The sequence below is a fragment of the Amia ocellicauda genome, unplaced genomic scaffold (genome assembly GCF_036373705.1).
Source record: "Amia ocellicauda isolate fAmiCal2 unplaced genomic scaffold, fAmiCal2.hap1 HAP1_SCAFFOLD_35, whole genome shotgun sequence".
Taxonomy (NCBI): Eukaryota; Metazoa; Chordata; class Actinopteri; order Amiiformes; family Amiidae; genus Amia; species Amia ocellicauda.
Window position 1 is genome coordinate 218,819 of NW_027102920.1, and position 72,089 is coordinate 290,907.

At 40.6% G+C, this 72,089-nt stretch overlaps 1 non-coding gene across 1 annotated transcript; it reads right to left on the reverse strand.

Annotated features, from left to right (window-relative positions):
• Positions 1-26,208: 26,208 nt before the first annotated feature.
• On the reverse strand, positions 26,209-26,323 carry LOC136732698 (U5 spliceosomal RNA). Its single transcript, XR_010809982.1, has one exon. It is a non-coding gene; the product is annotated as a U5 spliceosomal RNA (small nuclear RNA).
• Positions 26,324-72,089: the final 45,766 nt, after the last annotated feature.

Sequence of the window (72,089 nt, forward strand, 5' to 3'; positions counted from 1 at the left end):
ATACACAAGCAAACGTTATGGAATATCAGCATTTTATCAACACACATGATAGAACTTATTGTTCTTTAACATTGATGAGAATAACATTAAAGTCTTTACATGCTATTTGATATATACAATCACAGTATATTTGAAATGAATGTTTAAGTTATTAATGTGTTGTACTTCTAACATACTCTTATAACATGGTAGGTGGTGGTGAGGGCGCTAAAAACTCGTCATACTTGACTGGCATTTGTAAGAACGATTTATTGTGTGTTGTGCTTTACAATAAAATCCCCCAAATCACAAAATAAATTAAACCAGATATAATTTAACTTCAGTTTTGATTCAGTGTTGGCAGTTCATCTTAATTTGTATGGTCAAAGCACAGTATTTTTATGACAAATAAATATAATCCCCAAATATCTGTGGACATAATGCAGGGTTTTATTTATTTTATTTTTATTTTAGGAAAAGAAGGCGAACTAAGAAGAAAACTTAATGACCTAACAAAAATGCCCTGTCCTAAAATGAAGAGATTACCTAAACCAAACAAAAAACTTCAAATTTCAGATGATAGTGACCTTGATGAACCACAGTTACCGGTGAGATAATTACTGCAAATATTAAATAAATGTATTGCAGGATTGTTTTTTTTTAATCATATTCATATATATATATATATTTTCATTTTAAACTCTTTTCCTCTCTGAATACAGCACAAAATAAGAAAGAAAACCGATGGAGCTTCAAGAATTAGATCCCGTCATATTCTACAGACATTTAAAGAGTCCAGTGAAGTTGAGCTACAGCAAAAAGTTAAGCAGCTCGAAAAGGAAAACACAAGACTTAAAAATGAAAACCAATGTCTTCGAAACCGTATGGTTGATGGTAAGTTTTTTTATTTATAGCAAATAATTCCTTACCTTGATAAATGTTATTCTTCAGTAATTTAGATTCCAGAGTAATGTATTATAGTTGATCATACTGAAGTAATCTAGAACCACAATACAGACTCTTAATGTGCACTGTCTAATAGTTTAATAATACTGATTATTAAATAAAGTTTTTCAACATAACTTCATAATCCTACATTAATGACTATATGCATTACATTAGACCTGGTAATTCTTGTATTTTATCTTTTTTATTTTTTTCGTAGCTAATGTTAATGACCCACAAAAAGGTCAGTTTGCCAATAACATAGAGCAAGTCTCTCAAGTATAATTGCAGGCATTGATGGTTTTGTTTTCACTTTGTATTAAATATATTACTAGAAATGATTATCATTTAATACTAAGGTTTTTTTCTCCAGAGATTCCAGACCTTTTGGACAATCTGAAAAAAATTGTAACAAAAGCCACATTTATCAGCAATGAAGACAAAAGTGTGTCACCATCAAGTGGTTCTGACAGCCCCACAGCAAATTGTTCTGAATCTGACAAAGAATCACCAAAACAGGTATAACACTCTTGGTCTACAATATTACAAAGACAAGGTAAAAATATATATATTGAAAACAAATATTGGTTGTAAACAATCTAATGATGCTACATTATCAGTTATATTCATAGTTATAGTTGATAATAAGAATGTAATTGAATTATGGGTGTCACAGATTCACTGACTTTATTATGTCTGTAAATTAATAAACTTAGAATTGAGACATACTGTGGTCTTTAATAACACATTTCTGTAACAAAATCACAGCCTTACTGATAATGTATTCCACTTAACATAATATAAGAATAGTTTGGGGATAAACTTGTTTTTTATTTACCATTGTCTTTTAGGTGGAAATATTCCCAGGCACTGGAGTTTACATTGACAAACTGTCCTGGATCCTTGCAGAGAGGTGCAGCACGAATACGTCATATGCAAGAACCCTGACGGTTGCTGTCTTTGACTTTCCAACATTATTAAAGAGCAATCTTCGTGGTGGTGGCAGCAAGAGAGATCCAACTTCGGAGAAAAAGACACCTCTGGATCGCTTAAAGGTGGAAGCCATATATGGTATGTAAATGCTGTTGTACAAAATTTCTAACTCTCCTTTTTAACTGTATAGAACACAAAGGGTTAGCATTTGAAATGTTCCTTTGGCCTTTGTTTTAGTTTCAGAGACTAGAGTTAATTTATTAATAAATAATAATACCTTACATGTAGCAGCTGGAAAGATCCCAAAGTGCTCTACAGACTCACTTCACCCACCACCCTCTGGGGTGCAGCCATTTTGTACCAGCAGATTACTACACAGCAGTAAAGGTGGAGTCATAACAAATTTGTTAGACCTGATTGAGGGAAGCCTGACTTAGAATTCAGCCACGTCACTCTTTCAACAACACCTTGTAAATCACCTTGGATTAATGCTTCAGACATATTAATACATAATAATAATGAATAGTGCCATGGGATCCTTGACAATATAAACTTTCATGTCTCATTTAAATTTGACTTTTGAGCAAATACTTCACATTTCAGTCCAGTTGTGCCACATCAATGTAATGCTTAAGCAAGGTATTAATGGAGAAAAGACTGCCTTTGCATAGCTGCTTCGCCAAGTACAGATTTTACTATGAACTAGTGTAAGACAAGTTTAAGAGCATACACCAAAACGTTTAAATACACCCACACACAAAAATGTTGATTTACTGTGGCAATATGTAACTAATGAACCCTTCTCAAAGATATGTGGTATGTTTATTAAAAGATTTTTATATATCTATGTGCAAGTCATTAAATCTATGTGATACATGTTTTTTAGGGGCTACCTTGAAAAAATTGCCCAGTACCCCAAAGAGTGTAATTGGTGGTGCAATTAACAGCAAGATAAATGAACTACGACACAGAATGAAACCAGAGTGAAGATTTGAAGAACCAGATCTGTATTTTTTGTTTTGTTTTCAACAGGGTTGGGGTCAATTCCAATTCAATTTTTAATTCCCTTTTCAATTCAATTCCAATAAAGAATATTCTGTGAATGCAAAAAGTAATTGCAATTTTGAATTGATTTGTAGGAGGAATTGGAATTGAAAAACAGGAATTGACCCCAACCATGGTTTTCAGTGAGTGTTGTACAAATTGATAGGTCAGGGTTTCTGTAAAAACTTAATAGAGGCCAGCAGGCGTGCACGATCTGGGAAAAACTGCTCCACTACAACAGACCTCTTTCCCTTCGTTTTCTCTAAAAACCTCCTGATATCCTTCACTGCAGCTCTGACTCACCGAGGACGAGGAGGCGAGAGAGGAATCCGTGAAGCCGCCCTCACTGTCACTCCGAGCCGCGATGCTCCAGCGTGTAGCCGGACCTTTCCCCACCAAGCCGCTCGCTACCCCAGCTTCACTACTGTGCCACCACTTCTTTTACTGCCACTATTTACCAACACCGTCCGTGCTCCCTCCCAGCACCTTCTTAGTGCGTTTTTTCCACCCGGCGCCTCGGCTTGTACCGCCGAGCCTGGCCCTGCCTCCTCCTCGGCTACACCCTGTGTGTCTGTCCGCCCGTCTGCTGGCTGCTGAGGTTGTTCCTCGTCACTAACCAGCGCCCCGTGCACCGCCTCAACACCATCTCCCCCCGGCGTCTCGGTCGTCACTATCCCCCGCTGCCTCGACCCCGTCCCCCAGCTGTGCGTCATCGCCTCCGGGCAGCTCTTCCCCCGTCACGGCATCAGTGGTACCATCGGTCCGACCGGCGACTGTCTCCTCCGCCGGGGCTCGATCTCTGTCTGCCCGCTGCATCTGTGGCTGCGGGCCGGTGTCTCTATTCCTCCCCGCGTCGCCCCGCTCCTCCTCCCGCTCCCTGTCCTGCTCGGGACAGTTCCTCACGACATGCCCCTCGCTCCCACACCTGAAACACTTCATGGACTCCGAAGTAGCGAACACGACGTAGTCGGTATTGTCGATCTTAAATTTAAAAATGACATTAAGATCCTCATTGATGTTATTGAGGATCATATACAGCTGCCTTCGGAAGGACACGACGTGTTTCAGTTGCGGGGCTTTGCAGCCCAGCGGGACCCTCTTAATGCCGGACATCAGCTGCCCGAGCCGGTGCGGATGAACGGAGGGACGTTAGACAGCGTTACCTTCCGGGCAGGAGCAGCGAGCGGCAACACCGGGGTGAAAGTGTCGTCTAACACTGTGCCATTAGCCACTAGCTGATTGAGCAGATCAGTGGTTTTTAAGAAGATAACAATGGCAGCAGACTTGATATTTTCACACCCTGCTACCTCCCCAACCGCTAACACACACTGCTCTAGGGGGCAGAACTGCACCGGAGCGATCTTGACTCCATGGCGTCGGGTCAGTTTTTCAAAAGACGCATTCAGGGGGTCCGACCCCCCGACCCGGGAAGAACTACCGGTACTCCCCCCTCCCCTCCCCTGTTCCCCCACAATAAGAAAAGCACTGAAAACAGAAGACAAAATAAACAAACTGAAAAAAGTAAAGCAACAAAAAAACGCAGCCAAAGGACAGAGCTCTCAGCAGCACTCCCGCTCACTGCAGACCCCTCCCACACACTCCCAGCTGAGAGAGAGAGAGAGAGAGAGAGAGAGAGAGAGTTAGTGTCTGTCTGTCTCTCTCTCTCTGTAGATGCATCATAGGGAACATATGTAACAATCTCTCTTTTTGTTTACCAAAAATGAGAATGAACGTATTTCAAGTGGGTGTTGCCTTGGTTGGAAACGTTTTAAGATTATTTATGAAGTGTAAAGTGGATTTGTCTCAGTTCTCCGTAGTTTTCAATGTATGTGCCATTCAGTAGCGTTCATGTTACAGATGTGCCCTATGCAGTGGTAGGGTCAATAAAATGTCAGTAAAACTTTATTTTAGCAATTATGGAGGGGAAGAACTGCAAATAGCGGGTCCCCACTAATTATCTAACTTACCAACAACGTTTCAAATTAGGTCTTGCGAAGCTGCCAAATAATGCTGTATAATCGTATGTGTCTTCATACACCGGCTGCTATAGTCTGATAGCTTTGATTATATATATATATATTCTCGTGAACCACAAATGCTATTTGCTTGATTTTTACAGAGTATGTTATAAATACCATTGTTATGAAGCCTGACAAATTGTATGCTGTAATTATGAATATTTTCAAATCATTTGTTTGTTTTTCCTAACATGTTACAAATGTTCCCTATGTGAAAGATGCATTATATCTTAATAACGTCTAAACAATTAAAGATATACAGATTATTATTTTCGGTAAAGTTATAACACATTGCTATTAACTATGTGTGTCAGTAAAAGTTTAAAAAATCCTAATAATTTTTTATTGATCCTGCAAAATAGGTGTTTAGGGAACATTTGTAACATTAGGGTTACGATTTGCCATAGACGCGGAATGAGTTTGATTGTGATGTTAAATGGGGTTTAAAGACGCAGTCGCCTCGGTGCTGATTACTATTGCTGTGTTTCTCCACTTCTACTCCATGCTTGGGAACGCCCACATCCAGTGACGTCAAAACCGGTGGAAAAGCGGGCCGGTTCAAAAAAGATCAGCTGGATCCCAGGCCGAGCAGCAGCTCCGGCTCCAGCACCGGCACCATGTCGCTGGAAAAGCGCTAAGTGAGCTCACAGTGAGCTCAGTGTAATGTCTGCTCTGGTGAGCTCACAGTGTGACCTAGTCGTGAGTTCACGTCTTCACTGGGTAGTCCTTGACAACTTAATTGACTCAATTCTTGGGCTTAATTGGTCAAAATGACCATTGGTTGAAGGTACTCAGGGACTGATGTGTAGAGAGACTTATTAAACCTGCAGGATTGTGGTTTTCCCAGAACAGAATTAACCAGTGTAGCGTTATGTTGGGTGTATTCTGATAAGAGCATTTTAGCTCTGAGCTGAAGCACTGATCTAAAGAAGACCTCTCCCCCCCAAATTTATCAGATTTCCTTAACTCATCAGCATGTGAACTGGTTTACATCAAAGTGACAGTCTTGGGAGGATGGCACCAAGAATGGGCCAAATAGCTTGGAATCCCTGCTGTGAGATGTCTGGGGAAGGGGGCCTGTAGGAAATAAAAACTCTTTGAAATGGACGAGAGCCGAAATCCCGACACAGAGCTACGAACCCGTGCCAACCGGCATTTCCAAAAGATGGCATGGATTGACATCAGTCATAAATCAAGCCCCCCTCCAATAGGACACTGGGGGCTGAAGCCGAAATCCAATCTCACAAACTAAAGAACCAATCACCTATTGATCTGACAGGCGTATAAAGGGTAACGCACGGCATCTCTCTCTCTCTCTCACCTAAACCAGTAACTCGCTGCCACAGCTCAACTTGTATCTCTGTTGCCAGAACCGGAACCAGAAACCAACTAAGTCTTTACCAGCAACAGAAGGGTTAAACTGGGAGAAGGAGATTGAGCCGTACGAAGAATTCTTTTAAAGGACTTTATTAAATAAAGAACTTTACAGACTGCGCTGCCCGCCTGTGCCCAGCCATCCAGCTGGACAATTGACTAAGTCGACTGAATACGAAAGTCATTTAAATAGCTATTTGAGTCTTAAGAAACTTGACCCTTGGAACGAACAGGGCCCTGCTTTCCTCAAAGACTTTGTCTTCAAGTAACTACGGTGGAACCCTGCTTACAAAGAAGATTTTGTGCACAACCTTGGAGCCTTCAAACCAGTGGAAAATCTGTTTGGAAAAGACTCTACATTCGCGAAACCCCAACTTCCAGGTGCATCGACTGAGTGGAAGTTCTTGGACAAAGCCGAACCGGACTGCCTTTGTTCCAAACCACACGGACCTCGTGCCGTGTGCTGTTATCTGAGCCCGAAGCCAGAGAGGCCTCTCTGCGACGAAGTTCACATAAGTTTAACAGTTTGGAGTTTGTGATTCATGACATTTGAGAAATCAATTAGAAATGTTAATCTGTGATTCATAACTCTAGAATGTGTAATATCATTTAGTTTTCTTAAATATAAATGTGTGTTGCATTCAACTGTTTTGTTGATAATTTTAGAAATAAAATCTGTCAACGCCGAGAAATATCTTCTCATTCCTGTTTAACTGTTTAGTCTGAAATTGACACAAGTTAATAGACACCAGATTATAGGTGGCCCTGCCTATCCTTAATCATTGAATAATAATCAGTTAAGGGAAATTGTGGTAACAAGTAATGATAGGATCTTTCTCTCCACCTAAACGTTAATGAGACTGATATATATATAACGAGAAGTTACCTGACATAAATACTAACCTGCATAGTTATTGAATGTCTGACTAACAATACTAATGAGAGACTCACCTTCGTCTTACTAACCGGTATTGTAGTCAATGTGTTTATAACCTTTTTTGTTTAATGATTTGTGTGTTATCATATGCGATCCCATGGTCTTTGATTTGGTCACGGAAGTGATTTGTCTTTGATTTGTTGATCTAGAGTTGAATTTTAATTAGTTTTTCCCTTTTGTATAATTAGTGTAGTGCTACATTTAGTCTTTGTTTTTGAATAAATTTGACAATTTATATCTTTGGAATTGGTGTCTGCATCCAATTATTACAGAAAATGAGTTCTACAAGATTCCAGGATTCGTGATAAGGTGATACTATAAATTCACTTCTTTCATTGAATTTTATAAGTGTACCTTACGCTACACCTTTGACCACCACGTCTTCCTCCTCCCACTGCTTGACCTCTATTGTGACCTGGATCACCTGCCGGCTCCATGTTATCGCTGTGTTGTTGAGGTGGATAGCACGCATTTCACTCGATACTCGTACCACAATGTGAAATCAATCATCAATAACCAGTTGGCAGTATTGGAAAAGCAATTACAAGGGCCTGCATACATACAGTAATGTCAAATCTGATGTGGAAGAACAATTCCTTTATCCCTCTGTTCTCCACCAGGGTTGTGCTGATCGCCTCGATTGGCAAGTTTGCAGTGTGAGGAGTGGATCCATGTCGTCGTTCCTAGGCACTTCACAGCTGTGTGGGTGGTCAGGAGCACCTGGTAGGGCCCTGTCCACCTGGGCTGTTGGGAGGACTTTCTCTTGTGTGCTTTGATATACACAGTCATCTTGCTGGAAGGGGTGGTAAACCTGCTGGGATGGTTCAGTCTGGGCGGCTTTCATCTGTGAATGGACAGCTTCGAAAGCACGTGTTAGTCCCATACAAAAAGACAACATAGCATCATCCATCAAGTGGATGTCCATTTCCCTTACAGACAATGGAGGAGTGATGGAGAGTCTCATAAGTCATCCCATAATAATCTCACACGGAGAAAGACCTGTTTTTCTCAATTTGCTGACGATTTCATTGTCATTAGGACTATAGGAAGGGGATCTGGACGTTTGAGTCCTGTTTGTTTGCATATATTAGACAGCTTATTCTTTAATATCCCATTTTGTTTCTCCACTGCTCCAGCTGACTGAGCCTGATGGGGCAGTGAAAATGTTGTTTACCTCGCAGGGCTTTGCATAGTTCCTGCACTATTGTCCCAGTGAAGTGAGTGTTCCTATCACTGGAAATTTCCCTGGAATGCGAAATCTACATATAACATCCCTTAACTGTATTTTTGCTACTTTTACTACTTCAGCCTTCCTACGGGATAGGCTTCAACCCATTTAGAACACCTATATATTATTACAAGTATATATTCATATCCACAACATTTAAGCTTTTGAACACAATCTATTTGCATATTGCAGGATTATGAGCTTGACAAATGTGGCAAGTTCTACAATATTGCTAAGCTGTTACTATAAAACCTGGGGCAAACCAATTTAAAAGACTGATGCACACATCCCCCCTTTGCCCGTGTGGCCAACACCATGCGCCACATGGGCAAACCAGGGAAAGAGTGCCTGTGAGGCAACCAATGCATTAGCAAATGTTTGAGCTCTCTTATGGAAGGTGCAGTGGCCAGTTGCAATTTCCTGGAGCTTTTACAGTGCATCTCAAATTAAATTTCATCCAGCCCCAGGTCATAAAAGTCAAACCCTAGTTACGACATACATAACACATACATTTTGTTGCTTCAAAGAGAATACAAAAGTCAGCAAAACATTCTTTTTTACAAATTCAGTTTGTAAACTGTATTGTACATATATTTGTTGCGTTTTGATTTATAAACATTATACATTGTACAAATCTTAAGTGAAGGGCAATGGACTGATTCTGACTTCATGGCTGTCATTCTATTCATTTGAATAATGTGACATCTCCACTAATAGTACATTATAAATTAAACTATCAATAGAAGAATATGTGCTACTGCGGACGTCATCTGAGCAGTTTCACAATATATTGTAGATTCCTATAATCTGGAAAACCTTTAATTATAGTATTTTAACTTATTTCTCCACTGAGTCAAGCATCACTTCAGCGTAGTGGACCTCAGCATTGGTCTGTTCAAGTTGCTGTGAGGCTGTCTTTAAAGCCGCGCCCTCGGCCTACTGTGTCTCAACAAGAACACCAGCATCTTCTCCATATGGGTCAGACATCGGTTCCTTCAGGACACGATTCATAATATGCATATCTGCCATGTGGAATAAATCAGTCTGAAGACACAATGTGTGGTTCACACAACATCAGAGATCGTCCTTATAAAAGGCATCTCTATCACATTAGTTGACATTCGCACAATCTATAAGGTTTCTAGTAAAGGGACAATTCAAAATAATAATAATCTTGATTCCAATTTATCTCATTTATCAAATTATTTCAGTACAGCACTCAGCTGTCGTCAGCAGCATCATATCTCCTGTGTTTATTGAATCAGCTTTACTTCCTAGTGTAGATACTCTTTTTGTGTGGAGTTGTCAAAGTTTCAAAACAATGTGCTTATCTTTGTCCTTTTATCTAACTTAAATACCTGAGACCATTACAATAACTATTACAGCAGCTCCTTCAACACCATAGTTAATAGTAGTTGGGTAAATGATGGCAGTTATTAATCTTTGTTTCTCAATTCATTTTTTACCAATAAACCATAATTTGAAATTATTTCCATACTCCTATTATTCCTATTTTCATTATTATTAGTTTTATGCGGTTGTCATCTAGTATGTGACGTATTCGTCTGTATCAACATCAATATTATTATCATTATTAATACAAGCAGTGTAAATTACCATTCATTACACTCTTGCTCTGTTTGTAATAAGTTATGAACCCTTACACGTACTTACAGTCTCTGCCTTGTCTCTCTCTCTCTCTCTCTCTCTCTCTCTCTCTCTCTCTCTCTCTCTCTCTCTCTCTCTCTCTCTCTCTCTCTCTCTCATCTCAGGCTGCTTGTCTGCTCAGGCGAACAGGGGGAGCAGAGGAGCACATACGGCCCTTGCCCCCTGCCCCCCTCTTCCTAATTGATAGGGTATTTCTGTTTGTGAAAGGACTATTTCCAAACAGTTTTATAACTTGCCATGACTATGTTTCATTAAATTAGTTATGTTACACCTTTAGTTATACCTGTAGTAACTTCATTATTTTCCCTCATATTCCAGTCAATCACCATCAGAGTCTCTCGTGGCAGTACATTTGTCTCACACAGAACAAACTCTCCTTTCTCAACCGCTTTCAATTTTGGATAACATCGCACTGCATCCCAACAGCTGTTCTTTCTCCTATTCCTAATTTCTTACAAGAAAATGCAAGTTATATTTGATCGATTTGTATTATTACTATTTATATACATTTCACTACATTATTGTAGTTAATGAATGTATTTAATCTTTGGAAAATAAGCCTTTTCATTGATCTCAATAATGATGTCCAGGTACTTCAGGAAAGCACATTTTCAAAAAATGTGTCCAGTCAATGATTTCCCCAACTAAGAACCTGCGTGGGCACTAAGACTGTCCTCCTGCGCGGCTCATGTCTTTATTGTGTCACTTCCTCCTATTGAAGTCCAATCTACACCAGTACAGGTTCAGAAGAACTGTTCCCGAATCCAGATTGAACTGATCAATAGTTAATTTCTTACCTACACATTGTATTTAGGGATCTATTACTAGGGATTTAAAAACTCTTCATTGTGGAACTCATAGCTTCCAAATGAGCACATCGTTAATTTCCTGGAGTATCTGGTTATCTATTTATCAATATGTAAGAAACCTTCACCGAATGTTTGTGGTTGCCTCGGATTCCTATTTCTAAATTTGGCTCTAATTCCATTTCTAACATGTTACTTTTAACTTCTGTATTCGTAAGACCTATTTAAATAACTTAATTTTGTATTATTATTTCTGTTTGCAATAGCATTCTGTGTACAGTTAAATGCTGACTTTCTTGTAGGTCTGTTATTACAACATATTTAACTGGCGTTTTTTAGCTATCATTCTGTAACTATTTGTGACTTATGACTCTCTTAGTCATATTCTGGACTATACAGTACATGAAAAAGTCAAAATATGGACATTTACCTTGCGCAAACTGAAAACGTACAAACATACAAAGAGACACATATTAATTTATATCCATAGTAAATTCAGATACCATGGTTTTGGTTGGCATGTTATATTGACCTGCAGTGTCTCAAACTACCCTTATTTATTACTTATCTAGTAATTTTCCTTCAGTATCTTGAGGACTGTCATTTATACTGAAAAACATATATATATATTTTTAATTTGTCTTCGGGGCATTCAGATTGAATTATGCCTGTTGTCTTTTCTTTCTTTTCTCTAACAAATGTTTTAAGATAGCTAGCTTTGGTTTCTCATTTCTTAATGCTTTGTATTCCTATTTTGCAAAACCGTTTTTAGGTGCTCAAGTCTATCTGAATCAAAAGTCCCATCTTCTGGAAACCTTAATTTTCTGTCACCTATTGTCCAGTCAAACGCACCGCTTCACTCCATAGTTATCATACATGTACCTTACATGTGTACCTTTAAGTGGCGGGTCGCCCGTCTTACTAGAGCTGTTCCCACACAGTAACACGTTTTCCCATTTTCTATGTATCGTTTTGTACACAACAACCAAGGCGTGCAAGCCCGCAAAATAACAATAAACGACAGGGGAGAAAACATAGCAAAAAACAAGAAAACACAAATAATACTAAATCCTATATAGGAATAACAACAAACATGCTTTTCAATGTTTGCATTTATAGAACTTGTATATAACTTAATGACTTTTCTTCATTTACCATAAACACTATAAACTTCTATAAACTATAAACACGTTATTTTATATTATCACCGGCGTATCAGATATTGAACAATTAATTAGCGCTCCTTTTTTTTTTTTTTTTCTAATAGTAGGTCAAACCCACTTAAGCCTGCGGGAACCCAGACAGGAAAACGCAGTCCTGTTCCTTCACAAACAAGAAGACACAGTCAAGTCTATGGTAACCCTAAGAAACCATGCTCCTCGGTTATTGGTGTCAATGGATCTCATTATCCTGAAACTTTCATGATCGAAACATGGAATACTGTTTGTCAGTTTCCATAAAACTATGCATTAAGAGTAATGCAACAGTCACTTATCATTTTGAGCAGCTGTATCAATTGATAGTTAGATCTTTGTAATGAAATGAATAGACAGTGATCTCAGATGTAATGTGTGAATTGCATTTTGAAATGGTAATACTTTGATGTTAAGTTGTGTCATTTTAGTTCAATGAACAAATGCTCTGAGGTTGATGTGTATTGTATCCAAGCAATTGTAAAAAAGTGTTAGAGTTTTGAAAAATGTGCATTTTGATCATCGGGTGTGAGTTTAGTGTCTAGAGTTTTGAAAAATGACATCAAGGTTCTGAAATGAGTGCCAAAGTGATTGTAAAAAAGTGTAATATCAGGGGACAGTGGCTATTAGTGATCTGGCCTTCCGTGGCCTCTGTATTAATGTAACAGGTCACATTGTATGTGTACACTGATACTTGATAGTATAATATAGTACAAGTAAAAAACATACATAGGTATCATAGAAGTATTTTGCAGAAATGATTATGGATAGTTATCAAAATGGAGAGGAAATGCTAAATCCAGTCTCCCCAGGCTGAGCTTCTATTGCTGCACCTGCTAAGTGGCTGCTGGCCCCACTATATGGATAGAGCCACACCAAGTACAAGAGTCTCCCCATTGCTATTTATATCTCCCTATCCAGTCTTATATAGGTGTCAGGGTGGGGTGCCTATTCCCCTGCATGCTTTGAAACCTATAGCACCTGGGACGCACACTTGGGATCCGGTTCCTCTGCCCCTCACATACACATGAGGAATCCTAGGTGCTCAATACGTCATACTGTCTCGTTCATCTCATGTGTAAACTATGGACAAATACATGACTAAACGTGTTTAGTTGCTTTTCCCAGAATGCAAATATATGCAAATAACGGGGACTATGATTGGCTCCCTGACATTACCCACACTGCGACTGATGCTACCCATTTCACTACCCAACAAAGACCCATAATATGCATGTGTCTGTCTGTCTGTCTGTCAAAGTATGTGTGTCTGTGTCTGTTTGTGTGTGTTTGTGTGTCTGTCTCTGTGTGAAAATGTGCCTGTCTCTGTGTGAAAGTGAGTGTGTCTGTGTCTGTGTCTGTCTGTCTGTGAAAGTGAGTGTGTGAAAGTGTGTGTGAGTGTCTGTCTGTCTGTCTGTCTTTGAAAGTGTGTGTGAGTGTCTGTCTGTCATGTAACTTGCACATCTGTTAGGGCACCATATGCAGAGATGTACACATATTGTTCCTTTTCCATATACACTCACCTAAAGGATTATTAGGAACACCATACTAATACTGTGTTTGACCCCCTTTCGCCTTCAGAACTGCCTTAATTCTACGTGGCATTGATTCAACAAGGTGCTGAAAGCATTCTTTAGAAATGTTGGCCCATATTGATAGGATAGCATCTTGCAGTTGATGGAGATTTGTGGGATGCACATCCAGGGCACGAAGCTCCCGTTCCACCTGTAGCGTAAGGTACACTTATAAATTTCAATTAAAGAAGTGAATTTATAGTATCACCTTATCACGAATCCTGGAATCTTGTAGAACTCAATTTCTGTAATAATTGGACACAGACACCAATTCCAAAGATATAAATTGTCAAATTTATTCAAAACAAAGACTAAATGTAGCACTACACTAATTATACAAAAGGGAAAAACTAATTAAAATTCAACTCTATATCAACAAATCAAAGACAAATCACTTCCGTGACCAAATCAAAGACCATGGGATCGCATATGATAACACAAATCGTTAAACAAAAGAGGTTATAAACACATTGACTACAATACCAGTTAGTAAGATGAAGGTGAGTCTCTTGTTAGTATTATTAGTCAGACATTAAATAACTACGCAGGTTAGTATTTATGTCAGGTAACTTCTCGTTATATATATATATATCAGTCTCATTAACGTTTAGGTGGAGAGAAAGATCCTATCATTACTTGTTACCACAATTTCCCTTAACTGATTATTATTCAATGATTAAGGATAGGCAGGGCCACCTATAATCTGGTGTCTATTAACTTGTGTCAATTTCAGACTAAACAGTTAAACAGGAATGAGAAGATATTTCTCGGCGTTGACAGATTTTATTTCTAAAATTATCAACAAAACAGTTTAATGCAACACACATTTATATTTAAGAAAACTAAATGATATTACACATTCTAGAGTTATGAATCACAGATTAACATTTCTAATTGATTTCTCAAATGTCATGAATCATGAACTCCAAACTGTTAAACTTATCTGAACTTCGTCGCAGAGAGGCCTCTCTGGCTTCGGGCTCAGATAACAGCACACGGCACGAGGTCCGTGTGGTTTGGAACAAAGGCAGTCCGGTTCGGCTTTGTCCAAGAACTTCCACTCAGTCGATGCACCTGGAAGTTGGGGTTTCGCGAAAGTAGAGTCGTTTCCAAACAGATTTTCCACTGGTTTGAAGGCTCCAAGGTTGTGCACAAAATCTTCTTTGTAAGCAGGTTTCCACTGTAGTTACTTGAAGACAAAGTCTTTGAGGAAAGCAGGGCCCTGTTTGTTCCAAGGGTCAAGTTTCTTAAAACTCAAATAGCTATTTAAATGACTGACACTTTCGTATTCAGTCGACTTAGTCATTTGTCCAGCTGTAAAACTCCACTGATCAGGTGGGCACAGGCGGGCAGCGCAGTCTGTAAAGTTCTTTATTTAATAAAGTCCTTTAAAAGAATTCTTTGTACGGCTCAATCTCCTTCTCCCAGTTTAACTCTTCTGTTGCCGGCAAAGACTTGGTTGGTTTCTGGTTCCGGTTCGGGCAACAGAGCTACAGGTTGAGCTGTGGCAGCGAGTTACTGGTTCAGGTGAGAGAGAGAGAGAAAGAAAGGCCGTGTTTGTCCTTTATAGTCTATCAGATCAATAGGTGATTGGTTCCTGAGTTCTTGAGATTGGATTTCGGTTTCAGCCCCCAGTGTCCTATTGGAGGGGGGCTTGATTTATGACTGATGTCAATCCATGCCATCTTTTGGAAATGCCGGTTGGCCTGGGTTCGTAGCTCTATGTCGGGATTTCGGCTCTCATCCACTTCAAAGAGTTTTTATCACCTACAGGCCCCTTTCTCCAGACATCTCATAGCAGAATAACAAACTATTTGGACTCTTCTCTGTGCCATCCTCCCCAAAACTGTCACTTTGATGCAAACCAGTTCCAAGCTGATGAGCTAAGGAAATCTGATAACTTTGGGGGGGAGAGGTCTTCTTTAGATCCGTGCTTCAGCTCAGAGCCCAAATACTCTTATCCAAATACACCCAACATAACGCTACATACCCCCTTTCTTGAATGGGACTGAGGTCGACTAGGGCGTTATCCCCTTCAAGACAAAATAAGACGTTAAGCATTTATCTCAAAGTTATGTAACAGAATTCAACAGTGGACTTCACCATTCATGACCCCGAGAAATCAAAGAAAACAAACTAATAGTTCATTATTTAAGCAGAATGTATTCCAATCAAATTGACAATCCTATACTAGCACATATACAGGTTACATATTATAACACAAGTACATTAAAACAAAAAAACAATTGGTATTACTCAGTATTGAGTATGGTTACTGACGGTAACCAATAGGTGGAAGTTGATTAACAGAGGGAGGTGACTGGGAATTCAGGTGTTATTCAGGCACCTGACCTTCACTATGTCTATAATAGTTGGTAGGGACCTGGGTTCGAATGGTTGGCTTACATGGTAAGCCGGTGCCCCCTTTAGGGACATGCACAAAAAATGGTCTCATTGGGAAGTTGTACCTTGGTGGCTGTATCATATCTGTCATTCAATTCCACAGGCTTTGGTGATTCAACTTGAGCCCACAACCTGTTCAATAGATCCTGACCAATGATCAACTTCTCTGTTTCAAATTTGGAAATATAAACTGGATGAACCAACTTAATCTTCCCAAAGGTGAACTCTAACAATGCCTTTTGAGTGAGCTGTGCCTTAGTCTCTGTGTAACTTGTAATGTTCACACTACAAGCTTCCACTTTCAGTCGTTGGTCTGAGGTTTCCATAATTTGTTTCAGGTTGCCCATTGTGGTGGCAGACATTAAACAAATTTCAGCCCCAGTGTCCAACAAGGCTCCTCACTCCCACACATTCTCAATGGTCACTTCTATGTAAACTTGCTTGGCTCTGCCTCTCTGTGTCAGATCACCCAGTAACATCACCAAAGGTTCAGCTTGCCTGCAGGCAACTTCCCCCACTGGGAGGTCCCAGTGGGCTGATGTGTCAGAGAAACCCCCCTGCTGTTCCTCACATCCAATCAAAAACACAGAGGCGGGGACAGGGGGTGGTTCCAGAGCTAGTCATTCCTTAGGTGGCGAGTCCGGCCCTTTACCCTGGCTACTAACTTCCAGTTTGGGAAGAGGGGGCAAAGGGAGCAGAGCTAAGCGTAGCAGTAGCTCAGAAACTGCAACATTGCTCAGAGACTGAGTTAACCCACCTAGGCTAGGAGCAGATTTCTTTTTTTTATTGTAAGCCTGGGTGTCTTGGATTCCATCCTTGGGAGGTTCTTTCCTTCTTTGAATCTCTGTCCCCTCTAACTCCAGTGGAGAAATAGGGCTCTCAGAGCGCCTTGCCAGTACTTGGGTGCTTGAATCTTTACGATCAGAAGTGCTATTGTACTTGCTTTCCCAAGCTTTCTGTGCCATTTTTTCGAATTTCAGCTATGTTCATATACGTTGCGTCTGCATGTAATATGACCATTTCCTTAATCGTTGGGAACAAATTAGCAACAAACAACCCTTTAAAGCTCACCTCTTCCTCGGCCCCGGGTCGATCTTGACCCGCAAAATAGGTTTTCCTAAGCTTTTCATAGTAATCACGGGGGGACTCATGCTTACCCTGTTTGATCTGGTGTGCGGCAGTCACTGCTGCCACTGGATCAATGAACCTGGAATAGTCCCTAACTAATGCTCTGCACAAGCGTTGAAACCTATCGCAGACCATGGACCCTTGCCTCTCCATCCAAGAATGGACTTGGCGAGAGGTAGTTTTGCGGATTAGGAGAACCTTTTCCTTCTCCGTAGCCTCAGGATAGAAACTCAAAGCATACTTAATGTCCTTAATATACGCTTCCACATTTCCTTCCTTGTCTGCTGGGTTAAAGGTTTCACAATCTTTAGCCAGTTCTCTCAACTGGCGCATGTTAACCTTTCGGTCTGGACTCTCGGGAGAGGAAGTTCGTCTGTGCGACGAGCTTCTTACCCTGGATGGAGAAAGACTACAGGGAGGGGTACGATCAGGACGAGGCAACCCGGGGCCTAAATGTGGAGACGGTGTGCGACTCCGTGCATTGGCCGGTTCCGGCTGTTCCTTTATGCTGTCAGGTGTCAGCTTTGCAGCCCACCAAGAGGCAGCTTTCAGGGCCCCTATTTGTTGCTTGAGACGCTCATTTTCAACTTCAGTTGATTTGAGTTCTCCCCTAAGCACCTGATTTACTCTCCTCATTTCTTCACTGTCCCTTTTTAAATGTATGACCTCGCCTTCGAGTATCTCCATTTTTACAGTGCCCAAATCTTTCTCCCTGACTGTTTTGCAAAGACGCATTTCCAAAACATCCCGGTCCTTCAAAACTATCCTTTCATTTTCAACCGCTTTACATCTGTCATTTTGCAGACCTTTTACTTGGATCAGAGTTGTTTCCAATTCAACTTGACATTGTCTTAAATCATTTCCTAATTGCTCTCTCTGTTCAATTAAGTCCTCTTTTTCAGCATTCAACACAATGACTTGTTTTCCACAAGTATCTAGCTTTCCTTCAAATTCTAAAACCATTCCATGCCGTTTGGCTCTTTCTTCTTTCGCTTTAGCATACTTTTCTCCTAGCTTTTTCAGTTTTTCAAACTTGCTTATGATCCAGTTCACTACCCTTGAGCTCGCAAGTGCTAAGCTAGCCATAACTTTCATCACCTCTATCGACTCTTTTTCGAGTTGCGTCGTAGTGTCGTTTACCAACTGAGTTCGACGCGACTCTACTTCAAAGTCCAAACTGCCTAGGCGTCCAAGGAATTCAGGAATCTCTGTTCCTGGTACCTTAACAATCAATGCTTCACATGGGGACATTTGGGTAATCATTGTTTTGGCTATTCAGTAACAACCCAACAGAACAGTACTCGATTAATCACCTAATGACTCTAATGCCAACGCTTAGGATATCAACAATTTATCACAAGTAACTAAAACAGACTTAATCTTTTGTGACTTTGGATTTATGACTGATGTCAATCCATGCCATCTTTTGGAAATGCCGGTTGGCCTGGGTTCGTAGCTCTATGTCGGGATTTCGGCTCTCATCCACTTCAAAGAGTTTTTATCACCCACAGGCCCCTTTCTCCAGACATCTCATAGCAGAATAACAAACTATTTGGCCTCTTCTCGGTGCCATCCTCCCCAAAACTGTCACTTTGATGCAAACCAGTTCCAAGCTGATGAGCTAAGGAAATCTGATAACTTTGGGGGGGAGAGGTCTTCTTTAGATCCGTGCTTCAGCTCAGAGCCCAAATACTCTTATCCAAATACACCCAACATAACGCTACACACCACATCCCAAAGATGCTCTATTGGGTTGAGAACTGGTGACTGTGGGGGCCAGTTTAGTACAGTGAACTCATTGTCATGTTCAAGAAACCAATTTGAAATGATTCGACCTTTGTGACATGGTACATTATCCTGCTGGAAGTAGCCATCAGAGGATGGGTACATGGTGGTCATAAAGGGATGGACATGGTCAGAAACAACGGGCCGTGGCATTTAAACGATGCCCAATTGGCACTAAGGGGCCTAAAGTGTGCCAAGAAAACATCCCCCACACCATTACATCCACCACCACCAGCCTGCACAGTGGTAACAAGGCATGATGGATCCATGTTCTCATTCTGTTTACGCCAAATTCTGACTCTGAAATCGAGACTCATCAGACCAGGCAACATTTTTCCAGTCTTCAACTGTCCAATTTTGGTGAGCTTGTGCAAATTGTAGCCTCTTTTTCCTATTTGTAGTGGAGATGAGTGGTACCCAGTGGGGTCTTCTGCTGTTGTAGCCCATCCGCCTCAAGGTTGTACGTGTTGTGGCATCACAAATGCTTTGCTGCATACCTCGGTTGTAACGAGTGGTTATTTCAGTCAAAGTTGCTCTTCTATCAGCTTGAATCGAGTCGGCCCATTCTCCTCTGAGCTCTAGCATCAACAAGGCATTTTCGCCCACAGGACTGCCGCATACTGGATGTTTTTCCCTTTTCACACCATTCTTTGTAAACCCTAGAAATGGTTGTGCGTGAAAATCCCAGTAACTGAGCAGATTGTGAAATACTCAGACCGGCCCGTCTGGCACCAACAACCATGCCACGCTCAAAATTGCTTAAATCACCTTTCATTCCCATTCAGACATTCAGTTTGGAGTTCAGGAGATTGTCTTGACCAGGACCACACCCCTAAATGCATTGAAGCAACTGCCATGTGATTGGTTGGTTAGATAATTGCATTAATGAGAAATTGAACAGGTGTTCCTAATAATCCTTTAGGTGAGTGTATATGTATGTATGTATGTATGCATGTCCAATTGCTTTGACAATTCAAATGCACTGAATTGAGAGAGAGAGAGAGAGAGAGAGAGTTGTAGTCCAGACCACTGCAAAATTCCTGCTGAAGTGATCTGGATCACCACCCAATGGCCCTAGGACCACTGCAAACTTGGATTTCAATGTATTTGTGTAATCTGTGTTGCAATAGCACCTACCATGTTCCTTTGTGGTGATCTGGTTAATTCTGATCTGGGAAAACCACAATCCTGCAGGTTTAATAAGTCTCTCTACACATCAGTCCCTGAGTACCTTCAACCAATGGTCATTTTGACCAATTAAGCCCAAGATTTGAGTCAATTAAGTTGTCAAGGACTACCCAGTGAAGACGTGAACTCACGACTAGGTCACACTGTGAGCTCACCAGAGCAGACATTACACTGAGCTCACTGTGAGCTCACTTAGCGCTTTTCCAGCGACATGGTGACGGTGCTGGAGCCGGAGCCGCTGCCCTTAGCCGGTGGCTAACCCACCTCTATGTTACAAATGTTCCCTAAACACTTATTTTGCAAGATCAATAAAAATCCTTTAGGAAATTTAAACTTTTACTGACACACATAGTTAATAGCAATGTATTATAACTTTACCAAAAATAATAATCTGTATATCTTTAATTGTTTAGACGTTATTAAGATATAATGCATCTTTCACATAGGGAACATTTGTAACATGTTAGGAAAAACAAACAAATGATTTGAAAATATTCATAATTACAGCATACAATTTGTCAGGCTTCATAACAATGGTATTTATAACATACTCTGTAAAAATCAAACAAATAGCATTTGTGGTTCACGAGAAAATATATATATATAATCAAAGCTATCAGACTATAGCAGCCGGTGTATGAAGACACATACGATTATACAGCATTATTTGGCAGCTTCGCAAGACCTAATTTGAAACGTTGTTGGTAAGTTAGATAATTAGTGGGGACCCGCTATTTGCAGTTCTTCCCCTCCATAATTGCTAAAATAAAGTTTTACTGACATTTTATTGACCCTACCACTGCATAGGGCACATCTGTAACATGAACGCTACTGAATGGCACATACATTGAAAACTACGGAGAACTGAGACAAATCCACTTTACACTTCATAAATAATCTTAAAACGTTTCCAACCAAGGCAACACCCACTTGAAATACGTTCATTCTCATTTTTGGTAAACAAAAAGAGAGATTGTTACATATGTTCCCTATGATGCATCTACAGAGAGAGAGAGACAGACAGACAGACACTAACTCTCTCTCTCTCTCTCTCTCTCTCAGCTGGGAGTGTGTGGGAGGGGTCTGCAGTGAGCGGGAGTGCTGCTGAGAGCTCTGTCCTTTGGCTGCGTTTTTTTGTTGCTTTACTTTTTTCAGTTTGTTTATTTTGTCTTCTGTTTTCAGTGCTTTTCTTATTGTGGGGGAACAGGGGAGGGGAGGGGGGAGTACCGGTAGTTCTTCCCGGGTCGGGGGGTCGGACCCCCTGAATGCGTCTTTTGAAAAACTGACCCGACGCCATGGAGTCAAGATCGCTCCGGTGCAGTTCTGCCCCCTAGAGCAGTGTGTGTTAGCGGTTGGGGAGGTAGCAGGGTGTGAAAATATCAAGTCTGCTGCCATTGTTATCTTCTTAAAAACCACTGATCTGCTCAATCAGCTAGTGGCTAATGGCACAGTGTTAGACGACACTTTCACCCCGGTGTTGCCGCTCGCTGCTCCTGCCCGGAAGGTAACGCTGTCTAACGTCCCTCCGTTCATCCGCACCGGCTCGGGCAGCTGATGTCCGGCATTAAGAGGGTCCCGCTGGGCTGCAAAGCCCCGCAACTGAAACACGTCGTGTCCTTCCGAAGGCAGCTGTATATGATCCTCAATAACATCAATGAGGATCTTAATGTCTCCGAAGTTGGATCTCTCTTGCTGCCACCACCACGAAGATTGCTCTTTAGTAATGTTGGAAAGTCAAAGACAGCAACCGTCAGGGTTCTTGCATATGACGTATTCGTGCTGCACCTCTCTGCAAGGATCCAGGACAGTTTGTCAATGTAAACTCCAGTGCCTGGGAATATTTCCACCTAAAAGACAATGGTAAATAAAAAACAAGTTTATCCCCAAACTATTCTTATATTATGTTAAGTGGAATACATTATCAGTAAGGCTGTGATTTTGTTACAGAAATGTGTTATTAAAGACCACAGTATGTCTCAATTCTAAGTTTATTAATTTACAGACATAATAAAGTCAGTGAATCTGTGACACCCATAATTCAATTACATTCTTATTATCAACTATAACTATGAATATAACTGATAATGTAGCATCATTAGATTGTTTACAACCAATATTTGTTTTCAATATATATATTTTTACCTTGTCTTTGTAATATTGTAGACCAAGAGTGTTATACCTGTTTTGGTGATTCTTTGTCAGATTCAGAACAATTTGCTGTGGGGCTGTCAGAACCACTTGATGGTGACACACTTTTGTCTTCATTGCTGATAAATGTGGCTTTTGTTACAATTTTTTTCAGATTGTCCAAAAGGTCTGGAATCTCTGGAGAAAAAAACCTTAGTATTAAATGATAATCATTTCTAGTAATATATTTAATACAAAGTGAAAACAAAACCATCAATGCCTGCAATTATACTTGAGAGACTTGCTCTATGTTATTGGCAAACTGACCTTTTTGTGGGTCATTAACATTAGCTACGAAAAAAATAAAAGAGATAAAATACAAGAATTACCAGGTCTAATGTAATGCATATAGTCATTAATGTAGGATTATGAAGTTATGTTGAAAAACTTTATTTAATAATCAGTATTATTAAACTATTAGACAGTGCACATTAAGAGTCTGTATTGTGGTTCTAGATTACTTCAGTATGATCAACTATAATACATTACTCTGGAATCTAAATTACTGAAGAATAACATTTATCAAGGTAAGGAATTATTTGCTATAAATAAAAAAACTTACCATCAACCATACGGTTTCGAAGACATTGGTTTTCATTTTTAAGTCTTGTGTTTTCCTTTTCGAACTGCTTAACTTTTTGCTGTATCTCAACTTCACTGGACTCTTTAAATGTCTGTAGAATATGACGGGATCTAATTCTTGAAGCTCCATCGGTTTTCTCTTATTTTGTGCTGTATTCAGAGAGAAAAAGAGTTTAAAATGAATATATATATATATATACACTCACCTAAAGGATTATTAGGAACACCTGTTCAATTTCTCATTAATGCAATTATCTAATCAACCAATCACATGGCAGTTGCTTCAATGCATTTAGGGGTGTGGTCCTGGTCAAGACAATCTCCTGAACTCCAAACTGAATGTCTGAATATGAAAGAAAGGTGATTTAAGCAATTTTGAGCGTGGCATGGTTGTTGGTGCCAGACGGGCCGGTCTGAGTATTTCACAATCTGCTCAGTTACTGGGATTTTCATGCACAACCATTTCTAGGGTTTACAAAGAATGGTGTGAAAAGGGGAAAACATCCAGTATGCGGCAGTCCTGTGGGCGAAAATGCCTTGTTGATGCTAGAGGTCAGAGGAGAATGGGCCGACTGATTCAAGCTGATAGAAGAGCAACTTTGACTGAAATAACCACTCGTTACAACCGAGGTATGCAGCAAAGCATTTGTGAAGCCACAACACGTACAACCTTGAGGCAGATGGGCTACAACAGCAGAAGACCCCACCAGGTACCACTCATCTCCACTACAAATAGGAAAAAGAGCTACAATTTGCACAAGCTCACCAAAATTGGACAGTTGAAGACTGGAAAAATGTTGCCTGGTCTGATGAGTCTCGATTTCTGTTGAGACATTCAGATGGTAGAGTCAGAATTTGGCGTAAACAGAATGAGAACATGGATCCATCATGCCTTGTTACCACTGTGCAGGCTGGTGTTGGTGGTGTAATGGTGTGGGGGATGTTTTCTTGGCACACTTTAGGCCCCTTAGTGCCAATTGGGCATCGTTTAAATGCCACGGCCTACCTGAGCATTGTTTCTGACCATGTCCGTCCCTTTATGACCACCATGTACCCATCCTCTGATGGCTACTTCCAGCAGGATAATGCACCATGTCACAAAGGTCGAATCATTTCAAATTGGTTTCTTGAACATGACAATGAGTTCACTGTACTAAACTGGCCCCCACAGTCACCAGATCTCAACCCAATAGAGCATCTTTGGGATGTGATGGAATGGGAGCTTCTTGCCCTGGATGTGCATCCCACAAATCTCCATCAACTGCAAGATGCTATCCTATCAATATGGGCCAACATTTCTAAAGAATGCTTTCAGCACCTTGCTAAATCAATGCCACGTAGAATTAAGGCAGTTCTGAAGGCGAAAGGGGGTCAAACACAGTATTAGTATGGTGTTCCTAATAATCCTTTAGGTGAGTGTATATATATATAATGAAAATGATTTAAAAAAAACAATCCTGCAATACATTTATTTTATATTTGCAGTAATTATCTCACCGGTAACTGTGGTTCATCAAGGTCACTATCATCTGAAATTTGAAGTTTTTTGTTTGGTTTAGGTACTCTCTTCATTTTAGGACAGGGCATTTTTGTTAGGTCATTAAGTTTTCTTCTTAGTTCGCCTTCTTTTCCTAAAATAAAAATAAAATAAATAAAACCCTGCATTATGTCCACAGATATTTGGGGATTATATTTATTTGTCATAAAAATACTGTGCTTTGACCATACAAATTAAGATGAACAGCCAACACTGAATCAAAACTGAAGTTAAATTATATCTGGTTTAATTTATTTTGTGATTTGGGGGATTTTATTGTAAAGCACAACACACAATAAATCGTTCTTACAAATGCCAGTCAAGTATGACGAGTTTTAGCGCCCTCACCACCACCTACCATGTTATAAGAGTATGTTAGAAGTACAACACATTAATAACTTAAACATTCATTTCAAATATACTGTGATTGTATATATCAAATAGCATGTAAAGACTTTAATGTTTTTTTTTTAAATAAACATTGTTACCAGTCATAATGATCTGCGCTTCATGGACAGGCCATCCACCTTTTGGAGGTTTGTTCATGTCTCTCCACTCTGCTCTGAAGTTTCGAGTCGTCTCTTCGTCATCATCAGCAATGCTGAATAAATCAAAATTGCGAAAGCAAGCAGTGGGAATCACGCTGTAAGAGTCTTTGTCGACCCCGCTTTCCCACTTCACCAACGCGTGCATCACCGCCATACTACCTTCACCTTCTCGTCCGTTTTTTCTGTGCCTTTTTCCCCCGACAAGTCACGGCACAAAAAACAGTCCCGCTCTGCATTCTGGTACTTGGCGTTCTTAATAACACCAACAGGGTGTAATCGCATAGACCACTCGAGTATAAAGTACTACATATCCCATCAGTTACAGTTTTTTTTCTTCTTCTGAAACTGCAATTTAGCACTTTCAACTGTTTCTTAGTGATTCCTAGAATTACTAACCGGTATTGTAGTCAATGTGTTTATAACCTTTTTTGTTTAACGATTTGTGTGTTATCCTATGGGATCCCATGGTCTTTGATTTGGTCACGGAAGTGATTTGTCTTTGATTTGTTGATCTAGAGTTGAATTTTAATTAGTTTTTCCCTTTTGTATAATTAGTGTAGTGCTACATTTAGTCTTTGTTTTTAAATAAATTTGACAATTTATATCTTTGGAATTGGTGTCTGCGTCCAATTATTACAGAAATTGAGTTCTACAAGACTCCAGGATTCGTGATAAGGTGATACTATGAATTCACTTCTTTAATTGAAATTTAAAAGTGTACCTTACGCTACATACATATATATATGTATGTATGTATGTATGTATGTCCAATTGCTTTGACAATACAAATGAATAGAATTGAGAGGGAGAGAGAGAGAGAGACAGACAGACAGACTGACAAACAGAAAAACAGACAGACATAGACACACACACACACACACACACACAGAGCCAGCCAGCCACCCAGCTCAGCGATGACATCACGAGCCTCTCTCAGCTGACTGCTATGACATCACAGAGCACGTACATTCCGTTGCTTGCCGTCTGTCAACCACTCAGTCACTGCCTGCCAGACTGGCTGGCTGGCTGGATGGGGGGGCTGCTTGCTGCTGCTGCGTACCTTAGCAAGCTTATTTGCTTGACCGGCCTTCCTACTCCTCTGCCCACATGCCCACCTATGCCCGATCTGCTGTTCACCTGGATCACAGCTCCGCCCCAACAAGGCAGATCCTCCCAAAAATGGTACAAACTCACCCACGATCCCCTCCACGGAAAGCTTTAGCAAAAGGCAAAAGCGTTATACGTAATGAAGAGGAACCGGAGTCCAAGACGCATCCGACCAGCCATACATATTTGTGTGTATTAAAGATCACATTTTCTTACATTTAGTTTTTCTGTACTTTATTACATCTTATTGTGATTTATAAATGTATTGTTTCTTTTCCATATGTATGTATGTATGTATGTGTGTGTGTGTGTGTCTGTCTCTGTGTGAAAGTGAGTGTGTGTGTCTGTACGTGTGTGTGCCTGTCTCTGTGTGAAAGTGAGTGTGTGTGTGTGTGTGTATGTCTGTCTGTGAAAGTGTGTGTGTGTGGGTGTGAGTGTCTGTCTGTCTGTCTGTCATGTAACTCGCACATCTGTGAGGGCACCATTTTTGCAGAAGAGATGTACACATTTTGGAGCAACATATGCTGCCATCCAGACATCATCTTTTCCAGTGACGTCCCTGCATTTTCAAAAAGATCACATTTTATTACATTTTGTTTATCTGTACTTTATTACATCTTATTGTGATTTATACTTGTAATGTTTCTTTTCCATATATATGTATGTACAGTGGGGGAAAAAAGTATTTGATCCCCTGCTGATTTTGTACGTTTGCCCACTGACAAAGAAATGATCAGTCTATAATTTTAATGGTAGGTGTATTTTAACAGTGAGAGACAGAATAACAGCCAAAAAATCCAGAAAAATGCATTTCAAAAAAGTTATACATTGATTTGCATGTTAATGAGGGAAATAAGTATTTGACCCATTTTCAATGCCCTGGCTTAGGGAAGGAGGTTCTCACCCATGATTTGACGGTACATGGCCCCGTCCATCGTCCCTTTGATGCGGTGCAGTTGTCCTGTCCCCTTAGCAGAAAAACAGCCCCAAAGCATAATGTTTCCACCTCCTTGTTTGATGGTGGGAATGGTGTTCTTGGGGTCATTCCTCCTCCTCCAAACACGGCGAGTTGAGTTGATGGCAAACAGCTTGATTTTGGTCTCATCTGAGACCACTTTTACCCAGTTCTCCTCTGAATCATTCAGATGTTCATTGGCAAACTTCAGACGGGCCTGTACATGTGCTTTCTTGAGCAGGGGGACCTTGCGGGGGCGCTGCAGGATTTCAGTCCTTCATGGCGTAGTGTGTTACCAATTGTTTTCTTGGTGACTATGGTCCCAGCTACCTTGAGATCATTAACAAGATCCTCCCATGTAGTTCTGGGCTGATTCCTCACCGTTCTCATGATCATTGAAACTCCACGAGGTGAGATCTTGCATGGAGCCCCAGACTGAGGGAGACTGACAGTTATTTTGTGTTTCTTCCATTTGCGAATAATCGCACCAACTGTTGTCACCTTCTCACCAAGCTGCTTGGTGATGGTCTTGTAGCCCATTCCAGCCTTGTGTAGGTCTACAATCTTGTCCCTGACATCCTTGGACAGCTCTTTGGTCTTGGCCATGGTGGAGAGTTTGGAATCTGATTGATTGATTGCTTCTGTGGACAGGTGTCTTTTATACAGGTAACGAGCTGAGATTAGGAGCACTCCCTTTAAGAGAGTGCTCCTAATCTCAGCTCGTTACCTGTATGAAAGACACCTGGGAGCCAGAAATCTTGCTGATTGATAGGGGATCAAATACTTATTTCCCTCATTAACATGCAAATCAATTTATAACTTTTTTGAAATGCGTTTTTCTGGATTTTCTTGTTGTTATTCTGTCTCTCACTGCTAAAATACACCTACCATTAAAATTATAGACTGATCATTTCTTTGTCAGTGGGCAAACGTACAAAATCAGCAGGGGATCAAATACTTTTTTCCCTCACTGTATGTATGTATGTATGTATGTATGTATGTAAGTGTGTGTGTGTCTGTCTCTGTGTGAAAGTGTGTGTGTGTGTGTGTGTGTGTGTGTGTGTGTGTGCGTGTGTCTGTCTGTGAAAGTGTGTGTGTGTGTGTGTGTGTGTGTGTGCGTGTGTCTGTCTGTGAAAGTGTGTGTGTGTGTGTGGGTGTGACAGTGTGTATGAGTGTCTGTCTGTCATGTAACTCGCACATCTGTGAGGGCACCATTTTTGCAGAAAGAGATGTACACATTTTGGAGCAACATATGCTGCCATCCAGACATCATCTTTTCCAGGGACGTCCCTGCATTTTTCAGCAGGATAACGCCAAACCACATTCTGCTCAGATTTCAAGCGCATGGTTGCGTAGGCAGAGAGTGCGGGTGCTAGCATGGCCTGCCTGCAGTCCTGACCTGTCTCCGAATTGAGAATGTGTGGCGCACTATGAAGTGCAAATTAAGACAACGAAGGCCCTGTGCAGTTGTGCAGCTGAGGAAATGCATAATGGATGAATGGGGGAAAATCCCGCTTGCTAAACTTAACCAAGTGGTGTCTTCAGTGCCCAAGTGCTTAATAAGTGTTATTAAAAGAAAAGGTGATGTTACATAGTGGTAAACAGTCGACTGTCCCAACTTTCTTGGTTTCTTTTCACTGCTAATGAGATGCTGTAGAGTGAGTTAGTTATATTGCTTTCAGGATCTCTAATCGTATTGATGAGTTCATGCAGCATTTGTAATTGAATTTCAAAAAGAAATCCTTGCTGTCTGGCCTGTGTGTATGAGATGTACTCTGTCAATCTTTGGCTAACAACTGAAACATTGGTAGAACAGAAATGGCAACATAAAAAAGAAAAGTACATTTTAAAAGAGCACATTAAATAGGATGAATATACAGTTTTTTACAATCACTTTGTCACTCATTTCAGAACCTTGATGTCATTTTTCAAAACTCTAGACACAAAACTCAAAACGGTCATCACTTGTAACACAGGCTGTCCAATGTTCAAAACATTGCATTGTGCATTCATATCTTTAAAGAAACCTTGCACTTGCAGACTTGTTGGTTCAAATAATTCATTTATCATGAAATACCATAGTAACATTTATTTAGATCACCCACACAGAAGATACCGATAGTTTCACTGTGTAGTTGTTCGTACAATCATTAAATATTGTAGTACAAAATATGTGATACATGTTTCATTATGGTACTACACATAAATACATCACTGTAAAAGGACTAGTAGAGAGAATACTACAGACACAGTGGAATCATTGAACAAAATCTGAAATGTATTGATGCAATACAATCAAATCACACCATAGGTTTCTTTGAAGCCATGCAACAATAATTAGCTACAAAAAAGAACAAAACTACAGTAAAATGTCAACTGCAGTGTTCCTCACCTGGCTTAGTGTAAAACAAAGGATTGATTACTGTACTTCTGAATTTCCATCAGCCCTGTGTTCAGGTTCAGGTTCTCACAACCATTTTTCACAAGAGGCATCTTGAAACTGAACATACCTGAACATACTCAGTCATCAGCTGCTTCACTCTGTCTGCATTTCTTTCAAAAGGCACACTATACTCTGTGCTACACATTGGTATGCAGTATACAGTCATTTGACAATTGAGAGTAGCCTAATGTTTAGTGCATGCTGAAGACTTGCCGCTTCTCAGTACGGAAATTTCTGATGATTGAGGCCACAGTTGATCCTGAGTTGATTCTGAGGTTTGATTGAATCATTGTAGCTGCCTCAGTCATGGTCATGCCATGATTTACAACATGCTCTACAACTATTTCTCGGATTTCACTGGACACTATTTGCTGTTGCTGCCGCTGTCTGGTCCGTGGCCTTGTCCTCTACCACGTTCCCCCAACACCTCTCAAATGAGGCCCATGGCTGCCTCTCTGGTGAGGCCTAAGCCCTCCTCTATGACGAGGCCCACGACCACCTCTCAGAAGGGGTGCATGTCCCCTTCCATTCCTTTGACCACCACGTCTTCCTCCTCCCACTGCTTGACCTCTATTGTGACCTGGATGACTTGCCGGCTCCATGTTATCACTGTGTTGCTGGGGTGGATAGCACTCATTTCACTCGATATTCGTACCACAATGTGAAATCAATCATCAATAACCAGTTGGCAGTATTGGAAAAGCAATTACAAGGGCCTGCATACATACAGTAATGTCAAATCTGATGTGGAAGAACAATCATCTTCAACCAGGTTGGAGCGTTAGTTGCAATGCCTTTAATACACGCAGCGTGGAGAGGAACAGTGACTCAAGTAGATCCCAAAGTCGCTCTGCCTTCATTTTAACAGTCAGAGCTTTTATACACAAAAATCAAAGAGCTGGTTATAATCAGAAAGTCATTACTATGTTATCTTAAAAGTTAGCTAAGCAGAATTTATATCATTATAGGACAGAGTTCATAGATCAACACATGGATTAGGGAGCAGGCACTTCAATCATACTGTTTGACATTGTCTCCAAGATTCTCATCGTAAATAACAAACAGAAATCAAACTACCTTCTGGCCTGACCTTCTAGCTTGACCTTATCTTTCTTAAGTATACAAGAGAGAAAAACAGGTATTAGAGAAAGAATTTCTAACTTTCCTTCCACACTGAAAACATGGTGTGGAAAAGTGCTACATGATGATGAATGATGATGAAATATTACATCCATAGATAATGTAGTCCAACTGGTTCATGCTCCTCGGTTATTGGTGTCAATGGATCTCATTATCCTGAAACTTTCATGATCGAAACATGGAATATTGTTTGTCAGTTTCCATAAAATTATGCATTAAGAGTAATGCAACAGTCACTTATCATTTTGAGCAGCTGTATCAATTGATAATTAGATCTTTGTAATGAAATGAATAGACAGTGATCTCAGATGTAATGTGTGAATTGCATTTTGAAATGGTAATACTTTGATGTAAGTTGTGTCATTTTAGTTCAATGAACAAATGATCTGAGGTTGATGTGTATTGTATCCAAGCAATTGTAAAAAAGTGTTAGAGTTTTGAAAAATGTGCATTTTGATCATCGGGTGTGAGTTTAGTGTCTAGAGTTTTGAAAAATGACATCAAGGTTCTGAAATGAGTGCCAAAGTGATTGTGAAAAAGTGTAATATCAGGGGACAGTGGCTATTAGTGATCTGGCCTTCCGTGGCCTCTGTATTAATGTAACAGGTCACATTGTATGTGTACACTGATACTTGATAGTATAATATAGTACAAGTAAAAAACATACATAGGTATCATAGAAGTATTTTGCAGAAATGATTATGGATACTTATCAAAATGGAGAGGAAATGCTAAATCCAGTCTCCCCAGGCTGAGCTTCTATTGCTACACCTGCTAAGTGGCTGCTGGCCCCACTATATGGATAGAGCCACACCAAGTACAAGAGTCTCCCCATTGCTATTTATATCTCCCTATCCAGTCTTCTATACGTGTCAGGTATACAAGTGTGTGTGTGTGTGTGTGTGTCTGTCTGTCTGTCTGTCTGTGAAAGTGTGTGTGTGTGTGTGTGTGTGAAAGTGTGTGTGAGTGTCTGTCTGTCTGTCTGTCATGTAACTTGCACATCTGTTAGGGCACCATTAATGCAGAGATGTACACATATTGTTTATTTTCCATATATATGTATGTATGTATGTATGCATGTCCAATTGCTTTGACAATACAAATGCACTGAATTGAGACAGAGTGAGAGAGAGAGAGAGAGAGAGAGAGAGAGAGAGAGAGAGAGGTGCTAAGGCACATTTGTAACATAAATTAGGGAACATTTGAAACATGCTTAGGGAACATTCATAAGAACATAAGAACATAAGAACATAAGAAAGTTTACACACGAGAGGAGGCCATTCGACCCATCATGCTCGTTTGGTGTCCATTAATATCTAAGTGATCCATGGATCCTATCCAGTCTATTTTTAAATGTTCCCAAACTTTCAGCTTCTACCACTTTCCATCTTGAATGCCTTGAAGCCCAATTTCCATTTGTTGTCCCCTGGTGCGTGTGTCCCTGCTGATCTGGAAAAGCTCCTCTGGTTTGAGGAACCTTTCATGATTTTGAAGACTTGGATCAAGTCCCCACGTAATCTCCTCTGTTCCAGGGTGAAAAGGTTCAGTTCCCTCAGTCTCTCCGAGTAGGACTTTCCCTTCAGACCTGGAATAAGTCTGGTTGCTCTCCTCTGAACTGTCTCTAAAGCAGCAATATCCTTCTTGAAGTGTGGTGCCCAGAACTGTACACAGTATTCCAGATGAGGTCTAGCGCATTGTACAGTCTTAACATTACTTAAATTCTACACTTTTGACGATATACCCTAGCATTCTGTATGCCTTTTGTATTGCTTCCCCACATTGTTTGGATGGAGAAAGTGAATCCACATAGATTCCTAGGTCTTTCTCATGCATTACTTCATCTAGATCTGTACCTCCCATAGTGTAATTATAGTGGACATTTTTGTTTTACTGCATGTATTACCTTGCACTTGTCCACATTGAATTTCATTTGCCAGGTGTCAGCCCACAACTGAATTTATCTAAGTTCCTCTGAATAGCATGTGGTGCCAAGATTGTATCTGCTAAGCCACCTATTTTAGTATCATCTGCAAATTTGACAAGGTTGCTAAGTATCCCAGAGTCCAGATCATTAATATAGATTAGAAAAAGCAAAGGCCCTAGTACTGATCCCTGTGGAACTCCACTAACAACCTCACTCCAGTTAGAAGTGACTCCTCTAATCTGTTTCCTATACATCAACCAGTTCATAATCCATCTACTTACATGACCCTGAATGCCTACAGCTTCCAATTTGAGGATCAGTCTTTGGTGTGGAACCTTATCAAAAGCTTTTTGGAAATCTAAGTATATCATATCATATGCTTTCACGTGATCTACAGCTGCAGTTGCATGTTCAAAAAAATGTATTAAGTTAGTAAGACATGATCTGCCTCGTCTAAACCCATGTTGACTATCTCCAAGAATATGGTTTTCATTGAGATGCTCCTCTATTTTCTGTCTAATCATTTTTTCCAACATTTTACAGGTGATGCAGGTGAGACTGATTGGTCTGTAATTTCCTGGCTCAGTTTTGTCCCCTTTCTTGTGGATTGGTATGAAATTTGCTGTCTTCCAGTCAGTGGGAACATCCCCTGTTCTAAGTGTCATTTGAAATAATCGAGTTAACGGCCTATACATAATTTCCCTCATTTCTTTAAGTACTGTTGGAAATATCCCATCTGGCCCAGGTGATTTGTTTGATTTTAATTCTGCTAGTCCCTTTAGTACCTCCTCCTCATTTATCCTGATCTCTCTTAGGGTTTGACTGGATTGATTGTCAACCTGTGGCATGTCATCTGTTTTTTCTTTTGTACAAACCTCTGTGAAATACTCATTTAGAATATTTGCCACATCTTGTTCGTTTTCCAAGATACCTCCATTTTTGCCCTTTATCTGTTTCACCTCCTCCTTAATTGACCGCTTGCTGTTGTAATTTTGAAAAAAGCTCATTGCATTGGTTGTAGCTCCAAGAGCTATGTTTCATTCTATTTCCCTCTTTGCTTTCCTGATCCCTTTCTTAAGATCTCTTTGCAGCTCAACATATTCTATGTATTTTGTTTCATCACCATCCCTTTTGTATGTGCTATACAACATTTTCTTCCTCTATATATTTTTTTGCATGCCTCTGGTTTGTATGTATGTATGTATGTATGTATGTATGTATGTATGTGTGGAAGGAAAGTTAGAAATTCTTTTCTCACAACTGTTTTTCTCTCTTGTATACTTAAGAAAGATAAGGTCAAGCTAGAAGGTCAGGAGGCCATAAGGTAGTTTGATTTCTCTTTGTTATTTACAATGAGAACCTTGGAGACAAGGTCAAACAGAATGACCTACGTGCCTGTTCCCTTATACCATGTATAGACCTATGAACTCTGTTCGATAATGATATATGTTCTGCTTTAAGATAACATAGTAATGACTTTCTAGCATGTATGTATGTATGTATATATATATATATATATATATATATATATGTATGAATGTATGTATGTCCAATTGCTTTTGACAATACAAATGAATTGAGAGGGAGAGAGAGAGAGAGAGAGACAGACAGACAGACTGACAAACAGAAAAACAGACACACACACAAACAAACACACACATAGAGCCAGCCAGTCCGCCAGCCAGCCAGCCAGCCAGCCAGCTCAGCGATGACATCACGAGCCTCTCTCAGCTGACTGCTATGACATCACAGAGCACGTACATTCCGTTGCTTGCCGTCTGTCAACCACTCAGTCACTGCCAGCCAGACTGGCTGGCTGGCTGGATGTGGGGGCTGCTTGCTGCTGCTGCGTACCTTAGCAAGCTTATTTGCTTGACCGGCCTTCCTACTCCTCTGCCCACATGCCCACCTATGCCTCTACTCCAAGATACTTATACAATAGAAAAACTATGGTAATAATAATATAGCCCAAGACAAAAAATATTAATCTTTCTAGACTGTATTAAAGTTCAGCACTTCGGAAAAATAGAATTATTTTGTATTTCAATAAAACAAAAATTATTACTGGTATCCACACACCCAACCGATGTAAATGTCACGGACGGTGTTAATTAGCTCCTTAATCACCATTACTTATTATATTTATATTTCACTTCACTTTATGCAATATGGCTTGTGTATTTTGTTTGGTTCTATATTGCCATTATTTTGTGTGTTGATTATCTTTCACTTTATTGTTTAATTTGTTATTCACTTAGTATTATTTTGATTGTTTGCACGCGTGCCTTATTATTTTTGTTTCTTCTTTCTTTCACAACTCACCTGGGTCCACCTGCACTCTTCACACGCGTCCCCACTTAATCACCCTGCCCTGGGAGAGGAGAGGATTATCTGCTGTAGTCCACTTTCCAATGTGGGAGGTCTCTGCGGCTCATATCTCATTCAATTATTTATTCATTTATATATATATATATATATATATATTTTTAATTTGTCTTCGGGGCATTCAGATTGAATTATGCCTGTTGTCTTTTCTTTCTTTTCTCTAACAAATGTTTTAAGATAGCTAGCTTTGGTTTCTCATTTCTTAATGCTTTGTATTCCTATTTTGCAAAACCGTTTTTAGGTGCTCAAGTCTATCTGAATCAAAAGTCCCATCTTCTGGAAACCTTAATTTTCTGTCACCTATTGTCCAGTCAAACGCACCGCTTCACTCCATAGTTATCATACATGTACCTTACATGTGTACCTTTAAGTGGCGGGTCGCCCGTCTTACTAGAGCTGTTCCCACACAGTAACACGTTTTCCCATTTTCTATGTATCGTTTTGTACACAACAACCAAGGCGTGCAAGCCCGCAAAATAACAATAAACGACAGGGGAGAAAACATAGCAAAAAACAAGAAAACACAAATAATACTAAATCCTATATAGGAATAACAACAAACATGCTTTTCAATGTTTGCATTTATAGAACTTGTATATAACTTAATGACTTTTCTTCATTTACCATAAACACTATAAACTTCTATAAACTATAAACACGTTATTTTATATTATCACCGGCGTATCAGATATTGAACAATTAATTAGCGCTCCTTTTTTTTTTTTTTTCTAATAGTAGGTCAAACCTACGCTGCAGTTTACAAACACACTTAAGCCTGCGGGAACCCAGACAGGAAAACACAGTCCTGTTCCTTCACAAACAAGAAGACACAGTCAAGTCTATGGTAACCCTAAGAAACCATGCTCCTCGGTTATTGATGTCAATGGATCTCATTATCCTGAAACTTTCATGATCGAAACATGGAATACTGTTTGTCAGTTTCCATAAAACTATGCATTAAGAGTAATGCAACAGTCACTTATCATTTTGAGCAGCTGTATCAATTGATAGTTAGATCTTTGTAATGAAATGAATAGACAGTGATCTCAGATGTAATGTGTGAATTGCATTTTGAAATGGTAATACTTTGATGTTAAGTTGTGTCATTTTAGTTCAATGAACAAATGCTCTGAGGTTGATGTGTATTGTATCCAAGCAATTGTAAAAAAGTGTTAGAGTTTTGAAAAATGTGCATTTTGATCATCGGGTGTGAGTTTAGTGTCTAGAGTTTTGAAAAATGACATCAAGGTTCTGAAATGAGTGCCAAAGTGATTGTAAAAAAGTGTAATATCAGGGGACAGTGGCTATTAGTGATCTGGCCTTCCGTGGCCTCTGTATTAATGTAACAGGTCACATTGTATGTGTACACTGATACTTGATAGTATAATATAGTACAAGTAAAAAACATACATAGGTATCATAGAAGTATTTTGCAGAAATGATTATGGATAGTTATCAAAATGGAGAGGAAATGCTAAATCCAGTCTCCCCAGGCTGAGCTTCTATTGCTGCACCTGCTAAGTGGCTGCTGGCCCCACTATATGGATAGAGCCACACCAAGTACAAGAGTCTCCCCATTGCTATTTATATCTCCCTATCCAGTCTTATATAGGTGTCAGGGTGGGGTGCCTATTCCCCTGCATGCTTTGAAACCTATAGCACCTGGGACGCACACTTGGGATCCGGTTCCTCTGCCCCTCACATACACATGAGGAATCCTAGGTGCTCAATACGTCATACGGTCTCGTTCATCTCATGTGTAAACTATTTGCGCCACGATATGCAAATAACGGGGACTATGATTGGCTCCCTGACATTTCCCACACTGCGACTGATGCTACCCATTTCACTACCCAACAAAGACCCATAATATGCGTGTGTCTGTCTGTCTGTCTGTCTGTCTGTGTGTGAAAGTGTGTGTGTGTCTGTCTGTCTGTCTGTCATGTAACTTGCACATCTGTGAGGGCACCACTAATGCCGAAAGAGATGTACACATATTGTTTATTTTCCATATATATGTATGTATGTATGTATGCATGTCCAATTGCTTTGACAATACAAATGAATTGAATTGAGAGGGAGAGAGAGAGAGAGAGAGACAGACAGACAGACAGACAGAGAGACACACATACACACACACACACACACACACAGAGAGCCAGCCAGCCAGCCAGCTCAGCGATGACATGACGAGCCTCTCTCAGCTTACTGCTATGACAGCACAGAGCACGTACATTCCGTTTAACAAATCGTTAAACAAAAAAGGTTATAAACACATTGACTACAATACCGGTTAGTAAGACGAAGGTGAGTCTCTCGTTAGTATTATTAGTCAGACATTAAATAACTACGCAGGTTAGTATTTATGTCGGGTAACTTCTCGTTATATATATATCAGTCTCATTTACGTTTAGGTGCCGAGAAAGATCCTATTTGTTACCACAATTTCCCTTAACTGATTATTATTCAATGATTAAGGATAGGCAGGGCCACCAATAATCTAATGTCTATTAACTTGTGTCAATTTCAGACTAAACAGTTAAACAGGAATGAGAAGATATTTCTCGGGGTTGACAGATTTTATTTCTAAAATTATCAACAAAACAGTTTAATGCAACACACATTTATATTTAAGAAAACTAAATGATATTACACATTCTAGAGTTATGAATCACAGATTAACATTTCTAATTGAATTCTCAAATGTCATGAATCACAAACTCCAAACTGTTAAACTTATGTGAACTTCGTCGCAGAGAGGCCTCTCTGGCTTCGGGCTCAGATAACAGCACTCGGCACGAGGTCTGTGTGGTTTGGAACAAAGGCAGTCTGGTTCGGCTTTGTCCAAGAACTTCCACTCAGTCGATGCACCTGTAAGTTGGGGTTTCGGGAATGTAGAGTCTTTTCCAAACAGATTTTCCACTGGTTTGAATGCTCCAAGGTTGTGCACAAAATCTTCTTTGTAAGCAGGGTTCCACCGTAGTTACTTGAAGACAAAGTCTTTGAGGAAAGCAGGGCCCTGTTTATTCCAAGGGTCAAGTTTCTTAAGACTCAAATAGCTATTTAAGTGACTGACACTTTCGTATTCAGTCGACTTAGTCAATTGTCCAGCTGTAAAACTCCACTGATCAGGTGGGTCTGTAAAGTTATTTATTTAATAAAGTCCTTTAAAAGAATTCTTCGTACGGCTCAATCTCCTTCTCCCAGTTTAACTCTTCTGTTGCCGGCAAAGACTTGGTTGGTTTCTGATTCCGGTTCTGGCAACAGAGCTACAGGTTGAGCTGTGGCAGCGAGTTTCTGGTTCAGGTGAGAGAAAGAGAGAGAGAAAGACTGTCCGCTGTTCCTTAAAGTCTGTCAGATCAGTAGGTGATTGGTCCCTGAGTTCTTGAGATTGGATTTCGGTTTCAGCCCCCAGTGTCCTATTGGAGGGGGGCTTGATTAATGACTGATGTCAATCCATGCCATCTTTTGGAAATGCCGGTTGGCCCGGGTTCGTAGCTCTATGTCGGGATTTCGGCTCTCGTCCACTTCAAAGAGTTTTTATCACCTACAGGCCCCTTTCTCCAGACATCTCATAGCAGAATTCCAAACTATTTGGCCTCTTCTCGGTGCCATCCTCCCCAAAACTGTCACTTTGATGCAAACCAGTTCCAAGCTGATGAGCTAAGGAAATCTGATAACTTTGGGGGGGAAAGAGGTCTTCTTTAGATCCGTGCTTCAGCTCAGAGCCCAAATGCTCTTATCCAAATACACCCAACATAACGCTACATATGTATGTATGTATGTATATATGTGTAGAAGGAAAATTAGAAATTATTTTCTTACACCTGTTTTTCTCTCTTGTATACTTAAGAAAGATACGGTCAAACTAGAAGGTCAGCCCAGAAGATAGTTTGATTTCTGTTTGTTATTTACGATGAGAACCTTGGAGACAATGTCAAACGGTATGACCTACGAGCCTGTTCCCTAAAACCATGTGTTGACCTATGAACTCTGTTCTATAATGATATATGTTCTGCTTAGTTAGCCTTTAAGATAACATAGTAATGACTTTCTAGCATGTATGGATGTTTGTATGTATGTATATATATATATATATATATATATGTATGTATGTATGTATGTATGTATGTCCAATTGCTTTGACAATACAAATGAATTGAATTGAGAGGAAGAGAGAGAGAGAGAGAGAGAGAGAGAGAGACAGACAGACAGACAGACAGCTCAGCGATGACATCACGAGCCTCTCTCAGCTGACTGCTATGACATCACAGAGCACGTACATTCCGTTGCTTGCCGTCTGTCAACCACTCAGTCACTGCTAGCCAGACTGGCTGGCTGGCTGGATGGGGGGGCTGCTTGCTGCTGCTGCGTACCTTAGCAAGCTTATTTGCTTGACCGGCCTTCCTACTCCTCTGCCCACATGCCCACCTATGCCCGATCTGCTGTTCACCTGGATCACAGCTCCGCCCCAACAAGGCAGATCTTCCCAAAAATGGTACAAACTGATCCACGTTCCCCTCCACGGAAAGCTTTAGCCCAAAATAAGGGACACATTCTGTAACAACATAATGGATGCCCACCCAACCTGTGACAAAACTTAGAAAAAAGAAAAACGGTCAGTCCTCCTGGGGGAGGGACACACAGCCACCCTGGCTGCCCAATATGTCAGCGCCTACCACAGCCTGAGGGACACAGTGACACACGAGCACCGGCTGTAAATATAATGTAAATACTCATTTGTAATGCATGTCATTGTATTTCAAAAAAGGAATCTGGAAATAGTAAACCAATTTTCTTTATTTGTATGTATTTAAGATCACATTTTATTACATTTTCTTTTTCTGTACTTGATAACATCTTATTGTGATTCAAAATTCTATTATTTATTTTCCGTATGTATGTATGTATGTATGTATGTATGTATGTATGTATGGAAGGAAAGTTAGAAATTCTTTTCTCACACCTGTTTTTCTCTCTTGTATACTTAAGAAAGATTAGGTCAAGCTAGAAGGTCAGGCCAGAAGGTAGTTTGAATTTTGTTTGTTATTCACGATGAGAACCTTGGAGACAATGTCAAACGGTATGATGGCAGCATCACTTACAATTTTGACAGCCGGAAGTCCCGCCCTCCCTACGTACCATAGACCGGAAGGCCCACCTCACCTTCCGGTTACCCCCACCTTTGAACCGGAACTTCTCTCTCCTTCCCATCACCCCCAGGGTTACCCTTTTACCCTCCCTTGTCAGCCATCTTGGATGATATCGGCCATATTGGATGTCAGCCATTTGTAAGGTCATAGGTCATCTGGTAAGATGGGAGCCATTTTGTTACCATTTGTAAGGTCATAGGTCATTTGGTAAGATGGTAGCCATTTTGCTAGGGTGACATCCATCATGGTGAGGGTCCGAGTGTACCTCACCCTGCTTGTGTGGAGGTGTAATGTTTTATAGCATAAACTGTGTTTTTAAGGTTATATTGTCTTATGATACTGTTTTAGTAAATTAAAAAATACAAGTTTTAAATACACACATATATATTGGACTTGGTCATGATAGGGATGGTGTTTCCAAAAGAACTCTGGAGAACTTTTTGAACAGCTGTAAAAGCAGGTACACCAGGACGTGGATCTTTATACAGCATTCTCTTGAGCATGTTGGGGAGGGCATCCACTGTTTTCACAATATCCTCAACCAGCAATGTCACATTAGGATTACCAGTGTCATACAAATCACCAAACTTGTGAGCTATTAGAGTGAGGATGGCATCTTCAAGCAGAGATTCCTCAAACATACGTATACATAAACCCATGGCAGCAGGAGTTTTCTTTCTCTGGAAAAAATATATATAATGTCTTATTGCAAAACAAATTTGTAAAACATCTTATAAGGCTTGTTATTTATAACCTTCTCAATTAATTGTATCACTTACTCATCTACACTTTCCAACAAGTCACTTAACCATCTCGAAGGTAGAGTGCATGTTTCTAAGCTATGCAAAAGAGATTTCACTTCTTTCTCAGTCTGTCTGGTGATGCATAGCCCACATAGGGCACGTGCAACACATAACACAACATTTAGAAAGTGGGTGACACTTATTTTGTTACATATAAGAGCGACACTACTCCAGACACTCCCTTGCTCGTGATCTAAAGTTAGACAGAGATGCTGTGCTTGGCTGGGGTCACCTATCAGACAGGCCTCACACTTATCAACTAATTCACGGCCAATACAATGTTGTAACACTAGCGCAATAATGCCCTTTATGGTGTGTGTCATCACTAGTGTTACATGATCATCATAGTTTTTACAATTATATCTCGGAACTTCCCTGTCTGAATCAAAACTCTTGTGGGTTCTAGCAAGGCAAGAACAGAAGCATGCAATGTTCAATCTTGTTCGGGGTCTTAAAGAGTTGACAGAGGAATCCATATCACTGGTGTCTGGTACTCCACTATTCTAATGAAGAGAAAAGAAAATAACACTTAAAACTGTAATGTGTGTCGGTCAGTAAAGAAGTACACAACTATACACAGTTGTAGGACCTCTATATTTACCTCTCTTTCCATTGATGGTCCAACTCCATCATCAGTGTCTGAGGTTTTATCCTCCCTGCCATGTTCATGGTCCTTGTCATCATCTTCAGACTCATCACCAGTGTTGACACCTTCGTCTTCATCAGACATTGGGAGAGCATCCCTGGGGCTCGGAGGAGGAGCGCTGACACTATTCTTTTGATAAACATACAAAGAAGAAAACATGCATTTAAATTCACTTTGCATTGAAATTTATATATACACACATACGGCCTAACAGCATGTAAACACCGGCATACGTTTAAAATTAATAATAATATTCTAAACACGTTTTTAAAGTAAAATAAAGTGTTACCTCTTTTGGGTCCCTGTCTTCCGACCATCTTAATTTTGTGTTAGGTGCCCCCGCATCTTCATCAGCAGCGTGGTCGCTAGGGGGTGTCTTCTTAGCTGGTGTAGCCATAGTGCGCTATGGGGGTTTCCACCAGTTACCGCAGACCTGTTCTGTCCCGAACGGGTGACATGTTTTCTGTGTTTACCAGCATGCTCTTTATACTGTAAATGGTGGCCGGCGGCTCTACAGAGGAGGCGGGGTGTGGGTGGGGTTGGGGGCGTGTGTGGGGACACGTGGGTAAATGGGGGGCAGTGGCTCTACAGAGGAGGAGGAGTGTGGGCGGAGTTGGGTGCGTGTATGGGTGCCACGTGGGTACAGTCATTTGTACCCATTAGGCTCGTGTCCATAACAAATATGTGATAACAATTTATCTCTCCAAATGGTCACCTCACCCAGTGTGTACACGTTGTTTTGAACGTGAGACCATGACCATAGCACGCATAGATACAGATGTCTGTTGGAGATCAACTTTATCGGAGTGAAATAGACACCCCAACATACCGCCCCAACTGAATTCTGTAATAAGAACAACATTTTTGGCGGTTTCCTGGTATGTTATGTGGAATACAATTTTGTGTGATTCTTAGAAAAATTATGAAATACCATTTTGCCCCCCCATAAATAAGCCGCTCCAAGCAGTTAATTTTACACATCCAATATAATATATGAAGGGACACACTCTTCATAATGGCATCTGACTGGGGTCCATTTGATGAGGAAGAGCTAGTAAATGCGTTATCATGTATTGATGGTAAGAATGTTTTTTATAGTAATAGAGTTGGGTTTAAAAGTGTTAGTATATCATGCATAGTTCATGGTTTGTATAATTTAAGGTGAGAGAGAACCGAGATATTACAGCACAGAATAACAGAGCCGAGACTGTCGGGCCGAGCACCCCGCAGGGGACTGCGGAGAGTGGAACTCGCAACCCCCAACGCCTACGTCCCGAACAGCGCCTTCCAAACCGCAGGAGACACGTGTTCTGAAGGTGGGCCAAAGCAATGTGTTTAATGGCCAGTTTTATTCAGATTTCATGGTATGCCATAGAACAAGTTGTTACATATTATAAATTAATTACATCTTCTAAAACATTATATTGTGTACATTTATGGGACCAATGTTTGTTTTTTGATTTGACAGTTGTTTAACCCACATAACTAAGCACTCCCCCACCCACCCCAAGTCACAGAGCAAACTTTGAATGGAGGTGTGTAACATTCACCGTTTTTACCAATGTTATTAATAATAATAATAATAATAATAATATTATATTTTGTATTTGTTCGAAATGTAGTGAAAAGTCACTGTATAAAGTGTAATTGACATGTTTGTTTTATTATAGCTAAAAATGCGGCACAGCCTGCATTGCCCTGCTTGAGAGGCTTGTCAAGTGGAAAACAGGTGAAGAGATCCGATCGTGCTGATAAAGGGAGGTCCGTTCTACAGCGGGGGAGACAGCCACCAGTCACACAAAGGGGAAACACAGCGCCCAGAAAAGCCCTGAGTAAGACAAACCGGGTGGCACACGACACCACCGATGTGGGGGTGCAATGTGTGAAAGTGAACCGACCGAGCTCCGCTACTGTAAAAAGAGGTAAACGGGGTAAAAGCACGGTTAAAGCCACCACTAGTGGGGATACTGAGATGAAATGTGATCAATCACCCTGTGTTGACATACAGACCCCTGGTGATTGTAGGGCCCTGGTGTTTAGCAAGATATGCAGTCAGCTTGTGGAGGCGTTAAACACCGCTCAGTGCATAATACATGTTTTGACAAATTTGTTAAAACAAATAGGGAATTGCCCCGTTTCTGATGAGAGTTTGATGAATCTGTAATTCACACTGTGAATCAATCAGTCTCTGCAAGATCGAGAAGGGTTGTTACAAAAAACAACCAATTCTGAAAACAACAATTGACAAACAATGAAAAAGGAGAAGCACAAAATCTGTCAGTCTGCTTGTGTAATTAGGGGGGTAATGCGAAATAAAATTAATGCTGCGAAAAGAATGCTGCGTAGGCTTAAATTTAGAACAAATGTGTCACAATTAGCACGGTCACAGACACTGTTGCACACTCTCCAGACGGGAGGCCATCCGGTAAACTTGGAAATTCAGGAATATATAGATCAGGATGTATCTAAGGAACTAGCATCGGTAGCTAATAACAATGATAATCAGATCGGGGGTGGTGATGCTGCAATGTTAGAGATGAATAATGAAAATGATGAACAAATGGCTGAGGGTGGCGTTGGCGGGGACCCTCCTCGGGGGTTTTTGGAGATTATTCGTCGCTATGACCGAGAAATTAATAGGTTTCGGGGTATGGAGTTTTATGAAGAATTCAGGTTTGTGAACCTGGATCTGGTACAATCTTATATGAATGCTGTCCGTATTGTGCATGGAGCTGTGCAAGGATTGCTAAATGAAATATCACACAATGTGGGTCCTAATGATTTTGTACAGCTGAGACCGAGCTCGGGGTCATTACATAATCCTTTCTAATCGAGGAGTCGAAATGTGGGGGAGCTGGACGCTGCAGATTTCTTAGAGAGCATAGCTAATTTACTACAAAGTCACAACAAAATTCTATCACATTTGAGTTTGCGAATAACGGTCACTGTGATTAGAAATATGCAAGGTGGTGGTGGTGCGCGGAGGCGCTTAAAAGGTATTTTATTTAGTAAAATAATAGACATAAACCAAGGTAACAATTTATGTTTTGCTGCCAGTGTGTACCGCCTGTGGAAGGGTAAAGAATGCACAGATTCCGAAATGTTAGATGGTGCCAAACGAATGCATAGCCAGCTAGGGTTTTCAATTCAGAAAAAAAAAATGTTTTTCAGATATTCAGGCATTTGAAAGACTATTGGGGGTCATTATCAAAGTATTGTACCATGAAAACGGATGGGAATATTTTACTACGGGGCCTACACCTATAAATTCTAAGTATCCGTTGCTCTTATCCTGTATCAAGTGTTGCTCATTGCTTCGCTGTCCTCGTCCTGTACCCTCAGTGTTTTCAGAGCCCGTTCTTGATCTTGTAGAAATATATTGCAGAAGAGCAGAACTACAATCACACTTTTTCAATGCTATTGCTTTTTTCTACCTCCCTGGTGAGGTACCAATGCGGGAAGTTTGAGAGAGTATTTCTAAAATGTGTATGATCCAATACACACAGTTATTTAAAAAGCTGACGTCTTGTACATGCTCACCAGAACCAAGCCTAATTAAATAACACATTTAATATAAAATAAGTACATGTGCAGTAGCCACTTGGACAATTACAGATCCCCAGGTCAAAACACAACAGAAAGACATGGAAGATCGTATTTTCAAATCACACCTGTGGCCCCCATAACTGTAATTTGGTATTAGTGGGTCAAAGGATTTATTTAGTTCAAGTCATAATAAGATTATATTTTGAAAGGAAACACTACAGGATGTAATATTTAAAATGACTGTGAGTACCTTTCATTAACATTGTTTTAAAGGCTGGGACCAATATGGTGGAATATCTCCAACACACGGACATTGAGAGACTCGACCCCTTTGTGCTGCTGCTCAGAGACCAACTCTCAGTTGTCTCTGAGTAGGCTATGGATCAACTTCCTTTCCTAATATGAAGGAGACAATGGATACAAAACCTATAGGCAACTATGAAAAACAGGTGATTATTGTTATTCTTCTCATTATAAACTACTTAATACATCTCTCGCATAAAGTACAACAGGATAGTGGTGATGTCATTCAGGATTGGATTGCCATTGGTCAAAAGCCCTCTGAGAGAAATTGTGTGGCGACACTCCACACTCTTAGAAGATATTGTTCTGCACAGAACCATAAAGGGTTCCTCGAGTAATCGCTCTGGTGGATCCCTTTATGGTTCTATGTAGAACCCCTTCAAAGGGGTTACATGAAGAACCCCCAAACATAGCGTTCTATACAGAACCATTCGTTTTAAAATGTTATATATAGAACCCATTCAAAAGGGGGACACGTGCTATACCTGAATTTGTTTTCCAAATACAATCTTTAAAAAATGTATGAGTTCATATATACAAACACACATACACAACGTAGAAATCGCACTACTAGTGAAGTAACTTCATTTACATTATATGCCACAACTCCTCAATTTGGAACGCAAAAACAAGACATCTGATGTAAAAGTGTAAACTAATTACGAACAGCACTTTTGATTTTTATCTTCAATTCAGAGGCTACTTATTCGAACAGTAAACTGTATTCTCTCTTCAGAGTGACTGGAATGTTTTTGCCTACATTCAACTTAAATATGAAAGTTTCCAAAAACGGCATAGTTTTCTTTAAGGCTATTCAATGCCAAACACAAAATTCTCTCTGCTTTCAGTGCTTGTCCTTCAGCACAATTACACAGGTTCATGATGTTCTCATTTCAATACATTGTTTTCTTATTTAAACTATTTGACTTTGAGCTTACATTGAGAATAAAATCACGTTTGCAAGTAAAACCTGGCCAAGAAAGGAAGCAGCACTACAATAAAACAATACACAGAATACAAAGCAGTTCCTTCAAAAGTGAAAGTGATAAAGAGTGATGTCTGTCAGTAAATTACGTTGAGATCTATTGCATAATCTACAACACCTTATACATCAAACCCAATTTACTAATATTATTGTTATGCATTAATTTGTCACATCTGCCTTTGTTGGTTAGGATAACAGTACAGGATCATCAATATGTACTGAAACGAAACCTGTCCTAGTAAGGTCGTGTCCTTACTGGATTTGACAGAGGAGCGTGTAGCTGCCACCACCTTTGGGTTACCGGACGGTCCGGTCGAATAACCCTGGAAGCTAAAATTAGTGATGTAAAGGGAGAGTGAAAAGCCAAGAGGAAGTATATAACCAAGTCTTTTTAATAACCAATTTAATACGCTGGGTACACAATGTGCAATTTAGGCAAATAGAATAACAATCACAGTATCACTAAACAATCCATAAAAAGTCAATATCCATTAAACAGTTAAGTTAATTTCTCCCTCAAATACATACGACCAATTATTATAATAAAACCGCAATTGACCTTCATTAAAGAAATACTAAAAAAAAACATACAATAAACACCAATGTAAGTGAAAAGAAACCACAATATAAACATCAGATAAACCATACAATAAACACACCAATATAAGTTACCACAATTACAACAGCAATTTCAACTAAAAAAGGACACAATACAAACTCTTCAATGTAAAGCCAAAATTCACAACAAGCCAAAAAAAAAAAAAAGACAGAATAAAAGTATGAATGTTGTGTTGATGTGCTGCGTATGATGACATTGTCCCGGTGCTCCCGTTTGGTGCAGCACACACACCTCAACACAACATTCAGTCAGTGCGAGTGGTGCGGCCGAGCAGTGTGGCGAAAAAAAAATACGATCTTCCAACCGCAATTTCAACTACAAAAGAACACAATACAAACTCTTCAATGTAAAGCCAAAATTCACAACAAGCCAAAAAAAAAAAAAAAAAAACGGGTTAATTGCTGTTTTAGATCAATTGATTGGAATATAGCTAATAGGATCAGCAAAATCCAATCAATCAATCACTCACTTGGCCCTGTTACACAGACTGATTAATAGCAGTATGTTTAAGTCTAACCATAAATTCATAAATTAAAGCAAAGACATTGTTACTATTGGCAAGGACTTGTATAAAACCAAGTTTAAACAATGAAAACATGTAATCAAATACACATAATCCCACAAACAAACACATATAGATTTAAAATAGAGTCAGAGAGCTCCCGTCAACTGAACAGCTCCCCAGTGGCTCCAGAGGTTCAGCTCCAGGCTGGATCTAAACATTTAACTGTATATAGAGTGCATATAGAGTGCATAAGGCATCACAAATTATAAATAAATTATATATTCTATTATGAGAATAATGTTAAAGTAATACACAATATACACTAAATAATAAAAATAAAGTAATAATAAAGTAAATAAATAGTAATGGTGTCGTCTAAGACCCAGAAGGACAAGGATTTGTTTGTTAAAAATCATATTATGGACAAATTCTATAAAGTCAAATTAAACGGAAATGAAAGGCTGAAATCCACAGGAGCAGCACTCTGGTGCAGCCCTGACAGCCTGATGTAAAATCCAGGCAGGAGAATGTAAACAGAATAGTGATATATTATAGTCTTATTTTCAGAAAATGTTTGGGGCCAGCATAAAATACCTGAAATAAATTAGACCTTGGATTTAAGATGAGTGAAGTAGTCAAAGGGTACGAATTTGAAGGATACAATAGAAATATAAAATGACAAGCATTGAAGAAGTGAGCTAAATTAACATTGAACCATTTAAAGGAGAAAATAAAAATAAAATACTATTTTACAACCCAGAAATACAAAATAAAATGTTGAAAATTGAATTTGAGCTAATTTCTGAAATGGGAATCTGAGGAAACAGTAAAATATGGTGAAGATATGAATACATAGATGTAGAACCGTCTCGGAAATAAGTGGAGAAATCGTGGAGATAAAGCAAATAGAACTTTAATCGAGCCGCTCGGAAGCCCCACGTCAGGAATAATTCCTTCAGTGAGAACTTAATGTTTACCAACATGAGTGCAGCTTTATAGGAAAATGACGTAACATCTTATGGCCGTTCATCCAATCAGAAGATACAGGTCCGGGTCCGTTTTATGATCTGTCCTCCCGTGAAGAGGTGATGGATCCAAAGCAGATGTCCGTCTTTGATGTGCACTAGGAAGATGCGATCCCACGGTCGTCATTTACCTAGTGTCAATCGCTCGTTAACAGAAACAATTCCTGCCTATCTGGAGAAACGATTAAGTCATAAACAAATTCTCAGCAGACATCTGTAGGCTATTTCGGCACTGGGTGATCTTTCATTTCTGACAGGAGTTTCTAACAAACCAACCTTGTTGACCCTTTACTTGTGCTGCTAAATCTAATCTGCTCAGTCTGTATACAAACTACTTCTAATGCTAGTATTAATATAAAACATTATATAATTATCACAAAACACTTTCTTCAACTTCCTATACAGAGTCTTCAATAGATAACCAGATACTCCAGGAAATTAAAGGGTCGTTTGGTAGCTGTGAGTTCCACAATGAAGAGTTTTTGAAATTCCCAGATATAAGATCCCTAAATACAATGTGTAGGTAAGAAATTAACTATTGATCAGTTCAACCTAGTTTCGGGAACAGTTCTTCTGAACATGTACCGGTGTAGATTGGACTTCAATAGGAGGAAGTTGACACAATAAGGACATATGAGCCGCGCAGGTGGACAGTCTTAGTGCCCACGCAAACTCTTCATTGGGGAAATCATTGACTGGACACATTTTTTGAAACTTTGTTTTCCTGAGGTACCTGGGAATCATTATTGAAATCAATTAAAAGGCTTATTTTCTAAAAGATATTTTGTTAAGTAAATATTTTAGTTAAAATAATGGAGTGAAATGTGTGTATAAATAGTAATAATACATGTCAATAAATATAACTTGAATTTTCTTGTAAGAAATTAGGAAAAGGAGAAAGAACAGCTGTTAGGATACAGAGCAATTTAGTGGGTCTGAGCGATGTTGAGGAAGGTTTGAGGAAGTTGACGACGGGTTTAAGAGTTAATAAGGCTTGGGAAGCTGGAAAAAGGGAGTTTGATATGTGTGAAAGACATGTGCTGCCACTTTCAGCATGAGAGTTGTGATGGTGGTTGAATGGAATATGAGGGAAAATAAGGAAGTTACTGAAGGTATAACTTAATGTAAAATAAATAAATCATTGAATGAGATATAGTTTAAAGTCTAAAGTCATGAAATTGTATGGAAATAGTCCTTTCACTAACAGAAATACCCTATCAATTAGGAAGGGATTCACCCCCCAGGAAGGAGGGGGGGGTCAGTGAAAGTGTCTGTGAGCTCAGCTGGGAAATTGAGAATAGTTACATTACTAATGCTAATAATATTGATGTTGATAGTCTTTGGCAAGATGGGCAAGATGGGCACTGCCTGTGGTATCTGTTCCAACAGAGCTCTCGATTGCTTAATTGAACCTTAATCAGAGCATTTTCAATATTTTTAACTGTAGAGGGTTTAAGTTAAGCATAGAATTGTATGAATAACATATTAAAGAACCAACTCTTTTTTACACAATTTGAAAAGTACAATCTAAGCCGGTTGTTCATTCAATGGAGTCATTGAGTGTCCGGTTGAACAGAAAGCAGCAGGTCGGGGCCTAACTGATGAGCCGCTGCCCTCTGCTCAAACCTGCAGCTCGCCAGGCAGGCGAGCAGATCCAACACGATTCATATTAAAGATGCGACTCGGGTCCGAGACCGGCAGCAGCCAATGAGAGTCGAGCACATCCACGAAAACAAGTTACATTATTTTGAGTTTTTGATTTTGACTTTCATAAGTATTGATTCAAATACCTCAAATAACAATAGTTGTTTTGGGGCATCATGATGCAAAAGACCTAAATTCCGTGAAATCCTGCCTGTCGTTAAATGTGAGCAGCCCACCATTTTAAATATCGTCTGGGATTTAAAGAATCGCGTTAGCGTGGGTCTAGCTTTAATTTCAACACTTGTCAAGACACTTTTGGACTTTTGCACTTTTTTTACACAACATGAAATGAAAGCTTTTACTTTGCAGAACAATCTGAAGCAGAGTGACCATGATTTCACTTCGCTGTAAAATCATGGTTGCTCTGCGTCAGATTGTTGTGCAGAGTAAAAGTGTGGAAGTGGAAACAGTGTAGCTCATTGCCAGAGCCAGGGATCGGACCTGGGGCTTCATACCTTCAGTCTGACGCGCTCCCGACTGAGCTACTCGGGCAACTCCGGAAAGACCCGGAAGAGCGCTATTAACTGTGCGCTGTTTCTGCTGTCACTCATCTCCTGCAACAGGCCCGTAGCCAGCCTAGTGGAAGGGGGGTTCTTTTTTTCAAAAAGTGGACCTTTTTGCAGTTTTTCCCCTCATTTTGTATTCAATTATGAGGTTTAAATACTTCATTTTGGTTACTTTTTATGCACTAATTTGTGCTGGATTAGCTTGTCTGCTGCTATCTTAACGAGGACGCTTTTTGATGCACCGAAAATATTTACTACAATGTTGTCAAATTGCTTACCAAGATCATGTACCACCTTTTTCAGTCCAAACACACGCATGCACGCACGCAGACACACAGACACATGCGCACACACACACACACACACACACACACACGTGAATGGAGCGCCGACACATCACACATATTCAGGGTAAAAATCTTCTGAATCGGTCACTGTAGCTAGCTAGTCCCACTGGATGGATAATGGTCAGAATTTACTGTGTTCTTCCTTGACCCATGCTACACCCCTCCACTGAGTTTCGTGAAAATCGGTCTTGTAGTTTTTGTGTAATCTGACAGACACAGACACACACGAGTAAAAACATTAGCTACCTTCTGCGTGGAGTTGACGACTGTTTGCTAGCACGTAGTTAGCGTTATCTATCTCAACTGTTAGATTAGGTAGTAAATATAACAACCTTACCCTGTTTGGCAGTGTTTTTGAACATATGTTCAATATTCTGCGACAATGACGCTGCTGCCTGCTTTCTCTCCCGTCTCTCCTGCTCTTTTCACCCCATACTCACTATCCAGCTTGATGTCGTTTGCATAACGTCAGTTGCTGCGCACAGGGCCAATTTGGTGCCCTAGGCAAGATTTTAAGTGGTGCCCCCTGCATCGCAGGGTCATTGTGTTCATACACTCACAGACTGCATAGCTTTATGTCTTTGAGATCTTCTTTATTTTAGAAACAAAACCCCCACACAAACAGTATAAAAACAGTATTAAAGAAACAAGTCACATAAAATGAATTATAAATACAGTATTATAAAAGTATTGCACGAAAAAACGATATTACAGACACCTTAGTGCAATATGCATAATGTAGCAATGTTCTACAGCAGGGGTAGTCAATTATGTTGTGTCAGGGTCCACATTTCTTGGTCAAGGTATAATCAAGGTCCAGACATGGACTAAATCTGTGAATTAGTCATTTACCCCGTTGCTTATATTTAGTACATTCATTTCACAAAGTACAAAAATCAACTGGTTAAATAAATGTATATATTTGTATTAAAACGGTTTCAGACCACTTACATTTTAATTTGTTAAAGATTATTGTAGTCATATAGATAAACATAATAGAAACTTTCAAGCATTTTGTGTCTTATTAGATTAAAGTCTGTACCATTTCCCTTTGTCCCACTGTGCACTGCACAAAATTAGTGTTGAAAAATGAGGGCGAAGACGATTGAGTAATTCAGGGTGCGGGTTCTGGGGAAGATGTTAACAACTGGAGACAAGTCAAAAAACAGCTCAAAATCTCCATGAAATCAGGCAGATTTGGACTCAAACATATCTTTGCTTCACAACCACACATCAGCAGCGGAAAATCCCATATCAAGCAACATTATATATGCAAACTGGACGCGGTGCCGGTGGGTGTGATGGAAACGTGTCGCTGCTGAAACGCGTCTGCACTGAAATCCGCTGCGTCCGCCGCTGCCGGACGAGTTTCTAGGTGAACACAAGCTATGGCACCGTGACCCCCGGTCGTGTGCGCACTTTTATATTTTAGAGGCGAGGTTGACAATGTCCAATTTTAGCTGCTTATGTATAGAAATCAGCAAAACCCAATAGCTGTGTTTGTGTTGTTTTTGACAGTACAAAGTGCCGCTGTTGCCCAGTGCAACTCACTGACTGACTCCCTAACAGCAGCTCTATACAGGACATCCCATATTAACACTCACATCCTATTGGCTAATAACCAGGAATTGCTGTGACTTGGTTCCACACAATAACAAGCACTGAGTGCAACAAACCTCCGTACAAATGTTCACTCTTTCGGGCGCCCCTAGCATTTGCCTGTTCCGATAGGGCCGGCCTTGGCTTCGCATGTAATACTCCTGTAAAGGATCATTTTAATGAAGACAAAAAAACGGACTTTGGCTACAGGCATGTGCAATGCCGTGTTTATGTGAGAGCTGTGACGCGCTGTAGCAGCAACTACATGTTTTCTACATCTCATCTCTAATGTGAGACAATAAATACATGCATGTGCAAATAGTGCTACATGTTCAATGAATCGCCAACATTGGAATCGGCAGGGACATGTATCTATGTATTTAATATTGGTTTAGTTATTTATTCCTGTAGTGTAAAATAAAAACCGCAAGAGTAGAAAAAGCATTTTTGCACGACCACGGTGTATCTCTGCGCTCGATCATTGTAGCAGTGAATGACGTCATACAAGCCCGCTGTGTCAATCACAGCCAGTGGGCGGTGTCCAGTGCGCTTATTGGCCGACATTATACTTCAGCGTTTAGTGTCACCGTCTCACAAACACTGAAACCCCAGAGGAGATGAGATGTAGTAAACATGTAGTTGCTGCTACAGCGCGTCACAGCTCTCACATAAACACGGCATTGCAGGAGATGAGTGACGGCAGAAACAGCGCACAGTTAATAGCGCCCTTCCGCGCCGATGCTCCGTTGCCGGAGTAGCTCAGCTGGAGAGCAGCAGGGTGACGATCCGGAGGATCCGGGTTCGAGGTCTGGCCCGGCAATGTGTGACTTGACATCCAGCCAATGTTTTTTTATTTGCAGGACGATGTCAAGCAGCGACCATGATTGCACTGCGCTGTATAAGTCATGCTCGCACTGTCCCGGGCCTTTGCTTTTGTATGCAGGATAATCCATGCCAGAATTAAAAATGAATACACAGAGAAAATCATCAATGAATCAATACATGTTGAAATAAATAAATGAATACATCAATAAATAAATAGACATTTAGACAATAGACATAGGTCAATATGCAGCGGCTCGTTTGGAAAACCGAGCTCAACATCCTTCCCCAACAAATAGGCCACGACTTGCCGCAGCCCTGTAGACGGGGCGTCCATTTTCCACATGAATTTACTAGCTAAGAGTTGTATTGTTGTGCAGAAGCTATTTTTGACTTTGTTCTGAATCGCACTGTCTGTTACACGTGGCTCGAAGCCCAATGTTTGCGCTACAATGTTAACGTTCATATTTCACACTTTCTATGTTTGTCTTTTTTTTAGCCCAAGTGTCCAGGCTTTTCGCGCATGTAGACGATGTGCAAAAAGAAGCGCACTTTCCCGCTCCAGCGCCGCGCTGTTATGTCATGCTGTAAATATAGTAGTACTGTGATGAGCCAGTCGGCTCTGTCACTGATTGAATTGGCTCTTATTAACCCTAATTGGACTGAGCATTGCGACCAATCACGGGATGTCATACCGGGAGCAGATGGGGATATAAGCAGTGCTCAGAAGACACAAGAGAGACTCTTTCTACGGCTAGCATTGCTTGTGTTGGTTTGTGTGCAGATAATAGGGGGCTGCTTGTTTTTACATGTGCAGTGTGCAGTGTGCAGTGTGCAGTGTGCAGTGTGCAGTGTGCAGTGTGCAGTGTGCAGTGTGCAGTGTGCAGTGTGCAGTGTGCGCCAAATGCTGGGGAGCTGTTCAGTTGACGGGAGCTCTCTGACTCTATTTTAAATCTATATGTGTTTGTTTGTGGGATTATGTGTATTTGATTACATGTTTTCATTGGGCAAGGACTTGTATAAAACCAAGTTTAAACATAGTAACAGTTTCTTTGCTCTAATTTATGAATTTATGGTTAGACTTAAACATACTGCTATTAATCAGTCTGTGTAACGGGGCCAAGTGAGTGATTGATTGATTGGATTGTGCTGATCCTATTAGCTATATTCCAATCAATTGATCTAAAACAACAATTAACCCGTTTTTTGTTTTTTTTTGGCTTTACATTGAAGAGTTTGTATTTTGCTTTTATAGTTGAAATTGCTGTTGTAATTGTGGTAACTTATATTGGTGTGTTTATTGTATGGTTTATCTGATGTTTATATTGTGGTTTCTTTTCACTTACATTGGTGTTTATTGTATGGTTTATTTTAGTATTTCTTTAATGAAGGTCAATTGCGGTTTTATTATATTAATTGGTCGTATGTATTTGAGGGAGAAATTAACTTAACTGTTTAATGGATATTGACTTTTTATGGATTGTTTAGTGATACTGTGATTGTTATTCTATTTGCCTAAATTGCACATTGTGTACCCAGCGTATTAAATTGGTTATTAAAAAGACTTGGTTATATACTTCCTCTTGGCTTTTCACTCTCCCTTTACATCACTAATTTTAGCTTCCAGGGTTATTCGACCGGACCGTCCGGTAAACCAAAGGTGGTGGCAGCTACACGCTCCTCTGTCAAATCCAGTTAGGACACGACCTTACTAGGACAGGTTTCGTTACAGTACATATTGATGATCCTGTACTGTTATCCTAACCAACAAAGGCAGATGTGACAAATGAATGCATAACAATAATATTAGTAAATTGGGTTTGATGTATAAGGTGTTGTAGATTATGCAATAGAGGGCGGTGACGTGCACTAGGAGACTATACTATTTTGTGCATATGGCTCTCCTAATATTTTCGGTCAGCTTATTACCCAAAATATCAAATACTCTTCAGGATTGCATTCCACAAATAAAGCCAATCCGTTTTTAGTGTTTCTCTGAACACATCCAAGCTTACCTAGGCGCTACATATTCTTTTCAATTACCCGTAATTCTGATCTGTATTTTGGCTTGTTAATAGAAGATATTGAAGTTGGACTCCTAATTCAAAATAACCAATATGTATCTCAACGTAATTTACTGACAGACATCACTCTTTATCACTTTCACTTTTGAAGGAACTGCTTTGTATTCTGTGTATTGTTTTATTGTAGTGCTGCTTCCTTTCTTGGCCAGGTTTTACTTGCAAAAGTGATTTTATTCTCAATGTAAGCTCAAAGTCAAATAGTTTAAATAAGAAAACAATGTATTGAAATGAGAACATCATGAACCTGTGTAATTGTGCTGAAGGACAAGCACTGAAAGCAGAGAGAATTTTGTGTTTGGCATTGAATAGCCTTAAAGAAAACTATGCCGTTTTTGGAAACTTTCATATTTAAGTTGAATGTAGGCAAAAACATTCCAGTCACTCTGAAGAGAGAATACAGTTTACTGTGCGAATAAGTAGCCCCTGAATTGGAGATAAAAATCAAAAGTGCTGTTCGTAATTAGTTTACACTTTTACATCAGATGTCTTGTTTTTGCTTTCCAAATTGAGGAGTTGTGGCATATAATGTAAATGAAGTTACTTCACTAGTAGTGTGATTTCTACGTTGTGTATGTGTGTTTGTATATATGAACTCATACATTTTTTAAAGATTGTATTTGGAAAACAAATTCAGGTATAGCACGTGTCCCCCTTTTGAATGGGTTCTATATATAACATTTTAAAACGAATGGTTCTGTGTAGAACGCTATGTTTGGGGGTTCTTCATGTAACCCCTTTGAAGGGGTTCTACATAGAACCATAAAGGGATCCACCAGAGCGATTACTCGAGGAACCCTTTATGGTTCTGTGCAGAACAATTTCTTCTAAGAGTGTGGAGTGTCGCCACACAATTTCTCTCAGAGGGCTTTTGACCAATGGCAATCCAATCCTGAATGACATCACCACTATCCTGTTGTACTTTATGGGAGAGATGTATTAAGTAGTTTATAATGAGAAGAATAACAATAATCACCTGTTTTTCATAGGTTTTGTATCCATGGTCTCCTTCATATTAGGAAAGGAAGTTGATCCATAGCCTACTCAGAGACAACTGAGAGTTGGTCTCTGAGCAGCAGCACAAAGGGGTCGAGTCTCTCAATGTCCGTGTGTTGGAGATATTCCACCATATTGGTCCCAGCCTTTAAAACAATGTTAAAGAAGATGTTAAAGATATTGTAGAAATATATTGCAGAAGAGCAGAACTACAATCACACTTTTTCAATGCTATTGCTGTTTTCTACCTCCCTGGTGAGGTACCAATGCGGGAAGTTTGAGAGAGTATTTCTAAAATGTGTATGATCCAATACACACAGTTATTTAAAAAGCTGACGTCTTGTACATGCTCACCAGAACCAAGCCTAATTAAATAACACATTTAATATTAAATAAGTACATGTGCAGTAGCCACTTGGACAATTACAGATCCCCAGGTCAAAACACAACAGAAAGACATGGAAGATCGTATTTTCAAATCACACCTGTGGCCCCCCTAACTGTAATTTGGTATTAGTGGGTCAAAGGATTTATTTGGTTCAAGTGATAATAAGATCATATTTTGAAATGAAACACTACAGGATGTCATATTTAAAATGACTGTGAGTACCTTTCTTTAGTGACGGTTCTGAGGGGGGCAGGGATTAGTTGAGTGTGCTAATTGGAGCTGTGAAGTGTGCAGAGAAAATACAAATGTTTTCTTTTAATATGAAAACAAAGAACTTTTTTTTAACACCGACCTGGGATTGTGTTTCTTTCCAAGTTTCCTTATTGTTTCTGAGAAGAGACTGTTCACTTGCAAAGTGAACTGGACCCGTGTGACTCGCAGGTAAGGAGAGCCCGTGTTGAACTAAGATGGCTAGTTTTCCTGGACAAAGCTCGGGCAAAGGATAGCGCAGAGTGCACCTGCACCTGAGATTGTGTTGAGAAGCTTTGTGATAAGAGCAGGTAAAGAGGGAAAAGAAACACAAGTATTTTCTTTGTTTGAAGAACACATTTTGTTTTAACTGAAACGGGACTACAACTTTTGAAAGGGAAATAGTTGCTAGTGCACTGTATTTGTATTGAGTTTATTAGAAGAAAAAAAGCTTATATTTTGGACAGAACGAACTCGTTTGGCATGCAACTAGCAGCAAACGATGAGAAGCAAACAAAACAGCAAGTTAGCAAGTTACAGGCTGTCCTAGGTCCGGGGGTGCTTATGGTTGTTTATGGGTTCCCTTACCTTAGCCAGTGTCATGTACGGGTGTCCGTACCTTACTGGAGTGTTTGTTTTTATTATAATATATATACATAATATAATATATAATAATGTAATATTTCAGATAAATCGTCACAATGAGTGACACCAGCATTATTGGTTTTTTGAGAAATAAAAAAACAGAATGTAGAGAAGAAAATGTTGGAAGGAAGTTGGGAGAAAGACTGGTCTTCGAAGGAGCACCGGGACTGGTGGAAGCAACAACAACCAGATAAGACAGAGAAAGGAATTGTGATATTGTGTCAGGTTGGTGAGAATCAAGAAAAGAAAATAACAGAAATGGAAGATCATCATAAACAGTAATGTGAATTGAGAGCAGAAGTTGTGAAAAATACGATAGAATTAATAGAACTACAAGGCAAATTAGAAGGGCAAGAAAAGTGGTCAGAAAAGGTGAAGGTGTAGGTGCGCGATGTGCTGCCGTGTTAGGAGCGCGTCGCGACACAGATCACTCCGAGGACGACAGGCCCGATTGGGATGATTTAGATCGCAAAGCATGGGAATATGAAAAAGGAGGTTTTGCTAGCGCTCCTCCCCCATATAATCCGGAATATAAATCAATCACTGATTTTGGTTATAATAATACATTGTATCCAGATCTGACCGCTCTGAAAACGGTCCCAGCTGCACCCATGCAAGTCAAAACTAGACAGAGTAAAGAGGAAGGTCAATCAATAGTCTATACGACTAAAACCCATGTCCCCTTCTCCCCAGGAGAAAAAGAAATGATATGGGCGTCCCTGCCAAAATTAAAACCAAACCAGGGTAACACAACTTTTTGGGATATTCTAGATGAAAAGATGGTTATTCACCTCCTTCACCCGCACGATGTACACATCATCGTGAAGGCTAAATGTCCGCCCAACATTTGGATACAGTTACTACGAGAATATCAGACCGGGGAGTGGGCTAATGTAGCCTCTACAGATGAGGAGGAAATAACAGAACTTTTTCACAATGGATCAAGAAAACTGAGATAGTGAAATAATGAAATAATCGAGTGGGATTATTTGACATTTTATTCTAAATAATCATAAGCTTAAATAATAAGTTATAAGGGCTGTTTGAGACACTGCAGGGTCAATAAAACATGCCACAGATCGGATATCTGAATTATCTTTAGATATCAATGTGTATGTGCTTTGTGTGTTTATGAATATGTATAGTTTGAAGGTGATATAAGGTAAATGTCTATGTTTTGGCAATCATTTTAGAATTATATTTAAAAATGTAACAACAGATTTATCATATTCATGAGGATCTTTGGCTCTATACAGAGTGCCTCAAGCATCAGAAATCAGAAAGAAAGACTATTATAAGAAAAGTAATCCAAAATATACATTGAATAAACAGATGGATAATAATAGTAATACATGAATAGTCATGGTGTCTCCACAAGAAGAACCAGAATTTGTTTGTTAAACATCATGTTATGGACAAGCTCTGTCAAAAGTCAAATTCAAGGAAACGAAAGGCTAGAAGAGAGCCTGGTGCAGCCCTGACAGCCTGTGAAAGCAGGAGAATGTAAACAGTCTGGTGACATGTTACAGTCTTTCAGAAAATGTTTGGTTATTGGTGCCTAGCATATAATACCTGAAATGAAAGTCAAAGTAGACCATGGTTTTAAGATGAGTGATGTAGGAAAAGGGTAAGATACCGCAGAAGTATAAGATTACAACTATAGAATAAGTAAGCTCAAGTAATATAAAATGCTTTACAGGAGAAAAGTAAGAATGGAAAGGAAGAGTAAAAGAGAAGGTGTCCTAGGATTATGGGAATCATTATTGAGATCAATGGCCTATTGGCTAATATTTTGTTAGGTACATATATGACTTCAATAAACGAATAATGGAGTGACATCTGTATAAATATAAATAAAACATATTGATAAAAAAACCTGAATACATTTCTTGTAAGAAATTAAGAATAGGAGAAAGAATAGCTGTTAGAATGCAGAGCAATGTTGACCAAAGTTGAAGAGGGTTTGAGTAAGTTGACGAGGGTCTGAGTAAGTTGATAAGGCTTGGGAAGCAGGAAAAGGCGAGTTTGATGTGTGTGAGACAAATGTGCTGCCACTTTTAGCACAGAGAGCTTCTGATGGTGATTGAATGAAACGTGGGAAAATACGGACGTTACTGAAGATATAACTTGATGTAGAATAAATGAATAAATAATTGAATGAGATATGAGTTAGTTTAAAGTCTAATGTCATGAAACTTTGACTGTATGGAAATAGTTATTTCACAAACAGTAATACCCTATCAATTAGGAAGGAAGTCCATAAATAAACCAGTGTAAGGGATTGAGATTAGGGAACTGCCTTATGAGTAAATGCAAGTGTTCTACTACAAACGGTGCAACAGTGTCTATAAACTAATGTCCTGGGATATAAGGAATGGTTACATTACTAGACGCAACACCACTTTTGCAACAGGGCCTAACCATCCTCACTGCTCCCTGGACAAGTCGGTGGCTCCCCCTGTCCAGTCCACGGGCCCTGTCACCCCCTGTGTCTGGACCGGACGGACCCCCACTTCTACCATGTCTGGATATCGGAACTGGAATGTCGCCTCATCCTCAGTGATAATGTCCTGCTGGTCTATACGGGAGAGTCTAGCCAGTGGGCAGCGCTGGGGCACATCTACAGGGTAGGGGAAAAGATTTAACACTGGCAACGGGACCCTACCCTGGCATACCCACGTGATGGTCCGTGCCACCTGCCGCTCTCGCTCCTCATCCCAAGCCTCGATCAGGACACAGTATTCCGCTATGTGGGGGAACTCTGGCACCTGTGCCCACAGCACCATCTCACTGCAGGGCGGAATCTGGACAGTGGACTGCCGGGTCAGCCTCGTTAACGTTAATGTTAACCCTCTTCTCGCTTTCTCTGTTTGCCGGTTTCCCTGTTTGCCGGTTTCCAGCTGCCCTGCCCACTGCATGGAGGAATACCCAAGCAACACAGCGCCCAGGTTAGTAGGTCCAGTATGTAAACAGACACTGTAATGTTCAATGTCTTTCCTCGATCGCTTATAATCCAAGGAGGGGAGAGGGGTGGGCACAGCAGGAAATCACTCGCAGCTTGGCGTCTTAAACTTCTCTACGTTTCCACACTCCATGGAAATCAGCGAAACCAAAGGTGCACTCACTGTAGCCTCCAGAGGAATCCATCTCTCTCTGCTTCTGTCCTAGTGATGGGAATTCCGGCTGGTTTCAGTGAGCCAGACCATTTGGCTCAATTCAGCAATAAGAGCCGGCTCTTTCGGCTCCCAAATGGCTCTTCATTTAGTACCACTTCTGGCTTTTATAATTCAGGCAAATTTAGCAATGTTTGGACCTATGATTGGTATGTGTGCACATACATCACTTATTCAATGTAATTATACTTAATCTTATAATTTCCAGAATACCATAATTTACATGTTTTGTATTAAAAAAAAAACGTAAATCATGTGAAAACATCAAACACTATTACACGTGTATTGAACGTTTTATTTATATTGAACTATCCAAAACACAAACCATTCCAAGCAAACCACACTCAAAATGGAACCATATAACAAATAAAAAATGAATTACAATGCGCATAACGGCAGCATCCAACAGTTCTAGATGTATATATTACCAGTGACCTTGTCTTTAGTGCAGACTGGCATTAAGAAAGTCTAAGTGCCTCAGCTTACAGGGGCTGATCCGGTTTCTGTTATTATCTGCCCTGTTTTGGAGAAGATTCTGAAGGGACTGATGTTGCTACGATGCAGAGTCTCCCTGCCATCACCTTGACCAGTCGTGGGTAGACTGAAGCCTCGGTCTCCCACCAGCTCAGCGGGTCTGTGGCTCTTTGGATAAGGGGCTCTTCAAGATAGGATCTTACTTCCAGTATAGCATCTGCTGTGGGATTCCTTCTTGCAGTGTCTCCTGTTGCTCTTTCATCAAAGAACCTCCAAACAGCAGACGTTTGTGGCTCCACTTCTAGTGCCCCTGCTCCCTCTTCTCCCTCTTGGCCTCCTAGTGGTGTAGCCTGCTGGCTGCTGGGGCTGCATCTTGCTGCTGCTGTTACTCTTTGAGGTGCCTCATCAACAGCTCTGTTGTCATTGAAGGACAGCTGTTTGAACCTTGGGTCCATTATGGTGGTTTCTGAGAGAACAGTATTGTATTCCATTCTGTGGAACTTTCTTTCCATAGATGCACAGAGAGCAGTCACCAACTCTCTCTCTTTCCCTTTGGTTACTGTTCCTCCTGTCTGGTGGTGGGCTGTTATTCTCTGCAGACCCTTGCACAGGAGTAGCATTTTGGAGGCTGTCACGTAGCTGAAAAAAAAAGAGAAAACTCAGAATTATGCTTTGTTTTATTATGTGGTATATGGACTTTGTTCAGTTTATTCTTGTCTATTATTGCTGCCATTCCCCTCTAATATGCACCTCAAATATGCAATTATGTAATACTAATGTAAAAACAGTTGTCCATTGTACCTGTCTGCACTGATCTCCACAGTGACTGCTCAAAGGGTTCCTGAACAGTGCATGTCTCTCGCACTTCCTCCCACTCTTCTTGGCTCAGAGCATCAACAGGTGCATTGATAATGGCCAAGGTAGAGATGATTGCATCCTTGGACTCCAGAACCCGTTTCAGCATATGAAATGTTGAATTCCACCTTCTTGTTTGGACCTCAGCTCAGGCATACCCATCTGGCGTTGAGAAGACTTCAGCTTCTCTGTGGCTCGTGTGCTCTTATGGAAGAATTCCCGCATCGCCTTCACTTTGTTCACAGTGGGCTTCATCACCTTCAGGGCATCTCTTACAACCAGGTTGATTGTGTGCACGAGACATGGGTGGTGGGTCCATTTCAAGATGTTAAAAAGCTTTGGTGATGTTAGCTGCGTTGTCAGTAACACAGCAATCCACTTTGTTTTCTACTTGCCACCCTTTTTTTGCACTCTTAGCAGTCCCTCTGCCAAGTTATCTGAAGTGTGTCTGCCACTAAACTCAAAACAGTCCAGAAGATTGGACACCATTTTTTATAATTTTCAATGAAGTGACATGTAGCAGACATGAAGGAAGTGGTGGCTCTGGATGTCCAGCAGTCAGTTGTCAGGCAAACTGCTGTAGCCTTTTTAACCCTTTCTTGCAGTGAAGCACATTGTCTGTCATACAGTCTTGGAATAGTTGTTTGGGAGAGTGTTTTCCTGCTTGGAAGAACATACATTGGATTGAGAGCATGGGTGTAGCTTCTAAATCCCTTGTCCTCCACGACTGAGAATGGTTGGAATTCCCTTGCAATAATTTTAGCCAATACCTCATCAATTGTGTTTGGTCTTGCTGGGGTCATGGCCTTTGGCATAAATTGGCTTATAGAACTATGGGTTGCAATAGGTCGCAGTACCTGATGCCTGAGAGGTGGTTGTGAGCACTGCAGCAGCAATGGTTCCAGTAATCGCACAGGTATTTTCATTTTCAGTAGCAGGCATGCTAGCTTGCCTGTTTTCTTCCAACTGCATTGATGGATTTATAATTCTAATGTGTCTGTGAAGGTTGTTAGTAGACCCTGCTTGATATGATACTTTACAATTTTTACATTCTGCCTTTGTTGTTTATATTATCAAAATGCATCCAAATGCTACTTCGTTTGTGCCTGTCACTCATCTTGTTTTCTGACCCGTAATTAAAGATGAACTTTTCGCCACACTGCTCGGCCGCACCACTCGCACTGACTGAATGTTGTGTTGAGGTGTGTGTGCTGCACCAAACGGGAGCACCGGGACAATGTCATCATACGCAGCACATCAACACAACATTCATACTTTTATTCTGTCTTGTATTCATTTATAAGAAATAAAAACATAAGAACAGACATCCTTTCTCAGACGGGACCCGGCACATTCGCGAACGACATCACTATTCTGTCCCTGTGCGCCGTGTTGATCTGGGTCCTGCTCCCAGGTCTGCCACCTCCCCTCCTGTCTGCTGAAGTCCACTTTCCAATGTGGGAGGTCTCTGCGGCTCGTATCAGACGCTCCCTCCTCTCCTCTCCCAGGGCAGGGTGATTAAGTGGGGACGCGTGTGAAGAGTGCAGGTGGACCCAGGTGAGTTGTGCGGTGGTGATTGGCTCAAAGAAACACAAATAATAAGGCACACGTGCAAACAATCAAAATAATACTAAGTGAATAACAAATTAAACAATAAAGTGAAAGATAATCACCACACAAAATAATGGCAATATAGAACCAAACAAAATACACAAGCCATATTGCATAAAGTGAAGTGAAATATAAATATAATAAGTAATGGTGATTAAGGAGCTAATTAACACCGTCCGTGACATTTACATTGGTTGGGTGTGTGGATACCAGTAATTATTTTTGTTTTATTGAAATACAAAATAATTCTATTTTTCCGAAGTGCTGAACTTTAATACAGTCTAGAAAGATTAATATTTTTTGTCTTGGGCTATATTATTATTACCATAGTTTTTCTATTGTATAAGTATCTTGGAGTAGGGGCATCTCACCTGTCCTGTAAGATTTGGGAGGGTAGGAATAGTGTAGTTATTTTCTCTGTTTACTTGTTGTGTGCCCCATTACTGTTAGTTCAGGTAGCCACTGTGAATTTAAATCCTGAACCCTACTTTGCCAAATAAGGTCACAGCTTTACTTTGGTATGTAAAAAAAAAAAGAAATAAGAAAGAAAAGAAAACGCAGGATAGGCACATACCTCAAATTTGGCACATACCCCCTGTGGCCCCCCTAACTGGCACCGTGGACAAAACACTGTCAGCACCCCCCCCACCACTAACATCATGGACAATACACCCCCCCGATGATGGCCCCGCTACGATTACAACTGGCCCCAGCCATGCCCCCCGAGATGAAAGGGGCTAGAACCACCGCTGAATGGCTTGTTAGTGAGTTTGACTTAGGATCATGTTTTTAGTTGTTTAATATCTGCAATATGAATAGCCTACAATCATTACACATAAGTTTGATTTAAAATAACTAATTAAAGGTTAGATATACTGTATAACTTTGAATACTATTCTATACGGAGACATTATGTATTCTTACCATGGCAACTTCGATATTCTTGTTTCTATTAACTTTTGCATGTAAAGATTACATATTGTGGTTATGGGATACTTCGTTGCATTTTTTGGCATGTTGTTGTTTTCTTTTATGTGTGACTTTTAACTTTATACCCTATAGGATCCAATAACTTTAAACAGTATAACAATAATAATATTATAAGAGAAGACCAGCTAATGTATTGTTTACATGCAAAACCTTGGAAAAACATACTATTGTAAGCAAATGTAAACTATGAGGAAATATAATATTTGCACCCACAGTATAATGGACTGGGGGATAATCAGTATTTAAAAACTTTAAACTTTCAATATTTCCTTAAGTGACATTACGTGTACATCTAGATTGGTGATTGTTTCGTTACTCTGTAGTATTTCCTTCTTTGCGTCATCCTGCCGAGCTCATGAATTCTTGCCAAGGATGTTTTTCCTTGACTCCTTTGTCTCCGCAGTGAGGCTGACTGGGACGAAGTATGGCTGTGGAGATGGGGGTGTGGGGCCTGCACGGTCATGGTCTCGCAATACCAGCCCCAGTCCAAGAGGATACTGTATATTTTCTGTGACATCTTCCGAGGAACAGTGCCTTCATTGAAACTGTGGCGACATAGAAACTAAAGCAATCTTCTGTCCTGTCTCGAAGCAGTACAAGGAGAAGCTGACATGGGAGACGTCAAACAGCAGTTAGATTATTTATTATTATTTGTAAACCTAATAAACTGCCTGGCTTGAAATGTCTCTATGGTGACATAGTGAAAAAAGGTGTTACGAGTTGGACGCCATGGCGTAACAAACTGAAAAAAACAGTTTTCGGCTAGAGAACATTTGACAGTACCTGATATTATGGCAACTGCCCTGTTTTGGAAATTACAACATTTAATATCTTTGGTTTATATTTACAATAGGGCTATTTTGAAACATTAAGGCAGATTGCATGCTTCTCCTGAAACCTCCGAAGTTTTCCTGTCCTGTCTTCCTGTCATGCGATATGTTTTTATTGTATATTGTTCAGCTCGGCTACTCTTTCTGATTAGCCAGCTATGTATTATATTGTATTTTTCTCATTGGGTCTGTGACCCGCTCCTATTGGATCAGGGGTCCACTGCCATGATATTGCGCGGAGGCCGCACAAGTGCTTGATTGCCTACACCAGACATTGTGCAAGTAGATTACGGCCTCGCTCCTAGCTGCACTAGTAGAGCAGCCGGCCTTGTTCTTATAAGTGGAGGGCATAAGAGTTAACCTCTGTAGCCCCGCTTTGTATATGCTGATAGCAGACAGCTCCCGGTAGAGCGTGACTATGGTCCTCGCTCCTGGACGGCTCAGGTGCGGCCCTACGGGATCCCTGAGGTAACTGTCTGGAGTTGTGTTGCCTAGGCACCCTTGCGGTGCACCTCGTGGCAGGCTCCCTTATCAGCTCGCTGCCTCCGCCCCTGCGACGGCTTTGTTATACAGCAACCCCTCCCCCTTGGGCAGTGCTTCCGACTTGAAAGATAACGATAGGTTGCGTATGCAATACAGTACACACAAACCATTATTTGAATAGGCACACAAAGCGCCAACTAAGCATGAATGATAGTATAAATGAAAAACACTTGTGGCTTTTGCTTTTTCATGTACAGGGCATAGCAGTTTGCAATAAAGTTTATTCATACATGTAGTAAACACACATACACACAGGCATCCAAATGTGTAAAGTATGCTTCCAACAAGGCCGACTTCATCTCCGCCTTCGCCTCCCACCACTCTCTGGATTTCCTCGCTCTCACTGAGACATGGATCTCCCCGGAGAACTCATCCACCCCTGCTGCCTTATCCTCTGTGTTTGTCCTGTCCCACTCCCCCTGTCTTACTGGGTGGGGGGGGAATAGGGCTCCTGCTCTCCCCTTCTCTGCTATTCTCTGTGCCACCCCCCTCTCTCTCCTCTATCGCCTCCAACAGCTTTGAATTCCCTCTCACCTCTTTCTTCTAGTTCTCTACTGTCCTCCTGGTCCACTCACCACCTTCCTGGATGAACTCGACTTTCTTCTCTCCTCCCTCCCCTCGCTGTCCTCACCTACCATCCTCTCCAAACCCTCCCACTCTGCCGGATTTCTTCCTCTCTTTTACTCCTTTAACTTCTCTCTCTCCATCTCCACCCACTCACAGAGCAGGCTGCCAGTTAGACCTCATCTTGTCTAGAGGCTGTTCCCCTTCGCAACTCTTCGTGACACCCCTGGACATCTCAGACTCAGAATCACCACCGAGACGGCTCTCCTGGCAGTCACTGACTCCCCCCGGTGTGCTCGGGCGGCCTCCCTCTCCTCAGTCCTCATCCTCCTTGATCTCTCTGCAGCATTTGACACTGTCGATCACTCCATCCTCCTCTCCTACCTCGCTGACCTCGGTATCTCTGGAACTGCTCTCACCTGGATCTCCTCCTACCTCAACGACTGGACCTACCAAGTGACATGGCAAGGTTCCTCATCCACCCCCCAACCTCTCCTCATAGACGTACCCCAAGGCTCCATCCTGGGCCCGCTCCTGTTCTCTCTCTACACTCGCTCCCTGGGCCCCCTCATCGCATCCCATGGTTTCTCCTACCACTTCTATGCAGATGATGCCCAGATCTTCCTGTCTTTTCCCTCTTCTGACCCTCTCATCCCTTCTCGCATCTCTTCCTGTTTGTCTGCTATCTCCGCCTGGATGCAGTCACACCACCTCAAGCTCAACCTCTCTAAATCGGATCTCCTCTTTTTCCCCCACTCTTCCTCACCTTCTGCTGATCTCCCCATCTCAATCCCCTTGGAATCCACCACACTTTCTCCTGCTTCTTCCGCTAAAAATCTAGGAGTCATTCTTGATCCTGCGCTCTCCTACACCCAGCACATCACCACACTGACAGGCACCTGCAGATTCTTCCTGAGCAACATACGCCGAATCCGTCCCTTCCGCACCAACTTCTTGACTCAGCTGCTCGTCCAGTCACTGGTCCTCTCCCGCCTGGACTACTGCAACTCCTTCCTGGCCGGCCTGCCTGCAACTACTACCCACCGCTCCAGCTCATCCAGAACTCTGCGGCTCGCCTGGTAATCTCTTTCCCTCGCACACACTACTCCACTGCTCCGCTCCCGCCACTGGCTCCCGATACCGACACAATATTATTATTATTTTTTTTATTTCTTGGCAGACGCCCTTATCCAGGGTGACTTATAAAATAAGTGCAATACAAAGTGCAAGAATACAGTTAAATACAAGGCATCAAACATTACAGATTCAAATTTACATTAAACAAAGCAATTCAAGATATAATACATTTTACAACTTCCAATTTATACAGTTAAGTGCAGTAAGTGCGGACATACATCCTGGAAAGTAAAGCTAAGTGCTGTCAAGATGTAAGGTACAGTCAAGGGTTACAGGAAAGGGAGCAAGGAGGAAAATCAATCAATAATCCAAGAAGCATGACAAAATGCTATGAAGTGCTATCTAACGGGGATTAAAGGGACTAATATTACAAGTACTGTCTGAAAAGATGTCTTGAGTTAGCGCCGGAAGGATATATTAGTTGTAATATTAGTCCCTTTACTCTCCTGTAAGGTAGCACTTCACAACATTTTACCATGCTTCTTGCCTTGTATTACTAATACTTGTATTATTGATTTCCCCCTTGCTCCCTTTCCCGTAGCCCTTGACTGGGACCTAACATCTTGACAGCACTTAGCTTTCACTTTCCAGGATGTATGACTTTACTTATTGTATTTACTTGTGTAAATTGGAAGTTGTAAAATGTATTATGTTTTGAATTGCCTTGTATAATGTAAATTTGAATTTGTAATGTTTGATGCCTTGTACTGAATTGTATTCTTGCACTTTGTATTGCGCTTCTATTTTGTAAGTCACCCTGGATAAGAGCGTCTGCCAAGAAATAAAAATAATACTAATAATGTGTATTCCCGAACATACAGTGAGGGGAAAAAAGTATTTGATCCCCTGCTGATTTTGTACGTTTGCCCACTGACAAAAAAATGATCAGTCTATAATTTTAATGGTAGGTGTATTTTAACAGTGAGAGACAGAATAACAACAAAAAAATCCAGAAAAACGCATTTCAAAAAAGTTATAAATTGATTTGCATGTTAATGAGGGAAATAAGTATTTGATCCCCTATCAATCAGCAAGATTTCTGGCTCCCAGGTGTCTTTAATACAGGTAATGAGCTGAGGTTAGGAGCACTCTCTTAAAGGGAGCACTCTCTTAAACGTACAAAATCAGCAGGGAATCAAATACTTTTTTCCCTCACTGTAACCCATTATCAATACAAATAAGGGGAATGTTTTTTTTTCTTTCTCTCAATGTTCTAACACTCCTCAAACAACAAAAATGCAGTAGAAGAAAAGACATTTGTGCTAGGAAAAAGAACAGAAAAAATTAGGCTACATCTCACCTTCTTTGTGGGTCTGGCCATAAGACTTCATCCACATCACATGCGATGTTGTCTTGAGCCAGGCAGCATGGAAAGTATCGCTTGGAGTGCCATATCCAGGCCTGGCATGACCCCTGATCGATGTCTCCACAAGCCTCCTCCATTGCCTGTAGAAGGGGTATGCGTTGGTGGGGCTGGCGATCATACACCTTCCAACGTCATACAGAGAAGAATTCTTCAATAGGATTCAAGAACGCAGATTATGGGGGCGATTGAGTTTGATGAAAAGTGGGTGACCTGTGAACCAATTGCGGACCACAGCAGCCCGGTGGAAGCTAACATTGTCCCAGATGATAACGTACCTGGGCTTTTCTGGCACCCAGTCATTAGGGATTAGTCTGTTTGTGGAGGGTGTCCAGAAATGTGATGATGTGTGCAGTGTTGTATGGGCCAAGGATTGCATGATGGTGAAGGACCGCACACATTGTTACGTTGCCACCACGTTGTCCTGGGATGTTGATGATTGCACGGTGTCCGATGATATTTCTGCCGTGGCCGCTTGTTTTTGCAAGATTGAAACCTGCCTCGTCCACATATATTAGCTCACGATGCACTGAATCTGCTTCTAGCTCCATGACAAAACAATGTAGCACAGTATGAAAAGACAGGGATCAGTCAATATGATGTAGCACCGTGCACTTCCAGATCCAGTACCAATGATAGGATAGTATAGCTTACGTGCAGATATTCATATCTCAGTTGTTTTACACGGTCTGAGTTTTGTTCGAAAGGAACTCTGTATAGCTGCTTCATCCCAATTCTATTAAGTTTCAGTAGACGAGAGAGTGCCGAGAGACTCACTCTGTTGATGTTGTGGAATGTGTGTTATCTGCCATTATGTGGTCCTGCAGTTCTCTGAGTGTGATGCAGTTATTTTATATTTACAATGTGCGTTTCCTGCTCTGGGGTGAACAGTCGACCAGATACTGGTTTTCTTGCAGTTCTCTAAAAACATTTGAATGGTTTTATAGTTTTTCCCAATTGCATACACACTATTATACCACAATACTCCTAAACTGTTAACACAATGCCCATAATAAAAAGTCACATCTGCTAAACACACACAGGGGAAAATTCTGGCCTAAAAACTATATACACAGCCCTCAAAATCAAAGAATTGGGTCAGAATCACACACACATACATCATATCTGTTTCTCACACTGAGCATTAAGAATACACTGTGTTTAGAAAAATAAAACTCTCTCCTCAAAATGGAAGATTCATGTAGGAAAACAAAAAGAATCCATCAACACAGACAGTAAAGAACTTTATATTATACAATGTTTGATCCTGGCCAGTCGTGGCACAGTGGTGTGTTGCCTTACAGCTCTAGGGGTCCCAGGTTCAAGACCCAGCTTGGGTTGCCTGTCTGTATGGAGTTTGCATGTTTTCCCCGGGTACATGTGGGTTTCCTCCCACCGTCCAACGACATGTGGGTTAGCTTAATTGGCCATACTAAATTGCCCTGTATGTGTGTGTGTGTGATGCCCAGTGCTGGCCTGGCATCCTGCCCTGGGTGTGTTCCTGCCTTGCACCCTATGCGTGCTAGGATCAGCTCCAGCTTCCCTGCGACCCTAAGTGGTTTTGAAAATAGATGGATGCATGGATGATCCTGCCTACCCAAAAATTATCAATGTATTTATATATAACAAGCAACAAAATGCAATGACTGATAGCAGCCCACATGGTTATGTTTCCACCCCTTTGGCCAGGGACCTGCTCGCTGGCCAATGATGTTCCTTCCCCAGCACCGCCTCTTGAATCCTACCTCGTCCACATAGATGAACTCAATGTGGTCATCGCTGGCATCAAGCTTGAGTATTCTCTGACCATGTAGGAACAGTGATTAGAACATGGTGCCTTACTGCACTTCGTGGACCTCTGTCTCTTCTAAGTGCACAATAGTACTGGAAACAGTTTCATACTCACTTGCATGTAAAAGTAGCACATCTCTTTCACACGATCAGAGTTCCTCTCAAATGGTACACGATATATTTGCTTCATGCTCATCCTGTGCCTTCTCAGCAAACGATCAATAGTGGATATTGAAACATGGTCTATGTTCTGAAACATCCCATTATCCTCTATTATACACGTTTGGATTTCTCTGAGTCTAATCGCATTATTTGCCATGTGCCGTGTGGGTTTTCTCCAGGCTCTGCAGTTTCCTCCCACTGTCCAAAGACATGCAGTTTAGGTTATGTTAAATTGCTGTGTATATGTTGCCCAGCGATGGCCTGGCATCCTGTCCTGGTTGTATTCCTGCCTTGTGCCCTATCACTGCCGAGATCGGCTCTGGCTGCCCCGCGACCCTCACAGGAATTGTGTGTTTTGAAAATGGATGGATGGGTTTGCAGACGTGAAGTGTGTTGTAGTACATTAGCACTTTGAGTTTTGTCTGATGACTCATGTATTGCACAAAAGGTACAGGTGTTTTCTCAATGACAATTGTGCCAACACATTGAGAGTTGCGAGTAATGTTTTGCAACATGAGTGAACTGGACTCACCAATTGAGTTGAAGCAAGGTGAAGGTGTGCATAGTCCTGCAGAAGTGGTTCTGGGATGTTAGCTTGAACCTTGGATCACTCTGTGCATGCTTTCGGTCACAGTGTATAAACGACTGAGAAACTGTAGTGAG